We start from the raw sequence: 72,089 nt of genomic DNA, 5'->3' as shown, positions 1-72,089 counted from the left end.
AGGTATGTTCTTCAACTTATGATGACTATGTCGATTATGAACGTGCTTCTGGCTTGATTATAGTAACGTGATGACCCCCATATCTAGATTTCTCTAAATCTTCATGTAAAGAACTAATATCAATAAAGGCATAAATGATGAAATTGTAGTTTCAGTTTGTATGGTGGATTCTTTTCCTCGAGTAAGTTAATCAAAGTTATGCATTCAATTGAGGCATTTTTGTTATCTTGAGCTAATGCAATTGAAATGGACTTTAGTTAGTATGATAAGTGAGTTTTGAATGGTTTCATGTCAAACCGTCCTATCAACTAAAAAGAAGGATCTTTGAAAATGTCATTTATTGATGAATAATACCGACTCAGTGGTTCAAGTGGTATTGATTATTATTTGAAAGACTAAATAAGGTATTCGTGTCTGGGAACAAGATTTTACCTGTCTCCGGGTAAAAGATAGATAGTCTGAATGAAAAGTGTATATATCTTAGAAGACCTTGATACGATTTAAAGCTGTTCTGAATGATAAAGTTTTCGTCTTGTGAAAGTTGAATGGTCTATTACATGTTATTAAAGCTTTGAATGAACAAGAACGTTATTGACCAAAGTCTTTGAAATGATGGGGTATGTGCTGAACAAAAACTTCTTGAATTTCATTAATGTGTTATTGAATAAATTGTGATGTGTTCTAAGTCAATAAAGCAATAGGATGGCTAATGTATCTACTGTCATAAAGGGAATTGAGTGTGAAATTATGAAAATAACTTAAGTTAGTTATTGCCTGATCCCTGAGAAGGGAAAAATGTGGTTACAAGTACTTGAAATAAAAATTCCGGGCTTATGCAGAGAGTTTGCAAGAAAAATCACAGGAGTAATACATTGATGATCGAGTTTAGAACTCGACATTTCTAATCTTTGTAATTGAATACATGAAAGGTTATCAGGACTACTGCTGAACATCAGGTGATATTAGAACGATGTTCGTCAGTAGTGATATTAGAATGGAAATGAGAACGAGATGATTATGGACTTCTTGTCAGGATTATTCTTATCTTAGAAAGAGAAAAAAGGATATATGGATTTCTGGTTGACATATGATGAAATTCAAAAATCATTTTGGTAAGTGTTAAATCTGCCAATGGGTTAATGGAATTATGTATTTATGAGATTGTCAGATTTCTCAGAAAGCTAGTCCTGGTAAATTGGATTGAGATTCGGACTTTTATATATCATGAGTTATTAGGAAAGCTAAATAAGACCCTGGATTTTAATGAAAGATAAAGTAAAAGTTCTTTAGCACTAATTATGAGATAGTAAAGATTATGAGGAACTAAACCACTCTTCTGGTAAGATTTTCGAGGACGAAAATCCTTAAAGGGGGGAGAAATGTAGCATCCCAAATTAGGGCCTAGTTGGAACAGTGGTTTCGGGACAAAAAATCTGACTTAATAAAATTTATTTTTATTATATTTTTATGGTCTACAATTTCACAGAATGATTTTGTGAAAATTTCGTTTGAAAGTTTCGACGTTTGGGCACTCAATTTGGTCAAAAGGACTAAATTGTAAAAAGTGAAAAAGTTGAGTTCTACATGTTAGAGGTGTCTAATTGTTATGAAATTTTACATGGGAGGTCCTTAAATGGTAATTAGACCATTGTATAATTTTTTGGACAAAAATGGACATGAAATGGGTGAAATAGAATATTATTAAGTTAGGGGTATTTTGGTAATCTAGTAATTAAAATGAATTAAAAACAAAATAAAAGCAAAAATTTCTTGTCCATCTTCTTCTTTGGTTGAATATGACATGAAGAAACAATGGCTATGGTTTTCCAAGCTTCCAAGCTCGATTGTAAGTTCATTCTTGCCCCGTTTTTAATGATTTTTACATTTTTGAAATCCTCGAAACAAGATCTAGCTATTTCGCCATTTATTTGAGCTAGGGTTTGTGTTTAAAAATTTACCCATGAATGATATGCATGTATTTTGATGTTTAATGGTATAATATGAGGGCTCAGTGTGTAATAAATGACTTTTGCTAAGCGATTTTCGGTAAAAATGCTTAAATGGACTAAATCGTAAAAGTTATAAAATTAGTCATAAAAGGGTGATTTAGTGGAAATTGGGGGTTTCCATAGTTATGAAAATGATTCAGATAGGCTTGAAATGCAAAGAAATTGAATAAAAATCATTTTACGAACATTGGGGCAAAAGTGCAAATATGTGAAAGTTAAAGGTCAAAATGAAAATTTATAAAAATATAATTTTTGGACCCATATGAATAACGTGACTAATTAGTAGGCCAAATATGATATTATAGATGAAGGAAAACAAGATTCGAGCTTAGAATGAGGTTGAACAAGGTTAAGCACAAACTCGAACTAAATAGTCGTACTCGAAGCCGAGGTAAGTTCATATGTCAATGATAATGGAATGAAATTATTGTTCATTCTTGAACTCAAATTAATGTGTGAATACTGTGTGATGAATATTTATATAGTTGATGTGAAGATTATATATTGTGACAAATACCTAAATATAATTATGTGTAATACCATGTTTATTTCATGGACTAATGTCCAAATAAACATGAAAATGTGTTGAATTGAATGTACATTGCATGATTAGCTATGATTATTGGTATACTTGGTGAAAAGAGAAAACCCCGGTTCAAAATAAAGGGATATCTGATGGATATGCTATTATTACAAGATACGAGATCTTTCATGTGTTGTAGAAAAGGATTTAGCCCAGACGGGTAATCCATTGATCTCAGTATAGAAAGGATCTAGCTCGGACAGGTGTTCCTTGAGTGATCAAGCCTCCCGAAGAATATCTGTGCATTATGAATTTAGCCCGGATGGGTAATCTATTAGGGTCTGAATTTAGCCTGGTCTGGTAATTCAGATCCAAGCTCATTAAGAGTGTTTGTCACTATAAGGGATTTAGCCTGGACTGGTAATCCTGACATCACTCTATGAGTTTATATTATAGGGGATTTATCCTGGACTAGTAATCCCATCGTAAGATGTGAGGTTCGCGAGAGTGCTTGCTTGAAAATGATCACTTGTATGACTTGACGGTAAATGAGCTATCCATCGAGATTTCTAAGAAATTCAACGGGTATTATAATGAATAATGCGATGAAAGTCCCGAGATGGGCGTGGTGATAAAGGTAAAGTTAATTGATATGCTATGGATATGTACAGGTACGTACATTATTCTCATAAGTGATGCCTTATTGAAATGTGATAAATGATGAGTAAGCGAATTCATGCATATGTATGTGTATACATGATAAACAAGTAAAAAGGTTTGAAAGATGAATCATCCTTATGCTTATGTTTATGAACTATGTTGTAATATCATGTTAACTTACATTCTGTAATGAGATATGGGTTTCATGAAATGATGAGTCCATGATTAATGAGCTTATGATAGTTACTATGAATTTGCACTAAAACAGTTTTGGGCAGTAGCAATAGTCCGACTTTGAAAATCCACCAAAAATATTGGAAATTGAGTTAGAGACTGAATAAAATATTAAATTAAATCTTATTGGGTCTAGTTTCAGATAAAGGAAATGATGCTAGTAAAGGAATCTCATATGATGATATATTTGAATTCTTGTGAGACAGAGTCAGAATGAGTTTGGAATCCCCTGTTCTGAATTGGGAAAATTAATAGAAATTTTAAAAAAATAATTATGAGTTAGGCATCATATGAATGAAATCCTTAATGAGTCTACTTTTAGGATAAAGAGACAGGAACATTATCCGAGTCTTGTACTAAGAGAGAAATAAATTTTAGTGAAGAAAGGTTGAAGCTGTCAAATAGGAAAATAGGGGAGAATTTGAATAATAAAATGTACTTATTGGCTTGACCAAAAATTTTGGAAATTTTATTGTAAGAAGATAAATGAGTCTAGCTTCAGAGAAAATTAACAGATCTTAATTTTTAGTTTCGTAGCTCTATATATAAATAAATTAGTAACTATGACTCAAGAAAATAGCTTAACCAGAATATGAGTAAAAGTGTCATTATGGTTGATTGCCTAAGGAAACATGTTGTTATAATGCTTATTATTTTAAGCTTACTCCGTCCTCTCCATTTCTTTAGTGTTGTCAGGTCGGTTCGGGGTTGGAGATCATCGGAGGCAGCATCACACTATTAAGCTATCAACTCCAGAGTATTGTCATATGTGTATTAAACACTTTCAAGCGAGTGGCATGTATAAGGACTAGTTTTTATATTAGATATTGTTATGATTAGCCAAATGTATCGGCTTATATTGATTTATCTTATATAGCCATAAGATGTGGCTTATTATGGTTACGGTTTGTAAGCCTGATTATTCCTGTTATGGGTTAATGCATGTCGTGTGATTATAATTGGTTGCTATGAATAATTACTGTAACACATGTATACGATGAATGCCCTAGAACCATTCGAGGTGGTCATGGCCATGGAATGAATATGTGGTCTCGTAGTAAGTTGATAATGATTAAACATCGAAAATTTTAGAATGTGTAGAGATTAAGTGCTGGGTAATAAACACTTGTAAGACAACATGAAAATTATTTAATTGAATCTTTCTCAAGGTCGATTAATCATTAAATTGATGTTATAATTTGGGTTCATGATGTGTAAAGTATGGGAAAGAATTAAGGACAACACGAGTCTTGGAAAATAGCCTAAGTGTTGGCCACACGAGCAGAGACATGGCCATGTCTCTCAGCCGTGTGGAGGACACAGTCTAGCACACAAGCATGTGGCTTGACTGTATGGATCAATTTGTTTGGCTGATGTCATAAATAGAGGGTTACACGGGCTGAGGACACGGTCGTGTACCAAGCAAAACGGACGTGTGTGACCTCACGGCCCAACCCACACGGGCGTGTGACTCTCCAAAGCTAGAAAATTGGTTAAGTTACCCAAAGATTTTCAAAGTTCTCAGTTTAGTCTCGAACCACCCCGATGTATGTTATAGGCTTCGAAGGCCTGTATAAGGGATGATATGCATGTGTTTGAGATGTTTTAATTTTGGGCAAAACTTTTACGGCCCGGTTTTGCATGTTGTGAATGTTAAATTCCAGTAATTCCTCGAACCCTGTCCTGGCGTCGGATACGGGTAAGGGGTGTTACTGTGTAACCTAACTGTGTGTCGCAGACGACTGAGACAAACGCTCGTGTCTCTACCTGTATGGACAAAAATAAGCTATTTACGAAGCCAATTTACCACCCTTTAAGCACATACCTATTCAAATTGAAATAGCACCATTTCAAGACACAATGTTTTCATCCAAAAGTCATCAACCAATACTCAATCATATCATATCCATTTCAACCAATTTCTATACAATTCCTTACCATTCACCTATTCAAATAACTATGAACTTAACTTGTCTCACTAAACATAATTCACATGTATAATTTATTTAAAAAAACCAATCCAAACATACATAGTCAGTTCAATCCCATTCATTCAATATAGGTTGATTACCAAACATTAAAAATAGAACCATTTGCACCATCATAAGCATCATCAAGTACATTATTTTATGCCAACTTGAATGGTCAAAATACACATCCATCAAGCATACCAAAATGACACAAGCCTATACATGCCATATACCATATATGCATAACTTCAAAAGTACCCAAAATAGATGTTTGATAGTGGGATGATGTTCCAGATGAATCCCGGATCTGAGCTAGCTTTAATCACTTTAAGACATGGAAAAAAAATAAACAAGGTAAGCTTTATAGCTTAGTAAGCTCATATGACGTAAACGTAACTAATACAATTACCATTCATTAATTTAAACAAAATACATGAAATTCAAGATTTCTAAAAAACCTTTCACAAGCTTATTCATAAGCTTATATACAAACTTTGTAACTTCTTCAATTTTAAGCTCATAACATACATGTACATAGCTGTACCGATCCATGACAAGTTCATACATACACGAAATGCCATTGCATACTCGATGTCTCGCACACTAAGTGCCATACTCAATATCTTGCACACTACGTGCCATTCTCAATATTTCACAAACTAAGTGCCATACTCAATATCTCACACACTAAGTGCCATACATAGCCGAAGCTATCTCAGATCGCACGCTAAGTGCCAAATTTAGCCGAAGCTATATCAAATTGTACACTAAGTCCCATATTTAGACGATATGTTGTCAAACATAATAGTAGTCACATATATACAATTTATACGATATCAAAGCATTACAAACATAAATGTGACAATGCTTATTACTTACAAACTTACCTCAAATGCTAAAACAGCGAATCGAAATGATTAGTCGATAACTTTATCTTTTCCCCGATCCAAGTCTGTATTCTACTTTTCCTGATCTAATTATATACAAAATTAAATTATTCAATCATTTATTCATTCAATTTAGTCCATAATACGCTTTAAAACACATTTACACTTTTGCTCCACAAATTTCACATTTTTCACAATTTAGTCCTTATTTCATTAAATCGCAAATTAAAGAAATTCAAGGCTAACCCATGGTACCTGAATTACCATAGTGCCCCTAGCAGCCTATAATTTTCATTTATTCACACTTTTAACCACTACATTTCATATTTTCTCAATTTAGCCCCTAATATGCATTTTCATCAAAAATCACTTCACAGAACATGAAAATCTATCACCAAGAGTTCATAATTCAACATTAAACACCAAAAAACTCATAGATTCAACAATGGAAACTCTTAAAATCTTTAACAAATTCAAAATTAAGGGTACGGGCTGGCTAGATTGAGCTGTAACGATTACAAAAACATAAAAATCATCAAAAACTGAGTTAAAATCGTACCTTAATCAAGCTGGGAGAGTACCGAACCTTTGAAACCCTATAATGGTGTTTTTATTCTCTTAATTTAGGTTGATAAAGAAGATGAACACCAAATTTTATCTTTTTTTTTATTTAATTATAACTTAATAACTAATTTACTTTATTAACCTTAGAAATAAACATATAAAATCTCATAATGGATGTCCATTAATGTCTATCAACATTTAAAATGGTAAAATTACCATTTAAGGCCATCATATTTAAAATCCAAGGCCAATTGACGCCTTTAACTAATAGAACTCCACTTTTACACTTTACGCGATTTAGTCCTTTTTACCGAATTAAGCATTCAAACAGTAAAATGTCGTTACGAAACTTTCACACAATAATTATATCATGCTGTAAACTTTAATAAAATAATAAAATAAATATTTTGACTTTGGATTTGTGGTCCCAAGACCACAATATCGATTTAACTCAAAACTAGCTATTACAATTCTCCTTCCTTAGGGATTTTCGTCCCCAAAAATCTTACAAGTGAGTAGGTTAGGGTATTGATTTCTCATAGCATCCTCAGGTTCCCATGTAGCTTCTTCAACCCCATGTCGATGCCATAATACTTTCACTAATGCGATTTTCTTATTTCTCAACTCTTTGATATCACGAGCTAAAATTCAAATTGATTCTTCAGCATATGACATATCAGACTGAATTTCAACCTCGATTGGGGAAATGACATTTGAAGGATTGGATCAGTATCGCCGAAGCATCAACACATGAAATACATTATCTATCTTCTCTAACTCAGATGGTAAAGATAACCGATAAGCAACTAGCCCAATTCGCTCGATAATCTCATACGGTCTGATGAATCGCGAACTCAATTTCCTTTTCCGAACAAACTGCAATATCTTTTTCCATGGTGACACTTTCAAAAACATTTTATTCCTGATCTAAAACTTGATATCTTTTCGTTTCAAGTTTGCGTACGATTTCTCTTACGTTATCACCTTGAATTTGGGGCCTAGAAGAGTGGGCTTTGAGCCTGGGATTCGGATAGAAGAAAACCTGAATAATTAAGAAGTTTTAAATATTATCATTTAAGAAAAAAAATTTGAATTAAATTACTACTAGAAAATTTTACTGTGTTTATTATTACGGATATTTTAAAGTTTTATGAAATTTTAATTAGTATTATGAGATAAAATTATTATTATTAGAAAAATATTATTGTATGTATGTTTGAAAAATTTTATGAAAATTATTATTATTACTTATTGTATTATTGATATTTGATATTTTTATTATTAGATAAATTTATAAAAATATTGTTGTTTTGGTGTTTAAACTCTATGAAAAAAAATGTTTTAATTTTTGCCTCATAGAGGGAATCTGGGCATAAGGCTTATCAAATAAATTGGGCAAGACTGGGCATGAAGAAGCGTACTTGGCCCAGTGGTTAGCATGCTAGGTAGTGGGAAGGAGAGCTGGGGTTCGACTCCCAACATGTGCAAAAGTGTTTTATTTTTCTTTATACCAGGGAACGATGCAGGGAAGCCTTATATATATTTGGGGTTAAAAGGTAACACAAAGGGAAGTTCGGTCCAGTGGCAGCGCTGGGAGTGTGGTTTAGTGCCTAGGTTCGAGGGTTGGCGACGCAAAGGCTTGTTTTTATTTTAGAAGCCAAGTCGCACTAAAGTAAGGTTTAAGAATAGTTGCGACCGAGTTATGCTACAAGGACGCTTGTGGCGCAGTGGCAGTAGGGTGCTAGGAGTTCCACAAGGGCACATGTTCGAGTTACGTGGAAAGCGAAATTCCCCTTTTATTTTTAAGCGGCCCAAAGCTTCAGCAGGTAAGGTTTACAATTAATTGTAACCATATATTAATAAAGAAGAAAACGTGGTGCAATGGCCAGCAGCTCGGGCTAAGGCTCAAGGGCGTAAGGCGGATGGAGGTTTGGGGTTCGAGCTTCATCTCGCGCATGCAAGGTTGGGATTTTTGCTGCATGCGTGGGGTAGGAGTTAGGGTCTGATCAGGACTCTTGGCAGCATGCTTAGGTGGTACAAACGGTGGGCTGATCGGTCAAGAGTTTGAATGGAATCCAAACATTGAATGTGGCCAAAAATCAAGGAGCAATTCGGGGAATTGGAATTTAGGAAGAATTCCTATGCCAAAATACACTCACTCGGCCATAGCTAATAAGTGCAGTATATTTTGGCCTTTAGGATTCAGTTTTTTCTTCTTCTATTTTCTTTTCTTTTCTTTTCTCCTCTCTTCATCTACTTCCTTTCTTCTTCTTCTTCTTTCCCTTCTTTTCTTTTCTTTTCTTTTCTCTTCATCTACTTTCTCTTCTTCTTTTCCCCCATAGCTGAATCCTTCTACTATTTTACTCATCTCCACTTTCTAATCATTTGTTCCTAAGCTTTATACACAAAAGCCGAAATCCCAAAAGCCTATATTTCTTCTGTGCCGATTTCTCCTAGCCAAACCCTCTGATTCTTCTCCATCTTGTGGCTGATTCTTTCTTCTTCTAAACCCTAAAGTTCTGTCGACAAAGCCACTACAAAACTCTCATATCTCATCTTCTTCACTGTTTCAAAAAGCCGAAAACCCCATAGTTTAGGGGCATAGCCGAACCTTTAGATTAGAAAAAGGCCGACTTCTGCTAGGGTTTGAAGGTTAGATCTACATCAGAATCAAAGAAGAACTAAAGTGGAATCATTGGCTGAAGGAACCGGTGGTAAGTTTTCAAAACTATTTCTTTATTTCAGGAGTTAAGAAAAGCCGAAACCCTTATGGGTGGCTAGCGTTTTGGACTAAGGGTTTTGTGCCTCTTTTTTGTTTGGTTGTGTAAGCGTTAGCGTGGACAAGGGGACATATGGAAAAGGGCTTGAAGACTAATTCGGTTGGCTCATTAGATCTAACCCATATTTCGTCAAAAAGTAAAGAACTCTGGGATCTAAGGCTGTGTTGGCCGAATATGGTAAGGGGTTAAATACGTAGTTCGTTTTCGATATTTAGATTGACATGTTAGTAATCCAATTGTAGGCAGTTCGTGTGCGGATCTCGTCAACATATCATTCTAAATCAGGTGTGTATCGAACACCCTCTCATAGTTCAAATCGACAAAAGCCGAAATGCCAAAAATCTGGCATTCCGTGGGCTTGTGAGTGTGCGAGTGCTCACAAGACGTTTAGAAATCATTAGATCTAAAATCGCAAAGTGGTAAGTTAGTCGTGTGTGAAATTTCGTGCATTTCGGTAATTGGGCCTCGATAGGCTAAAACTGGGCCCAATGGGCTTACGGGCCTATACAGGTAAAATAATAAAAAATAGGCAATAAGTATGTTCTGTTAGAATGTGGAATCGAAACTGCTTAAACCGGTAAACTGGTCATAAAACTTGAATTAAATGGGCTTAAATTGCTAGTGGACACTGTAGGGTCCATTAGGGGTTTTAGGGCCCAATGGCTAAAATTGTGAAATTGAGATAAATAAATTATTGCGATGACAAATGGGCTAGAAAGGACCGTAACATTCATGAGAACCCTTAAAACTGATAAAATTACTGAAATACCTTTATAGGGCTGGTACGGGTGGAGTGTAGCGGTTGGTTATAGGCTGGGTTGGGCTTGTATACACGAATATGTCTGTTCTGTTCTGGAATGGGCCTATGAGCCATACTATTATCTAAAAAGGGGCTAAGGCCCATTTTACTGTATTCTGAAAAGGGCTTCAGCCCAGTACCCGCTGTTATCTGAATAGGGTTTAGGCCCAATGGGCTTGAGCTGACTTGGGCTTTGGATGGGTTTTCCATACACACTGAGTTTTCCAAACTCACCCCCTTTCTCTTCCATCCTTGCAGGTGAGCCCCTAGTTGGTGGACTTTGAGCTGGGTGGAATTCAGAGTGGCCACGAAGATTAAATTTCTGGTTTTTTTTTTAAATAATTTTCAATTAGCTTCCTTTTAAATCTCGCATTTATTTTTGATTATTTCTATTTTGGTTAAAGTTGTAATAAGGCTGCTCTATTATTTTTATTTTGGGTTTTTAAATTACTTAAATCGTTTTCAACTTGAGATTCACATCACTTAAATTGATTTCTTGAAATTGTTTAGCTCTAGGGCGCGTTTTTATAAAAGTTTCTTATTTTCAAAATATCACGATAACCAAGCAAAGCTTCCGCAACGTAAATGTTTTCAAAGGAAATAAATATTTTAAATAGACTTAAACTTAATTTGTTGTTCGTGGACAAGTAATAAGCTTAAAGTGTGGCAATGGATGTGTGCATGTCTAGGATTGGAACTCACCTCCTCCTTTCTTGAATCCTACCTGGTGCGTAGTATCCATTCACTTTAAGCCATAACAAAGAAGGTTTGATTTTTTTTTCGATACTTAACTGTTTTTAAAATAACATGTTTCTGCCACTACAAAGGTTTACAAGTTTAAACGGTAAAAGTTTCTAAACATCAAGAAGGGTTTTTCAATGAAAACATGGTTTTCGAAAAACACTTCAATGTGACACACCAGACTTGGCCATAATGTCTGTGTCGGGTTTAGGGTGTTACATTTAGTGGTATCAGGGCTCGGTTGCAACAACTCAGCTGTGGATCGGGTCCAAAAAGGCTTTCAAAAATTTTTAAACCCAAGAAGGGTATTTTTGGAAAAAATCTAATTTTCTGGAAAATTTTTATTTTAAAGAGACTTTTTTTTTTCAAACTTGTCTTCTTTAAAGTACGCATGTTTTGAGAATTTGATTTTAAAGAGGTTAGATTCTTCTAAGTTTTCTGAAATCTGATGTGGCACACTGAATCCCCGGCACCAAGTCTGTAAGTGCTTTTGCCTTAAATACTGTATTATAACCTTACTGTAAATAGGATTGAGACTTTACTATGATACTGTAGCTAGGTTGATACTGAAACCATAGAGACTGAGACAGTAGGAACTAAAAACCCAAAAAGATTGAGACTGTAGCTAGGCTATGATTCTGTAAAGAACAAAAACTCTAAAATACTATCTCTGCATAAGACATATGAGTAAATAGTAAAATTTTTGAGATCTTTGTAGTTAATTGATATGTGTACTGGTAATGTAGAGTATTGATATGAATTCTGAGGGTAAGCAAAGTCTGCCAAATTTGGGTAGCGGTAACTCGGAGCTTGGTACTGAGGCACTGGCCGAGTTAGTAAGGAAAGTGGTAGAGAAAGTATTGGATACCAAAATTAAGGAAATTAGGGAAACGCTTCAAGTAGGGTGCTTGGAGTGTAAGAAAGGAAGGATTCTAGTTCTCAGAGAACAGAGCCACGTCCTGTGAAACATATTAAGACACGACCAAACTTTTCGACCTGCAAGAACTGCAACAGGCGTCATCCGGGTGAGTCCCATAGGAAGACAAGAGCATGCTTTAGAGGCGGGTCACGGGAACATCGAGCTCAAGATTGCCAAGCTTATTCTAGTTAGGAGTGCGTGATGTTTGGGTACAAATTGTATATGTGTGCGATAAAGTGTTTATTTATTTCGGTAATTAGATTTCTGGGTCGTATTAAAATTATTTAAATTAGACTGCGCAACGGTAGCATAGTAGCATAGTGTTACACGATTATTTTAGTTTTGGAAATTTCGAGGACGACATTTCTTTAAGGAGGGTAAAGTTGTAACACCCTGAATTTGGGGCCTAGAAGAGTGGGCTTTGAGTCTGGGATTTGGATAGAAGAAAACCTGAATAATTACGAAGTTTTAAATATTATCGTTTAAGAAAAAAATTTTGAATTAAATTACTACTAGAAAATTTTTCTTGTATTTATTATTACGAATATTTTAAATTTTTATGAAATTTTAATTAGTATTATGAGATAAAATTATTATTATTAGAAAATATTATTGTATGTATGTTTGAAAAATTTTATGAAAATTATTATTATTACTTCTTGTATTATTGATATTTGAAATTTTATTATTAGATATATTTATAAAAATATTGTTGTTTTGGTGTTTAAACTCTAGGAAAAAATTGTTTTAATTTTTGCCTCATAGAGGAATCTGGGCATAAGGCTTATAAAATAAATTGGGCAAGACTGGGCATGAAGAAGTGTACCTAGCCCAGTGGTTAGCATGCTAGGTAGTGGGAAGGAGAGCTGGGGTTCAACTCCCAGTATCTGCAAAAGTGTTTTATTTTTCTTTATATCAGGGAACGATGCAGGGAAGCCTTATATATAGTTGGGGTTAAAAGGTAACACAAAAGGAAGTTTGGTCCAGTGGCAGAGGCGCTGGGAGTGTGGTATAGTGCCTAGGTTCGAGGGTTGGCGAACGCAAAGGCTTATTTTTATTTTAGAAGCCAGGTCGCACTAAAGTAAGGTTTAAGAATAGTTGCGACCGAGTTATGCTACAAGGACGCTTGTGGCGTAGTGGCTGTAATATCCCAAATTAGGGCCTAATCGGAATAGTGGTTTTGTGACCATAAATCCGAGATAGAAATAATTATTTTATAATTATTTTGAGGTTTATGATATGATTGCATGATTGTGTGAAAATTTCGTGATGAAATTCTATGCCTAAAGTGCTAAAATTGAAAGTAGGGACTAAATCGAATAAGTTGCAAAACTTGCATTCTAGAAGTTTTTAGTATGAAATTGTTTTGGAATATTAATGAGGAGGTCTTAAATAGAAATTTGACCAATTTTAAGTTCATGGACAAAATTAGGACATGGAAGGAATTTTTGGAAAGTTTAGTAGTAAGGGTATTTTGGTCATTTTGTTATTAAAATGAATTAAAAACAAAATTAAAAGCCAATTTTTGTCCATCTTCTTCATTAGGCCGAAATTACAAGGGTTCTCCATAGCAAGGGTTCTCCATAGCTAGGGTTTGTTTCAAGCTTCCAAGCCCCGTTTTTAATGATTTTTACGTTTTTGAGATCCTGGTAACTCGATAAAGCTTATGTTAGCAATAATTTAACCTAGGGTTTATATTTGGAAAAATACCCATAGGTGAAATTTGTGTATTTTGATGTTTTATGATAGAATATAAAGTTTTAAATTATGTTAGACAACTTGTACTACTCGATTTTAAGCAAAAAGCGAGTAAAGGGCTTAATCGGTAAAAATACCTAATAGTCACAAGTACATGTTAGAGTGAGAATTTCATGTTGCCATAGAAGAGAAAAGTGATCAGCATGTTGTAAAACATAAGAATAAGGAATAAAGTTTAATCCGAGCCTAGGGGCAAAATGTAAATATGCAAAAGTTTAGGGTAAAATTGTAATTTTGCTAAAATTTGAGTTAAGGATTAATTTGATAATGTGAGTATTAAATAAGCTAAATGTGTTATTTTAGATCAAGAAAGACGTGGAATCGACCTCAATCGAGGAAAAGAAAAGATTGTAGACTAAATTGCAAAATCCTTGTATTTTGGTACCAAGGTAAGTTCATGTGTAAATAATGTAGCATAATGGTTATTTTTAAGTTATTGATGTTAATTATATGTTATGCTGAATTTTATTATGAAATGTATGCTTTGTGGTTAATTTCAAATAATATGTAAATTATGTGAACTACTTGTTAAATATAATTGTTACCGAGTATTGATTTCGGCATTCTACGGAAGACGGCAAGGATAACTGTTCGAGGAAAAAGCCCGTTTAAACCTTAGGAATAGATTAGGATACAAGTGACATGTCACTAGGATGGTTGAGCATCCGAACTCGTTGAGTTGAGTCCGAGTTCACTTATGGATGCGAATGTCCGAACTCGTTGAGTTGAGTCCGAGTTCGTGAGATGTAACTAGCCATCCGAACTCGTTGAGTTGAGTCCGAGTTCACTTATGGATGCGAAGCCTGAGCTCGTTGAGTTGAGTCCGAGTTCGCTATGGGCGGGTTACATGATTGCTTGATTGCATATATGGCACTTATGTGCAAGTTATCCATGTATCCGAATTATATTCCGATGTGTTCAACGGGTAAAGTTCTACTCAAATGGAGGAATATTCGAGATGTAAAGAGACGTATTGGTAAGTTATGTGAAATGGATATTTTGGACAGGTATGTATTTAACCCTCGGGTTGAGTATTGATACAACCACGATAAGGTAATAAGATGATGAAAAATGATTAAAAATGTGATATGTGTTTTAGTGATACATGCTAATGTTGATTGGTATGACTGTTTGTTATGTTACTTATTATTTGCATATGAACTTACTAAGCATTTATGCTTACTCCCTCCTTCTTACTCATTGTAGTTTTGGACAAGCCAGCTCAGAGTCGGGATAGGTCAAGGCTTAGTCACACTATCCTAAGACTTTTGGTAATGGCTTGCAAATTTAAGTATGGCATGTATAGCAATATACTTTTTTTTTGTGTAAATGATCTTATGGTATGGTGATGGAATGGTTGAGGAAATGCTTGATAATGATAAATTATGAAAATAGTTAGTTTAGATTATATTTGATGTTAAGGAAAATTATTAAGATACTTAGTGCATAAAAACTCATAAAAGGGATGAAATTTGCCATAAATGAATCTGCAGCAACAACGATGCGAGTTTAAAATTTACTAAAAATCATAGAAATTGAAATTGGTGATGGACTACATATCAAATTGAAGCTTATCATGTCTAGTTTCACATGAAACAAATGAAACAGATAAAGGAATTATATGTTACAATATATTTGAATTTTAGTGAAACAGGGTCATAGCAGTTTCTGAATCCCCTGTTCCAACTTTATAAATTCACCATAAATTGTAAAGATATAATTAGGTAGTTTATTTTATATTATCAGAATCCTTATTGAGTCTAGTTTCAGGAGAAATAAATCTCATAGTCATATGGATTTTTTACAGAGATAAATGTGGTTCGTGGTAAACAGAGGTCAGACCAGTAAAGCCCTAAAACAGGGGCAACTTTAACTAATAAACTGTACTAATTAGCCCAACCAAAAATTCTAGAAAAAAATTAGTAGATAGGTATATGAGTCTAGATTTAGGGAAAATTTACGGATCTTGATTTCAAGTTTCGTAACTCGAGATATGATTTTTCTTGTGACTGTGATGCAAGTAGCTTAAAAGCTGTGAATGTAGAAATAAATAATCCAAAGTTCTAAATATGTTAAATTAAGCTTAGTAACACCTCATACTCGACTCCGGCGACGGTCTCGGGCGTGGGGGCGTTACATTTAGTGGTATCAGAGCAGGTTTAGTCGGTTCTCGGACTACTGTTGTATGTACGGATTTTGCTATACATGCCATATGTATGAATTGTGATAGTTTGACGACTTGACCTTTTAAATGAATTTTTTATATAGTAAATGGATCCCGATCCATCTATGGCAGATGAAGTAGAGAGTAATGCGCCACTCATTGAAGGAGCGGCCGATCGAAAACCCACCCCTATCTTGTTGGTCGGGGAGGAGGAGAAAGGGATCGGAAGCCTTTCTCCAAATGATGAGTGCATGGTACACTCGAGTTCGTTAAAGACGAACCCAAATGTACGACCTCCCCACCTCCCCAATTCCTCAACCTGTACCCCGATGCCTAAAGGTATGGATATGATAAAATTTCACGTAACGCATGGTTGATGTAATTCGTAAACAAGGGGCTGAAGAATTTAGAGCAAATATTGATGATGATGCGAGAAAGCGAGTTCGGCTTGAAAATTCTATTCGGTATTTGATGAATTATCTTGTACACGAAGAATGTTTGAAATGTGCTACATCTTTGTTGAGAGATTCACCTATAATTGGTGGAAGAATTTGATTTGATGGTACCGAAAGAGAGGGTAACACGGGAATTCTTTCAAGAAGAGTTTGGAAGAAATATATTAGTGAAAGGTTTATTGATCGAAATGTAAAGAGTTTCTTGAGTGAAGCAAGGTAATATGACGATCTCGAGAATATGAAAGAGAGTTTGTTCGATTGAGTAAGTATGCTGGGAATATGTTCCTCTGAAGCCAAGATGTGCCGACGATTTGAAGACGGGCTCAACGAAGACATTAAAGTATTTGTCGTGATCCTTGAACTAAAAGAAATGGTAGTCTTGGTTGATCAAGCTTGCAAGGTGAAGAACTACTTAAAGAAAAGAAAAAGGTAGAGGTGAGACTAGAAATTGGAAGAAAAGACCGATGAGTAGTTCATTTTCACAAAGACAACCTAGAAAGTCAAGGAATATGAATCCTCGTTCCCAAGCTTCATTTGGACAATCATATGGGAATTATAAGAAGCAAAATGTGGGTCCTAAATCTCGAATACTTCAGCGGAAAGTGTAGGGAACTCGAGATTTGTTAAACCCGAGTGCCGGTGTGGTAGAAATCATTTTGGTCCGTGCAAGAGCAAATGAATGTTTTCGATATGGTTCTCCGGATCATTTTATTAGAGCGCTTGAGAGAGCCGAGAAAGAAAAATTTCAGAATGTAAAAGCTAGTGGTGCAGACTCGAGGGAAGGTATCCGAGAAAAGTGGAAGTGAAACAAGCAAGAAGAATGTAGCGAGGATGCACCGGTTAGACTGAAGGAAGGGCTCGGCTAGAACTTATGCTATTAAAGCGTGAAGATGCTTCCTCACCGATGTGATTACTGGTACATTTTCTCTATAATGTTAATGTTATTGCTTTGATTGATCCGGTTCTACTCATTCATATGTGTGCATGAAATTGGTGTTTAGTATGAATATACCGTTGAGAACACGTAATTTATGATTAGAGTGTCGAATCCGTTAGGCAAATGTGTGATTGTTGATAAAGTATATAAGAAATGTCCTTTAATGATTCGGGATCATTACTTTTCTACCGACTTGATGTTGTTGCCGTTTGATGAGTTTGATGTTATTTTGGGTATGGATTGGTTGACATTGCATGATGCTAAAATAAATTGCAAAGAAAAGGTTATAGAATTAAAGTGTGAAAATGGTGAAACTCTGCAGTTGAATCGGATAAATCAGAGGCATTGCCTAGTGTGATTTCTTCAATGTCGGCTCAAAGATATCGAGAAAGGGTTATGAAGCTTATTTGGCGTATGTAATTAATACAAAAGAAGTTGAAAAGAAAGTGAATCGGTCTTGGGTTGTATGTGAATTTTGGACGTATTTCGGAAGAATTGTCGGGTTTGCCTCATCGTGGAAGTAGAATTTGGTATTGATTTGATCTAGGGAACGACTCCGATTTCGATAGCTCGTATAGAATGGCACCAGCAGAGTTGAAGGAATTAAAGTCGCAGATTGCAAGAGTTGGTGATAAAGGTTTTGTGAGATCGAGTTTTCACCTTGGGGTGCTCCGTGTTATTTGTGAAAAGAAGGATGGTTCTATGAGGTTGTGTGTTGATTATCGACAGTTAAACAAGGTGATAATCAAAACAAGTATCCTTTGCCAAGAATTGATAATTTGTTTGATCAGCTAAAAGGAGCGACATGGTTTTCAAAGATTGACTTGAGATCTGGTATTACCAACTGCGGGTAAAGGAGTCGGATGTGCCTAAAACTGCTTTTAGAACAAGGTACGGTCATTATGAATTTTTAGTTATGCCATTCGGGTTGACAAATGCTCTCTGCTGTGTTTATGGATTTAATGAATCGCATATTTCGCCATACTTGGACAGATTTGTTGTGGTGTTTATAGATGATATTTTAATTTATTCAAAAGATGAGACAGAGCATCTTGAGCATTTGAGGATAGTTTTACAAACTTTGAGAGATAAGCATTTGTATGCTAAGTTTAGTAAAAGTGAATTTTGGCTCCGGAAGTTGGATTTTTGGGTCATATTGTTTCAGTGATGGTATACGGGTTGATCCTAGTAAAATTTCAGCCATTGTTGATTGGAAACCACCAAAAACGAATCGAAGTTAGAAGTTTCTTGGGGCTAGTGGGTATTATCGGCGGTTTGTAAATCGATTTTCTATAATTGTTGCTCTTATGACTAGACTACTCGAAAGGATGTTAAATTTGAATGGACGGAAGAATGTCAACAGAGTTTTGAAGAATTGAAAAAGTTATTAACTGAAGCACCAGTGTTGGTACAACCCAAATTAGGTAAAGAATTTGTGGTGTATAGTGATGCTTCTCTAAATGGTTTGGGGTGTGTACTCATGCAAGAAGGAAAAGTGGTGGCTTATGCTTCGAGGCAGTTAAAACCTCATGAGAGGAATTATCCTACTCACGATTTGGAATTGGCTGTAGTGGTGTTTGCTTTGAAGATTTGGCGACATTATTTGTATGGTGAAAAGTGCCGAGTATATACCGATTACAAAAGTCTTAAATACTTGATGTCACAAAAGACTTGAATTTGAGACAATGAAGATGGTTGGAGTTATTGAAAGATTATGAGCTTGTTATTGATTATCATCCGGAAAAGCGAATGTGGTTGCCGATGCTTTAAGAAGAAAGTTGTTGTTTTCTTTGAGAGTTATGAACACTCGGTTGAAAATGTCGATGACGGTTCGATTCTAGCGAGTTAAGAGCAAGACCGATGTTTTACAAGAGATTTCAAACTCGGAAAAATGATCAAGATTTGCTAGCCAAAAGAAAACAAAGAAGAAGTCGACACGGATCGATTTTAATTGGATCGATGGGTGCTTAATGTTTAAAGATCGGATTTGTGTATCAAGAATGAGGAATTGATTCAAAAGATCCTACAGGAAGCACATAGTGGTTATTTCTCAATTCATCCGGGTAGTACGAAAATATATAATGACTTGAAGAAAATGTATTGGTGGAATGGAATGAAAAGAGATATATTAGAGTTTGTGTCCAAATGCTTAATTTTTCAACAGTGAAAGTGAACACCAAGTACCTTCAGATTACTCCACCTATTATGGTTCTGAATGGAAATGGGATCGGATTACTATGGATTTTGTTTCAGATTGCCATTGACTCCGGAAAGAAAGATGCCATCCGGGTAATAGTTGACTGATTAACTAAGTCGGCTCATTTTATCCCGGTACGTATGGATTATTCTCTTAACAAGTTTGCTGAACTGTATATTAGAGGAATTGTTAGATTACACGGAATACCATTATCGATTATTTTAGATAGAGATCCAAGGTTTACCTCGCGGTTTTGGCAAAAGTTGCAAGACGCTTTAGGTACGAAGTTAAATTTCAGTACTGCTTTTCATCCACAAACTGATGGACAATCAGAAAGAATAATTTAGATTCTTGAAGATATGCTTAGATGTTGTGTATTGGAATTTCAAGGAAGTTGGGAAAGATACTTACCGTTGGTGGAATTTGCTTACAATAATAGTTATCAGACGAGCTTGAAAATGGCACCTTATGAAGCATTATATGGTCGTAAGTGTCGAACGCCATTGTATTGGACTGAACTCAAGGAAAATCAGATTTATGGAGTTGATCTAATAAAAGCGAAGAAAAGTGAAGATAATTCGAGATTGTTTGAAAGTCGCTCAGATAGATGTAAATCTTATGCGGACCTAAAGCGAAAGGACATTGAATTTCAAGTTGGTGATAAAGTATTTTTAAAGGTGACTCCGTGGAAGAAAGTCCTTAGATTTGGATGGAAGGGCAAATTAAGTCCGCAATTTGTTGGGCCGTATGAAGTAATTGAAAAAGTTGGACCGGTAGCATATCGGCTAGCATTACCACCTGAATTAGAGAAGATTCATGATGTGTTCCACGTATCTATGTTACGTCGGTATCGTTCGAATCCTTTACATGTAGTTTCACCGACAGAAATTGAACTACAACCAGATATGACCTACGAAGAAGAACCGATTAAGATTTTAGCTCGAGAGGTCAAACAACTAAGGAATAAAATGTTGCACTTGTGAAGGTGTTGTGGCAAATGCATGGAGTAGAAGAAGCTACATGGGAATCAAGAAACTATGAGAAATCAAGACCCACATCTTTCTACGGTAAGATTTTTGAGGACGAAAATCCTTAAAGGGGAGAATTGTAATATCCCGAATTAGGGCCTAATCGGAATAGTGGTTTCGTGACCATAAATCCGAGATAGAAATAATTATTTTATAATTATTTTGAGGTTTATGATATGATTGCATGATTGTGTGAAAATTTCGTGATGAAATTCTATGCCTAAAGTGCTTAAATTGAAAGTAGGGACTAAATCGAATAAGTTGCAAAACTTGCATTCTAGAATTTTTTAGTATGAAATTGTTTTGGAATATTAATGAGGAGGTCTTAAATAGAAATTTGACCAATTTTAAGTTCATGGACAAAATTAGGACATGGAAGGAATTTTTGGAAAGTTTAGTAGTAAGGGTATTTTGGTCATTTAGTTATTAAAATGAATTAAAAACAAAATTAAAAGCCAATTTTTGTCCATCTTCTTCATTAGGCCGAAATTTCAAGGGTTCTCCATAGCTAGGGCTTGTTTCAAGCTTCCAAGCCCCGTTTTTATTGATTTTTACGTTTTTGAGATCTCGGTAACTCGATAAAGCTTATGTTAGCAATAATTTAACCTAGGGTTTATATTTGGAAAAATACCCATAGGTGAAATTTGTGTATTTTGATGTTTTATGATAGAATATGAAGTTTTAAATTATGTTAGACAACTTGTACTACTCGATTTTAAGCAAAAACGAGTAAAAGGGCTTAATCGGTAAAAATACCTATCAGTCACAAGTACATGTTAGAGTGAGAATTTGATGTTGCCATAGAAGAGAAAAGTGATCAGCATGTTTTAAAACATAAGAATAAGGAATAAAGTTTAATCCCGAGCCTAGGGGCAAAAATGTAAATATGCAAAAGTTTAGGGGTAAAATTGTAATTTTGCCAAAATTTGAGTTAAGGATTAATTTGATAATGTGAGTATTAAATAAGCTAAATGTGTTATTTTAGATCAAGAAAGACGTGGAATCGACCTCAATCGAGGAAAAGAAAAGATTGTAGACTAAATTGCAAAATCCTTGTATTTTGGTACCAAGGTAAGTTCATGTGTAAATAATGTAGCATAATGGTTATTTTTAAGTTATTGATGTTAATTATATGTTATGCTAAATTTTATTATGAAATGTATGCTTTGTGGTTAATTTCAAATAATATGTAAATTATGTGAACTACTTGTTAAATATAATTGTTACCGAGTATTGATTTCGGCATTCTACGGAAGACGGCAAGGATAAGTGTTCGAGGAAAAAGCCCGTTTAAACCTTAGGAATGGATTAGGATTCAAGTGACATGTCACTAGGATGGTTGAGCATCCGAACTCGTTGAGTTGAGTTCGAGTTCACTTATGGATGCGAATGTCCGAACTCGTTGAGTTGAGTCCGAGTTCGTGAGATGTAACTAGGCATCCGAACTCGTTGAGTTGAGTCCGAGTTCACTTATGGATGCGAACGCCTGAGCTCGTTGAGTTGAGTCCGAGTTCGCTTATGGGCGGGTTACATGATTGCTTGATTGCATATATGGCACTTATGTGCAAGTTATCCATGTATTCAATTATATTCGATGTGTTCAACGGTAAAGTTCTACTCAAATGGAGGAATATTCGAGATGCAAAGAGACGATTGGTAAGTGATGTGAAATGGATATTTTGGACAGGTATGTATTTAACCCTCGGGTTGAGTATTGATACAACCACGATAAGGTAATAAGATGATGAAAAATGATTAAAAATGTGATATGTGTTTTAGTGATACATGCTAATGTTGATTGGTATGACTGTTTGTTATGTTACTTATTATTTGCATATGAACTTACTAAGCACTTATGCTTACTCCCTCCTTCTTACTCATTGTAGTTTTGGACAAGCCAGCTCAGGAGTCGGGATAGGTCGAAGGCTTAGTCACACTATCCGGAAGACTTTTGGTAATGGCTTGCAAATTTAAGTATGGCATGTATAGCAATATACTTTTTTTTTGTGTAAATGATCTTATTGTGTGGTGATGGAATGGTTGAGGAAATGCTTGATAATGATAAATTATGAAAATAGTTAGTTTAGATTATATTTGATGTTAAGGAAAATTATTAAGATACTTAGTGCATAAAAACTCATAAAAGGGATGAAATTTGCCATAAACAGAATACTGCAGCAACACTGATGTGAGTTTAAAAATTTACTAAAAATCATAGAAATTGAAATTGGTGATGGAATACATATCAAATTGAATCTTATTATGTCTAGTTTCACATGAAACAAATGAAACAGGTAAAGGAATTATATGTTACAAGATATTTGAATTTTAGTGAAACAGGGTCATAGCAGTTTCTGAATCCCCTGTTCCAACTTTATAAATTCACCATAAATTGTAAAGATATAATTAGGTAGTTTATTTTATATTCTCAGAATCCTTATTGAGTCTAGTTTCAGGATAAATAAATCTCATAGTCATATGGATATTTTACAGAGAGAAATGTGGTTCGTGGTAAACAGAGGTCAGAGCAGTCAAGTCCTGAAACAGGGGTAACTTTAACTAATAAACTGTACTAATTAGCCCAACCAAAAATTCTAGAAAAAAATTAGTAGATAGGTATATGAGTCTAGATTTAGGGAAAATTTACGGATTTTGATTTCGAGTTTCGTAACTCGAGATATGATTTTTCTTGTGACTGTGATGCAAGTAGCTTAAAAGCTGTGAATGTAGAAATAAATAATCCAAAGTTCTAAATATGTTAAATTAAGCTTAGTAACACCTCATACTCGACTCCAGCGACGGTCTCGGGCGTGGGGGCATTACAGTGGCAGTAAGGTGCTAGGAGTTCCACAAGGGCACAGGTTCGAGTTGCGTGGAAGGCGAAATTCCCATTTTATTTTTAAGCGGACCAAAGCTTCAGCAGGTAAGGTTTATAATTAATTGCAACCACATATTAGTAAAGGAGAAAACATGGTGCAGTGGCCAGCAGCTCGGGTGAAGGCGCAAGGGCGCAAGGGGGATGGAGGTTTGGGGTTCGAGCTTCATCTCGTGCATGCAAGGTTTGGATTTTTGCTGCATGCATGGTGTAGGAGTTGGGGTCTGATCAGGACTGTTAGCAGCATGCTGAGGCGGTGCAAACGATGGGCTGATCGGTCAAGAGTTTGAATGGAATTCAAACATTGAATGTGGCCAAAAATCAAGGAGCAATTCGGGGAATTGGAATTTAGGAAGAATTCCTATGCCGAAATACACTCACTCGGCCATAGCTAATAAGTGCCGTATATTTTGGCCTCTAGGATTCAGTTTTTTCTTCTTCTATTTTCTTTTCTTTTCTCCTCTCTTCATCTACTTCCTTTCTTCTTTTTCTTTCCCTTCTTTTCTTTTCTTTTCTTCTCTCTTCTTCTACTTTCTCTTCTTCTTTTCCCCCATAGCCGAATCTTTCTACTATTTTACTCATCTCCACTTTCTAATCATTTTTTCCTAAGCTTTATACACAAAAGCCGAAATCCCGAAAGCCTATATTTCTTCTGTGCCGATTTCTCCTAGCCAAACCCTCTGATTCTTCTCCATCTTGTGGCCGATTCTTTCTTCTTCTAAACCCTAAATTTCTGTCAACAAAGCCACTACAAAACTCTCATATCTCATCTTCTTCACTGTTTCAAAAAGCCAAAAACCCCATAGTTTAGGGGCATAGCCTAACCTTTAGATCAGAAAAGGGCCGACTTCTGCTAGGGCTTGAAGGTTAGATCTACTTCAGAATCGAATAAAAACTAAAGTGGAATCGTTGGCTGAAGGAACTGGGGTAAGTTTTCGAAACTATTTCTTTATTTCAGGAGTTAAGAAAAGCCAAAACCCTTATGGGTGGCTAGCGTTTTGGACTAAGGGTTTTGTGCCTCTTTCTGTTTGGTTGTGTAAGCCTTAGCGTGGACAAGGGGATGTATGGCAAAGGGCTTGAATACGAATTCGGTTGGCTCATCAGATCTAACCCATATTTCAGCAAAAGGTAAAGAACTCTGGGATCTAAGGCTGTGTTGGCCGAATATGGTAAGGGGTTAAATACGTAGTTCATTTTCGATATTTAGATTGACGTGTTAGTAATCCAATTGTAGGAATTTCGCGTGAGGATCTCGCCAACGTACCGTTCTAAATCAGGTGTGTATCGAACACCTTCTCATAGTTCAGATCGGTAAAAGCAAAATGCCAAAAATCCGGCATTCCGTGGGATTGTGAGTGTGCGAGTGCTCATAAGACGTTTATAAATTATTAGATCTAAAATTGAAAAGTGGTAAGTTAGTCGTGTGTGAAATTTCGTGCACTTCGGTAATTGGGGCTCGATAGGCTAAAACTGGGCCCAATGGGCTTACGGGCCTATACGGGTAAAATAATAAAAAAATAGGCAATAAGTATGTTCTGTTAGAATGTGGAATCGAAACTACTTAATCCGGTAAACTGGTCATAAAACTTGAATTAAATGGGCTTAAATTGCTAGTGGACACTATAGGGTCCATTAGGGGTTTTAGGACCCAATGGCTAAAATTGTGAAATTGAGATAAATAAATTATTACGATGAAAAATGGGCTAGTAAGGACTGTAACATTCATGAGAACCCTTAAAGCTGATAAAATTACTAAAATACCTTTACAGGTGGAAAATTTATAGATTTACCCCTAGGAGCAAAATTACTGATATACCTCTAGGGTTAAGGTTGACTTGAATGCATGTTTGACTGTTACTATTTACTGCATGCCATGTTATTATCATCTGATGCATGGGACTGGGTTATTGATAGAGGAAGTACTGAAAGTGGCTTGTCCACGTCTTGGAGGCTTTGCCTCAACTTATCGATATCTCGAGCGACAATTCTGCAATCTGTGGAGTGTAGAAATTGGGTGGGTTGAGCTATTCCCACATGGAGTGTAGGGCTGGTAGGGTGGAGTGTAGCGGTTGGTTATAGGCTAGGTTGGGCTTGCATACACGAATATGTCTGTTCTGTTTTGGAATGGGCCTATGGGCCATACTATTATCTAAAAAGGGGCTAAGGCCCTGCCATCTTTATTTTGAAAAGGGCTTGACCCGAGACCGCTTTATCTGAATAGGGTTTAGGCCCAATGGGCTTGAGCTGACTTGGGCTTTGGATGGGTTTTCCATACACATCGAGTTTTCCAAACTCACCCTTTCTCTTCCATTCTTGCGGTGAGCCCTAGTTGGTGGACTTGGAGTCAAGGAATTCAGAGTGGCCACGAAGATTAAATTTCGGTTTTTTAAATAAGTTTCAATTAGCTTCCTTTTAAATCTCGCATTTATTTTTGATTATTTCTATTTTGGTTAAAGTTGTAATAAGGTCGCTCTATTATTTTTATTTTGGGTTTTTAAATTACTTAAATCGTTTTCAACTTGAGATTCACATCACTTAAATTGATTTCTGGAAATTGGTTAGCTCTAGGGCGCATTTTTATAAAAGTTTCTTATTTTCAAAATATCAAGATAACCGAGCAAAGCTTCCGCAACGTAAATGTTTTCGAAGGAAATAAATATTTTAAATAGACTTAAACTTAATTTGTTGTTCGTGGACAAGTAATAAGCTTAAAGTGTGGCAATAGACGTGTGCATGTTTAGGATTGGATCATGGAAGAGCTAGGTACTTAAGCAGTCTAATTGACTCACCTTCTCCTTTCTTGAATCTTACCTGGTGCGTAGTATCCATTCACTTTAAGCCATAACAAAGAAGGTTTGATTTTATTTTTCGATATTTAACTATTTTTAAAATAACATGTTTCTGCCACTACAAAGGTTTACAAGTTTAAACGGTAAAAGTTTCTAAACATCAAGAAGGGTTTTTCAATGAAAACATGGTTTTCGAAAAACACTTCAATGTGACACACCAGACTTGGCCATAATGTCTGGGTCAGGTTTGGGGTGTTACATGTTAATTCAAAGCTTCTTTCAAACTATTGCGGATTACTCTCACTTTTTCTTCAGTCACTCTGATCAGATCAACTCCATGAATCTTATTTTCACTAAGCTCAGTCTGATACAATGGTGTCCTACATTTACGACCGTATAGAGCTTCGTACGGTGCCATATTTATACTCGATTGAAAGCTATAGTTGTAAGCAAATTCAATCAGTGGTAGATATTTCTCCCAGCTACCTTTAAACTCAAGAATGCAACAATGCAACATATCCTCAAGTATCTGAATAATTTGTTCGGATTGACCATCCTTTGGAGGGTGAAATGCAGTACTAAAATGTAGCTTTATACCTAAAGTTTCATGCAATTTCTTCCAAAATAGCGAAGTAAATCTCAGATCCCTATCAGAAACAATAGATAGTGGCACTCGATACAAATGAAAAATCTCTGAAATATACAACTCAGCCAATTTATCAAGATAGTAATCCATACGTACACGAATGAAATGAGCTGATTTCATCAATCTGTCAACAACAACCTATTTCACATCTTTCTTTCTTGGAGATAAAGGCAAACCCGATACAAAATCCATTGTTATTCTATCCCACTTCCACTTAGGAATCAAAATAGGCTGTAACAAAACTTAACGGAACTTGATGCTTAGCTTTGACTTGTTGACAAATCAAACATTTTGAAACAAATTTTGAGATATCTTGTTTCATGTCGTGCCACCAAGAAAACTGTTTCAAATTGTTATACATTTTTGTGCTTCCTAGATGTACTGATAAACAACTACTATGCACTTAGAATCTTCCGAATGACTCGAAATTTCTTGGTACACAAATTCTATCACGAAACATCAAACAGTTATCGGGCCCTATTCGATACCCTAAATCAAAAGTTGACTCACACTGAGCTCATTTTGCTTGCAATTCATTATCAAATTTTTGAGCCTCACAAATCTGCTATAGAAATAATGGTCTCGCTTTCATTTCGGCTACTATCGAACTATTGTCAGACAAAGCTAATTGTATGTTCAAAGCACGCAAAGCAAATAAAGACTTTCGGCTCAAAGCATCAACAACTATGTTCGCTTTCCCTAGATGATAGTCAATAACTAATTCATAGTCTTTTAGCAATTCTAACCATATCCGCTGTCGCAAATTCAAATTTTTCTGAGTCATTAGATATTTCAAACTTTTGTGATCAGTATAAATATGATATTTTTCACCGAACAAGTAATGACGCCAAATTTTCAATGCGAACACTATCACAACTAACTCTAGATCGTGCGTCGGATAATTCTTTCCGTGCAGCTTTAACTGTCTCAAGGCGTAAGCTATAACTTTGCCTTCTTGCATTAAAACACAACCTAGGGCATTTAACAAAGCATCACTGAAAACTACAAACTCTTTACCCGACTCAAGCTGAACTAACACGAATGCCTCTATTAATAATGCTTTCAACTGTTCGAAGCTCTGCTGAAACATTTCTGACCACTCAAATTTAACATCTTTTTGGAGTAATCATGTCATCAGAGTCGCAATCATCGAGAAACCTTTCACAAATCTTCTATAATAGCCAGCTAGTCCCAAAAAACTACGGACTTCTGATACATTTCTTGGAGGCTTCCAATCTATAATTGCAGAAAGTTTGCTCGGGTCAATTCAAATACCCTCGGCTGAAACTATATGTCCCAGAAAACCAACCTCTCGAAGCCAAAATTCACATTTGCTGAACTTTGCAAACAACTATTTATCTCTCAAAGTTTGTAACAAAATTGATCTAAATGTCATTAATAAATGTCACTATGAATTGATCTAAATACAACCTAAAAATTTTGTTCATCAGATCCATAAAAACAACAGGTGCATTTGTTAGTTTGAAAGGCATAACAAGAAATTCGTAGTGTCCGTACCTTGTTCTAAATACAGTCTTTGGCACATTGGAGTCTTTAACTCACAACTGGTAATAACCCGATCTCAAATCAATTTTCAAAAACATTGTTGTCCCTTTTAACTGATCAAACAAATCATCTATTCGTGGCAAAGGATATTTGTTCTTGATCGTCACTTTGTTGAGCTATCGATAGCCTATACACATTCTCATTGTACCATCTTTGTTTTCACAAATAACACCGGTGCACCCCAGGGAGAGAAACTCGATCTAGCAAAACTTTATCTGTCAACTCTTGCAACTGAGCTTTCAATTCTTTTGACTCTGTCAGAGCCATTCTGTACGAAGTTATCGATATCGGCATTATACCAGGTGCTAATTCAATACCAAACTAAACCTCTGTGATAGGTGGTAAACCCGGTAATTCTTCGGGAAATACATCTGGATACTCACACACAAATGGTACTAATTCAATCTTTCTTTCTGCCACTTTTGTATCAAGAGCATAAGAAAGGTAAGCTTCACATCCCTTTCTCACAAATCTCTGAGCTAACATAGATAAGATTACAACTAGAAAACTATTCAGATCATCAGATTCTATTCTAATAATCTCATTATTCTAGTATTTCAGTTCTATTGTCTTTCGTCTAGAATTTACTATTGCACTATGCTTCGTTAGCCAATCTGTAACGCCCCAAAAATCTCGAAATCCAAAAATCTTAAAATTTTAAATTTTTTTTCTTTTTGTGCTTAATAATTCCTGTTAAGTGTTAATGACACAAAGGTAGTCTTGGTCAAGGTTTGAGTTCGAGTTAAGGGGTATAAGAAATTATAATTTAATTATTAAAAAAATCAGGGTTGGCAAGTAGTTGGGCTTTCAAATAAAGATAGGGGAAAATAGCATAAAAAAGCCTTGTAGAATAGTGGCTTAGTGACGCCACTTAGAGTGTAAGGAGGTGGCATTAATAGCTAGCAAGGAGGTCCAAGGTTCGAATCCTTGTTTAGTGCTTTTAGAAGTTTAATTTTGGCCTTCTAGAAGGATGGAAGTGGCGTGAGGATTGACTCCAAGGGGAGTGTTCATAAGAGAAAATTAAGAAAAGGATCAAGGGGTTATCAGGGAGTGATTGCGTGATTTCGTGATAGGTTTCAAATATTTATAATTACTCGTTCTTGAACTAACTATTATCGCCATGTAGGCAAGTGTATCTATCGAACAGTAGTATAGTTTTAGCAAGACCGGGTTGTCGAACCCAAAGGAACTAAAAGTACTACTAATGACAGTCTTTTTATTATCTAGCCTAAGAATAAAGAGGTTTTTGTTTTAACTAACTAATTATCTAAAATAAGAACGCACAGAGAATGGAATTGGGGAATTGCTTTTGGAAAAATCGATTGAATAAAGACAATACCTAAGGAAAAATCCACCTAGACTGTACTTGTTATTTTGCCTCCGAATCAGATGATTTATTCATTTAACTTGTTCCGTAGAGATCCCTAAGTTATGTTATTATCCCTATTCAAGACTAATAATGTCTAATCCCTAGATTGAATAATCGAGAATTTTCTCTAATTAACACTCTAGGGTTGCATTAACTCGATCTATGGATCCCCTTATTAGGTTTCATCCTAATCCGAAAAAATCTTGTCACCTTATGTCTAGGCTAGCAATCAACTCCGCTTAATTATGACAATTGTACTCTTAAACAGGGTCTATTCCTCCTCTGAATAAGAGCTTATCTTGAATCGGTATCCTGGGATATCAAAAAAAGAATTAAGAGCACATAATTAAGAACAAGTCAAATATTTATCATACAATTCAGAAAATAATAACAAGATTCGTCTTAGGTTTCATTCCCCTTAGGTATTTAGGGGATTTAGTTCATAACTAAATAAGAAAACATCTCAGAATAATAAAGAATACAAAACATAAAGAAAACCCAAAACTCTTGAAGGGGAATTGAGGAGAGATCTTCAGTCTTGATGATGAATCCGGCTTCTAAGATGAATCAATCGGCTTTCTTAGAGTAATTCCTTACCCCCTACTCTGCCTCCCCTTTTCTTCCTTCTCTAGGGTGTATTTATAGGCTTTGGAATGCCTAAAAGCCCTTAAAATTAGCCTTTTCCGAATTGGACTCAACTTGGGCTCAGCAGGGACACGTCCGTGTAACACACCTGTGTGCGATTACTTCAGGCCGTGCTCGAGCCTGCCAAATTGACACGGTCGTGTAGTCTGCCCATGTGAGGAGGTCCAGGCTGTGTTGATTTCATACTTTGGCCCATTTTCTCCATTTTTAGCCCGTTTCTCGTTCCTTTCGCTTTCCTATGCTCTCCTAAGTGTAAAACATGAAATTAAAGTATTAGGAGCATCGAATTCACCAATTCTAATGGAAAATCATCCATAAAATGCGTTAAACATGGGGTAAAAATATGTATAAATTATGGTTTATCAAATACCCCCACACTTAAGCATTTGCTTATGCTCAAGCAAAATTCTCAACTCATAATCAAAATAAATTCTTCTCAACTTATAATTTCTATCGATAATATCTCAGAATAATCCATAGGTAATCATGCACTGAGAATTCAATTAAAAGAACATAAAAGTTTCAAACATTGCAAGTTGAGTATTTAATCATGCAAACATAGGTATCTCTCCTTATTTAAGTAATTATCTTTAATTCAGAATACCACAGAGTTTCACATCCTCACTATAGATTCACTCAAATCACTCGAGGTGTTTAAGGACAATAAATGAAGCACTCAATAGTCAATAATGAAAAGTCATTACCATAGACTTGCATGAAAATCAAGTCTCTACCACTATAATTTAAGATGATACATCAATCAAAAGGTCTTTAGAGGGTTGTAATGAGGTTTGGTTAGGGGGTGTGGTCACAAGCTGAAAGAAAGGGTTAGAATCGAGATTGAATTGAAAAATTACCTAACTAGAAAAAGAGTTAATCATCACTTGCATACAACAGAGCTTCTTCTCAGACTAAGGATTTTAACTTCTGAACCTTACAAACAGAAGATTACTACTAATATGTATACATGTTTTTTTTTGAAGAACGCATTAAATTACAGAGTAGAATAAAACAAAGCTAAGCAACTATTTCAATTCAAATCTCGACAAAAATGGGTCTTAAATTAATTTAGGGGATTTCAACAATAATGGGTTAAAGGTTAATATTAAGGGTAATACAAGAAATGGCTTGTTAGGCTCAAGGGGGTTCACTAGGGGTTAATTGTGGAGGTAGGCTTTTCATGGCATGAGTGGGTTAATCCTAAGTGCCTTAATCATTTTGACATATCAAATCAAATGGTGCGGTCTCAACATGAATAATCAAGCAAGTTCTAGAATAACAGTTCACTACTGACACACACAAAGCAATAATAAAAGTGAGCATGAAAGAATTAATAGATGCTCAAAAGGCTCAAAAATCTCACAAAAATTATGGCTTTTTGATGTTTAAAACTTGTGAATCCCAACTTAAATTAATACCTAAACATTGGGGAAACAACGTAAGGTTTAAATTCTTAAAAATCAACTTATCATACTTGATTCTCTAATGTCTTAAAGTTTAAACAATCAATGCATAAATGCCTATATTTTAATTCAAGATATATCAATCAAAATCATAAATCAATCAAAATTTATCCTAAATATGATATGAGAGCTTTTTAAGAGAACAAGGCAATCATTCAGGGATTTTCTGATAATAAATAAATACCCCTCACACTTAAGATGTACATTGCCCTCAATGTACAAAGAGAGATATTAGAGTATTAAAATAAGATAGGGAGAGAAGTGAAACTTCTTGTATGGTGAATTCCTTAAACTGGAGTTCTGGAGAGTAATCGGTTCGAGAGTGGAGGAGGATACTCCGGCGGTTGTAGAGGTTTATTAGGCCATAAGTCCTGCGCCAAAAGGATATTATCTCTAGTGGTAGCATGGTCGTGGATGAGCAGGACATGGCAGTCCTGGAGAACCTTTCCCGATGGAGTTTTAGTTCCTATGTGATGATGAGCTTAAGAGCTCTATATAACTGTGATAAAATCAGGAACTTTTTAAGGGATATTAGGAAGAATAATTACTCAAAAAGAAAAAACCAAAATTAATAATTAAGAATAAAATTTCTAAAATCTAATAAAAATAAAAAGTAGTTTTAATAAAAATTAAAAACATAAAATAATAAATAAATGTTTTTAAACATCTTCATCGCTGGATGGTTCGCGAGGTGGGACTGGCGATGAGATGTGGAGGTGCTGAAAAATCTGCTGTAGATAGCATCAATGTTGTCAAATCGTTGAAAACACTGCTGCTCGAATCGAGTGAGGCGCTCAGAGATGTCAGCATATGAAGCCGCTGCATGAACTAGACGAGAGGGTGGTGGTGGCTGGGATGGTGGGTCCTCGTGTTGTGAAGGGACATCATCAGGAATGTCCTCGTAGGCCTCCTCTTCGGTGGATTGGGCGAGACGATATTGAGGAGGGTAGGTTCCTCGACGCCTCTCGATCATCCTCATGCTAAGCATGCTTGAGATGACTTGTGGAGACATTTGGCCAATGAGGGTCAATGATGATTCTTGGGCCATAGTGTTGAGGAGCCCGAAGTGTCGAGCCAATTGCGTTACATATAGGCCATTGGAGATGACCCCCTTCCTATGCCACTCCGCCTGGTGCTGAATTGCGAGGGCGATGAAGTAGGCAAGGTCGATGACGTGCCCATACGACATACACCATAAGAAGTAGGCATCGTGAGTGTTGATGACGCCGGTGCTCTCTCGCCTCCCTATAATCATGTAAGCTAAAATGGAGTGTAGGTACCTCAGGGATGGTGGGAGAACTGATGCCTTGGAGCGGCTAGGATTGTAGGCGGCTGCGCCAGGGGCCAAAGTGTGCCAGCATTTCGAGGGAGAAAAATGTATGTGGTGAGTAAGAGCATGTAGTTCATTTCCTCCTTGAACTCCTCTGTATATAAGCCTAGTGCAACACTGAACTCTGGGACGCTTAGTTGGCAGACTAACCCGCCTAGGCAAAACTGGACCATACCGAGATCACCGTAATTTGTCATCACGGTCTGAAGATGGAACGTTGAGCATAGTTCCATCGTGAGGTTGAGGTATGTTGGTTCGATGATCCCAAAGAACAGCTCCCAAGGGTCGGTGGTAAGAGGGCCCGAATCGCATCAGCTATCTGAACTTGCTCTACAACAGCCCAGTCGATGTAGCGGCCCGCAATTAAGGGTCAGGCCCGAAGCATTTGGAAAAGCTCTTCTTGGGGCCTTCGGGAGAACTGCAGGAGAGGGTGACGAATTTCTATGGTTGGACCCGCAGAAGATGATGCTCCCTTCCTCTTCTTTGAGGCAGGTATGGCGGTTTTCTTTCCTCATGAAGATGACATTAAATGCTTATAATATAAAGAATAATAATAATAATAGGTAAACAAATTCGAAGAAGTAAAAGGAATGAATTTAAACTAACTATTTTAGCCAAGACTACTAATATGAAGCAAACTCAACCACAATAACAATGAGAATGAGAATAGAAATGTAATGAGTATGAGGTTCTCCTAATCTCAATTTAACACGGAACGTATGATAACTAACCTAGGAATGCAAATTAAATGATAGACATTGGCATGGTAATAGCATGAGAATAAGCATAGTAATGTCATGGGTATGAGATGTTCCTAATAACTTGATTTAACACGAAATGTATGATAACTAACCTAAGAATGCAAATTAAATGATAGAAAAATGGAAAATAATTCAAAACATATGAAGATTATGTTGCTAATAAGCATTAGAAATAAGTAAAATAAAAGTGAAAGGAGTAAACAAAATCTAAGGGAAAGAGATTGAGCATAAAAAATGAAGTGGGAAGTGGCGCAAGGGTGTGGCAGGGAGGCAGTGTGGAGTTGCAGCAGTGAGGGTTAAGGTTTTTGAATGGGGAAGAAAGTGAATAGTGCAGGGTATTTATAGATTTTGGACCACACGGCCAGGGCACACGACCGTGTTCCCTAATTTCAGCCCGTGTAATTCGCATTTTTCCTATTTGGACGCGTCTGAAATTCGTCCCACGCTCGTGTACCTCAGGCGTGTGGGTTCATACAATCGTGTTGCACGACCGTGTTTAGCTTCGTTCGCTTCTCCCATGCCCGTGTGTGCACGCCCCACGCCCGTGTTAATTTGATAGGTTCAACCACGGGTGTTAGACATGGGCGTGTCATACGTCCGTGCTAGTTTCTCAGTTTCAACCACGGGTCTTCCACACGGGCGTGTCGCACGCCCGTGTTGTTTTGGCAGGCTCGAGCACGACCATGTCGCACGGCCATGGTGTTTTATCATAGCCCGTGTTTGGGGAAATTCTTGCCCTATTTTTACACGGCCATAAGCACGCCCGTGTGCTTGGCCGTGTCTCTTTAGGAATCCTATATTCAAGAGCTCCGTTAGTAAGTTAGATGTTGAAGACTAAATTTTTAAAGAAGTTAATACAGTTAGTGCTCGGGTCGCTTCCCGAGAAGTGCTTATTTATAATCTAAGCTTGACTGACCTCTCCGTTGAATAATCATGGTGGTTTGAGGAGTTTATGCTCCTCATTCATGTCATCAATCTCATCAAAAAAAGGTTTTAAACTGGTTTTGTTTATCTTAAAAGTGCCGAACTTGGGGTGCCTTACCTTGACCTTACCGAATTGAAAGATACTAAGTACCGTAAGAAGGATTTCTTCATTCGGTGTGATAGCGACAATGTGGGGATCTGCGGCATCTAATAAGACTCTATCTCCAATCTTAAGTTGATTTGGAAAGGTATTGAGCTTGTTCTGTCATAGATTCGGTTTGTCGGGTGTTCTTGGTTTATGCGTCCGCCATTCATCGAGTTCCTCGATTTGTAATCTTCGATCTTCATGAACAAGTCCTCTACTATTGCTTGAGATTAACTCGTGTGCTTCCTTCAAACTCATTTCCTGTAAAGTAGGTTGTACCATATTGTCAATTCTAGGAGAATGGGTTAAACGATCACCTTCAATTCCCGATGTGTTGCCAGAATTGCGAGCTTGAAGGGTGATTGTTTCGTCTCCCACAAGGAGTGTGAGTTCACCTGTGCCAACATCAATAATTGTTTTAGCAGTTGCTAAAAAGGGCCTTCCCAGAATTAAAGGAGTGTTGCTATCCTCCTCTATATCTAGAACAATAAAGTCAACGAGAAAATAAATTTATCGATTTTAACTAGTACATCTTCAATAATACCCCTAGGGAACCTTATAGTTTTATATGCTAATTGAATGCTCATCCTAGTTTGTTTGGGTTTCCCGAGACCTAATTGCTTAAACATTTTATAGGGCATGACGTTAATACTAGCCCCTAAATCAGCTAATGCATTATTAACATCTAAACTACCAATTAAGCAAGGAATTGTAAAACTCCTTGGATCTTTTAGTTTGTTCGATAGTCTATTTTGGAGAATAGCTGAGCAAACTATGTTTAGCTCCACGTGCGACGCCTTTTCCAACTTCTGGTTATTTGCTAAAAGTTCCTTTAAAAATTTCATTGCATTTGGCATATGTGATAGGGCTTTAATAAATAGTAAGTTAATATGTAATTTTTTTAAGAGTTTAAGGAATTTACCAAATTGTTCATCTGAGCGGTCATTCCTTGTCGCGTTGGAGTATGGCACACGAGGTTTATTTTCGACATTCACCATTTTGTTTTTATTGTTATCTACCTCACCTTGACCTTTGCTTACCACAGTTTCTTGCCTCGGTTCTGGTTCAGGCTCAACAACTCCTACTTCATCTTGAATATTAATTGCGTTGAGCTGTTCCCTTGGATTGGGTTCAGTATTACTTGGCAAGCTACCTTGTGGTCATTCAGAAATTAGTTTGGAAAGCTGGCCTATCTGAGTTTTGAGCCCTTGGATTGACGCTTGTTGATTTTTAAGTGCTGTCTCGGTGTTCTAGAAACGAGTTTTTGACACCGAAATAAACTTTGAGAGCATCTCTTCAAGGTTCAGTTTCTTTTCCTATTGGTAAGGTGGTTGTTGGTAGCTTGGAGGTGGTTGTGGTCTTTGATTTCCTTGACTGCTCCATAAGAAATTGGGGTGGTTCCTCTAACTTGCATTGTAAGTGTTACTATATGGATTGTTTTGAGGTCGAGGATTATTACCCATGTAGTTTAATTGTTCGTTATCCATGTTGTGGCCATAAGGTTGGTATTCCAAATGGCTTGTTCCACCTCCACTTGCTTCGCACTGCATCACTGGGTGAACCTGCGAAGAACTCAGAAAACCATCAATCTTTTTATTTAAGAGTTCTACATGATTAGAGAGCATGGTGATTGAATCGACGTTATAAACGCCGGCTGTGTTCGTTGGCTTTGTCTTCATGACTTGCCACTGATAGTTATTCAGTGACATCTCCTCTATAAACTCATAGGCATCTTCAGGTGTTTTATTATTGATGGTTCCCCCAGCAGCTGCGTCAACCATTTGTGAGTCGAAGGATTCAGGCTATTATGAAATGTTTGAACCTGTAGCCAAAGCGGTAACCCATGGTGAGGGAACCTTCTCAAAAGGTCCTTGTATCTCTCCCATGCATCGTAGAGTGTTTCTAAATCCATCTACACAAAAGAAGAGATATCATTACGTAATTTAGCCATTTTAGCAAGCGGAAAATATTTTAGTAAAACTTTTTCAGTCATTTGTTCCCAAGTAGTACTTGACCCTCGTGGTAACGAGTTCAACCACTGTTTAGCTTTGTTCCTTAATGAAAAAGGGAATAACCGAAGATGAATGGCATCATCAGAGACACCATTAATTTTAAATATATTGCATAGTTCTAAGAAGTTGGCTAAATGAGCATTGGGATCCTCATCATGCAAACAATCAAACTGAACAAATTGCTGTATCATTTGAATAGTGTTAGGTTTTAATTCAAAAGTATTTGCACTCTGATGAGGTCTAACTATGCTCAATTCAGGTTCTGTTAAAAAGGTTTAGCATAATCATACATAGTGCATGGAGCAGATTTTGATTAACCGCAATTGCAGGAGGTAGTGATTGCCTTGGTTTTCACCATCTCTTGCTTGGGGTTGAGTATCGTCTTCTTGCTCGTTCTCTGTGTATCTTAAGCTTCGCCTTATTTCTCTTTGATTTCTATGAACTGTACAATCGATTTCTTCGTCAAAAAGTAATGGTCCTGACGGATTTCTTCTAGTCATAAACTATAAAAAACCCGCCAAGAGAAGGAAAAAGTAAATTAATAAATAATAATAATAAATTAAAGTACACAAAAAATAAATGCCTAAAGTAATAAAAATTGAGTGTTCCTAATATTTCAGTTCCCCGGCAATGGCACCAAAAACTTGATCACATGACTTCGTGATAGGTTTTAAATATTTATAATTACTCATTCTTGAACTAACTATTATCGCGATGTAGACAAGTGTACCTATCGAATAGTAGTATGGTTTTAGCAAGACCGGATTGTCAAACCCAAAGGAACTAAAAGTACTAGTAATGACTATCTTTTTATTATCTAGCCTAAGAATAAAGAGGTTTTTGTTTTAACTAACTAATTATCTAAACTAAGAACGCATAGAGAATGGAATTGGGGAATTGCTTTTGGAAAAATCGATTGAATGAAGACAATACCTAAGGAAAAATCCACTTAGACTGTACTTGTTATTTTGGCTCCGAATCAGACGATTTATTCATTTAACTTGTTCCGTAGAAATCCCTAAGTTTTATTATTATCCCTATTCAAGACTAATAACATCTAATCCCAAGATTGAATAACCAAGACTTTTCTCTAATTAACACTCTAGGGTTGCATTAACTCAATCTATGGATCCCCTTATTAGGTTTCATCCTAATCCGGCAAAATCTTGTCACCCTATGTCTAGGGGCCCAATCAACTCCACTTAATTATGACAAATGTACTCTTAAACAGGGTCTATTCCTCCTCTGAATAAGAGCTTATCTTGAATCGATATCCTGGGATATCAAAACAAGAATTAAGAACACATAATTAAGAACAAGTCAAATATTTATCATACAATTCAGAAAATAATAACAAGATTCGTCTTAGGTTTCATTCCCCTTAGGTATTTAGGGGATTTAGTTCATAACTAAATAAGAAAACATCTCAAAATAATAAATAATACAAAACATAAAGAAAACCCAAAACTCCTGAAGGGGAATTGAGGAGAGATCTTCAGTCTTGATGATGAATCCGGCTTCTGAGATGAATCATTCGGCTTTCTTGGAGTAATTGCTTACCTCCTACTCTGTCCTCCCCTTTTCTTCCTTCTCTAATGTGTATTTATAGGCTTTGGAATGCCTAAAATCCCTCAAAATTAGCCTTTTCTGAATTGGACTCAACTTGGACTCGGCAAGGACACGCTCGTTTAACACACCCGTGTGCGATTACTTTAGGCCGTGCTCAAGCCTGCCAAATTGACACGGCCGTGTGGTCTGCCCGTGTGAGGAGGTCTAGGCCGTGTTGATTTTGTACTTTGGCCCATTTTCTCTGTTTTTGGCCCATTTCTCGTTCTTTTCACTCTTCTATGCTCCCCTAAGTGTAAAACATGAAATTAAAGCATTAGGAGCATCGAATTCACCAATTCTAATGGAAAATCATCCATAAAATGTGTTAAACATGGGGTAAAAATATGTATAAATTACGGTTTATCAGGGAGAAAAGCGAGGAGATGAGAATGGAGAAGTGATGGAGCAGAATAGAAAATTGGGCATGGAGAATTCGGCTATAAGGCTTATAATTAGCGGCCGAATGCTAGGGTATGAAGCTAATGCCGAATTTCCTTCACCCTGTTACCAGAAACTCTTTTCTCTAAAAGCCGAAAACCCTCTGCCTTTCTTTTCTTTTTCTTCTTCCTTGTGCCGAATTCTATTCTTCCTCTACCTCATTGCTGACTTTTCTTTCTTTTTCATTGGAGCCGAATAACCCTCTTTTGCCATACAAAATCGTAAAGGGCCGAACCTCTTTGGCCGAATACCCTTGGTGCAATCGCTACTCCTTCTACTTCAGTCAAATCTAGTGTAAGTATTGTTCTTCCAACCGGTTTCTTTGTTAAGTATCGAATATTGTCCCTCACTCTTTCTAATCAACTATGCTAGGGAATTAGTATCGGATCTTGGATTTTAGCTTATTGCGGAATTGCTCCTTAGGTGTTCTATCTCTCTCTCTCATCGACTAAGGTGGCTGAAAGTTTATAGTTAAGGTAAGGGGACTTGTGTTGGATACAAGTCATCTCTTATTCTGGTTAAATAGTTAAGATTAATACAGATTTAAGGAGTACGTGAGCAAGGAAAAGCTATTAGGGATTTGTGTTCAAGGTAAGGTTAAGGTGAGGTTTCGGTTTTTAGTAAAATATGTATTAAACATACGATTTATTGAAGGGTGATAACGATTGTAGGTTTAAGGCTAAGGAGATTGCATCACGGTTGCTTACCAGGTGTGTACATACACTACACACACACACAATGAATCGACAAAAGCCGAAATGCCGAAAAGTCGAAAGTTGGGCTACGGTAGTCACACGAGTACACGAACACTCGTGAAGAGGAAACCGAGGTTTCCTAAGGCCCACGGGCGATTTTGTGGACTTGGGTTGAGAATTGGCCAAATGGGCCAGAATGGGCTAAATGGGCTTGATGAGCTGTTGGGCCCATAATAGGCAAAGATTGAAAAATGATGCTATGTGTTAGAAAATTTGTATGTGAGCATGAATATAATATGATTTGGGCCTAATGGGCCATATGAATGAGAATTGGGCCTAGTGGGCCATAAGAATATGAACTGGGCTAGTGGGCCATTTGAATAAGATTGGGCCTAGTTGGCCATATGCATGTATGTAGGGGTATTGGGCCTGGTATATGATGACTACATAAAAATTAATTAATTAATTGAGACCGTGGACAAGTCATAGGGTTAAGGTGTGACAACGGGTATATGCATGTCTAGGATTAGATCTAGGGAGAGCTTGGTACTTAAGCGGTCTTAATGACCCACCTCCTCTTCTCTGGAATCCTACATGGTGCATTGTATTCGTTCATCTTAGCTCGCGGGACTTGTTCATGGTCCAAGGTAAGTGAAAATCGTAATAAAAGAAAATTACTGAAATGCCCCTAAGGGCGAAAATGACCAAAATACCCCTAGGTGTTGAATGTAAGTTTTGTGAACGTGACATGCATACATATGATGTTCTGCTTAGGTTTCATATGGGGTGGGAACTATGGACCGGAGAAAGTACATGAAGATCGCATGGTTGCCTGACAATCGTGGATCCACCGACGACTTTTAAAGCCTAATATGTAAATGAAGGTAGTTCCGCAACTGGGCTACCATTGGTGTGTGGGCTGGGTGGGTCAACATTTATATCCTCACATGGTGTGATGGGGGACGAAGCTGGTGTGTAGCGGATGGATAACTTGGATGAGATTGCATTGCATGTTTGATTTTTTTTTGAATGCTTGATTTTCTTCGAGGGTTGTACACACTGAGTTTGCAAAAACTCACCCCCTCTTTTATTTTATTTTCAGGTGATGCTCAGTAGACGGTTCAATGTATGGAGGGACTCTGGGTGGCCAGCTAGCAAGACAAATTTGGACTTTTTTTTTAAGCTTATAAGTTTTATTTTATTACGCATGTTTCAGACCAGATTATAATAAGGTTTTCAATATGCTATTAATACTTGAATTATTGTTATTTTTATTTTAATTATGAAAAGTTGAATATGGGTTCCTAAATTATAGTATGTTTTCTATGTTTACTCAACTTAATTTTTAAATGATAAGTTTTCTTAAATCAAATGTTTTAAACAAGGCTTTCGAAACTGAAAGGTGTGTTTATTTTTAAGTTAATTAAGGTTTCTTTTATTTAAGAAGGGTTTTCAATGAAAACACGGTTTTTGGTAAAACACTTCAATGTAACACGTCAGATTCGGCCATAACGTCTGGGCCAAGCTTGGGGTGTTACTTTTAGTGATATCAGAGCCAGGTTACAAAACTCGGGCTGTGAATCGGGCCTTATTACTTGGTTTCTTTTTGTGTTTTTTTTAAAAACTATTTTAATTCAATCACAATGTTTTGGAAAAAGGGAAGTCTTGCTGAGCAGCACACCGAGTCTTCGACGTTGAACCAAGTAAGTTTTCTGTTATTAAGCTTGTTTGAATTATTATACAGTAGATAGTTAGAGGGCTACTTTAGATGATTTTTTTAGAGTGGAACTAAAGCCCGTAGGATCTTGGAACTGTATAGGATTTCGAAAACAATCTTTTCTTCAATTACTTTCATAAGACATCGGTGTAATTATGAAACTAACTAAGACTTCATAAAATTTTTAATTCAAAAAACTCGCAAATAAACGATGAGTGCTAGAAGAGGTATGAGAGGCTGTGGCCGAGGCCGCGGAGGTGTTAAGGCTGAATCGTCGGTATCGGGCCATATGCCTGATGTTGGAGTAGAAGAGGCTCTGGCCTCACCTGTGATATGATTGGGCCGCGGGAGAAGATGCATTGTCGCAGGCAATGCTGAGAATTTTGGAAAGGGTCGTTGGGCCCAATAATGGCAGTGGAAATCGGGGGTCCATTCCGGAGCGACTTCGATCGAAGGGGGCTGAGATCTTTAAGGGAGTGATAACATCTGGAGATGATGCTTCTTCATGAGCGCAAACAGAGTAGGCTCTGGTAGGTTCTCTAGCCTTACTATAGAATGACTCATTGTACCACGATTATCGTTTGCATTTCCCGTATATCTTGGCAGCCTCCCTCAAATAGCTGTGTTGCTCGATCTTACATTCTGAGATTTATCTTTTTCATTTAGCTTAGGAAAATCTCTGATAAAATGATCTTGTGAACCACAACTGTAACAAGCTCCATTATTAGCTTTCACCTAGCACTCTCCAAAATGCTGTCTTCCACAATGTTGACACTTGGGTTTAACATCTTTCACATTGCCAACACTAGATACCGATGTAGCTTGAGCTCTAGGGCTAGTGAATTTCTTTCCACGATCGCTATTAGAATATCCCACTGAAGTTGCTGATCAGCTAAAATAGTCTCTGGATTTCTTCGACGAGGAATGATAAGGTTTACTCATCGATCTCTTTTTTGTATCCCTAGCTTCTGATTCAGCTTTCTTCTTTTCTGGACTAAAATTTTCGGCTTTGCAAGCCCGTTCAACTAACAAAACAAATTCTTTTAAATCTAAAATCCCCACTAGAATTTTAATATCTTCATTCAGCCATTAACAAACCACTTGCACATAAATTCTTCAGTAGATACATACTCACGAGCGTACTTGCTCAACCGTACAAATTCCCTTTCGTACTCAGTTACAATCATATGGCCTTGTTTCAATTCTAAAAACTCTTTATGCTTTTGATCTAGAAATCGTTGACTGATATATTTCTTTAAGAATTCAGTTTGAAAGAATTCCCAAGTAACTCTCTCCCGCGGCACTACCGAGACTAACGTATTCTACCATTGATATGTGGTATCTTTCAAAAGGGATATAGCACACTTCAAACATTCGGCTGGCGTGCAAAAAAGTTCATCAAACACTCAGATCGTATTTTCAAGCCAAAATTCGGCTCTTTCAGGGTCATCATCAACATTTCCTCTGAACTCTTTAGCCCTATGTTTGCGAATCTTGTCAACTGGAGGCTTATTCAATCTTAAAAGCTCGACTCCTTGAGGAGCTACAGGGACGGGTTAGGGATTAGGAGGGTGTGGAGGTTGTTAAGTATCCAGGTTCGTACGAATGTATTGAGTGAACCACTTATTTATCATTTGGAAGAAGGCTTCTTTAGCCTCTCCTACTTGGCTATTCGTCACGGGTTTATAATCGGACGGCGCTATCCCTTGCGCAGGAGCAGGCACGTTACTCTCAACCTCATCAGCTATAGCTTGATTGGGATCCAATACTTTACGAAAACACAGTTTAAAACGTCAAGAGTCATCACAGTATCACAGTTTATATATGGTATGTATAACTAGACTCTCACACCCGCTACGTTAGTCTTAGAATCGACTAAACTATAACTCTGATACCAATAAATGCAACACTCCTAACCCGTGTCCATTGTTGGAACAAAGCTTACATTTATCAACCACAAACATTCATTCTCATATATCAATTCAAAACAATCACATTGTCCCTTACAAGGGCTTAAGAGGCCTTAAGCATGCTTTAGAAGTGATTTGAGACTAAACCGATAACATATGAAAATTTTAGAAAACTTAGAAATTCTTCATCATATAAGGGTCACACAACCGTGTGAACAGGCCGTGTGCCTCACACGGCTAGTAGACACGCCTGTGTCTTAGGCTATGTGGAAACATGGCATACATACTGACTTGCATCACACGGCCAAGGACACGCTCGTGTGAAAACTAGAGGGTATACTGACTTGGGTCACACGGCCAACCACACGCCTGTTTTTCTAGCTCGTGTGCCCTTCAAAATGGCTACACACGCTCATGTGCTATGCCGTGTGCCATTTAGGGGGTATATTGACTTATACTACATGGCCAGTCATACGCCCGTGTGTGAGACCGTGTGGAGCATACTGACTTCAATTCAATTTCAACACTAGGGAACACATGGCTGTGTAACCTAATTGTATATCACACACGGCTGAGACACACGCCCGTGTCTCTATCCGTGTGGACAAAAATAGGCTATTTACAAAGCCAATTTGCCACCCTTTAAGCACATACCTATTCTAACTAAAATAGCACCATTTCAAGACACAATTTTTGCATCCAAAAGTGATCAACCAATACTCAATCATATCATATCCATTTCAACCAATTTCTATACTCATTTCCTTACCATTCATCTATTCAAATAACTATCAACTTAACTTGTCTCATTAAACATAATTCACATGTATAATTCATTTAACAAAACTAATCCAAATATACATAGTCAATTCAATCCCATTCATTCAATATAGGTTGATTACCAAACATTAAAAATAGAACCATTTGCACCATCATGAGCATCATCAAGTACATTATTTTATGCCAACTTGAATGGTCAAAATACACATCCATCAAGCATACCAAAATGACACAAGCCTATACATGCCATATACCATATATACTTAACTTCAAAAGTACCCAAAATAGATGTTCAATAGTGTGATGATGTTCCTGACAACTCCCAGATTCGTGCTAGCTTTAATCACTATAAGACATGAAAAAAAATAAACAAGGTAAGCTTTATAGCTTAGTAAGCTCGTATGACATAAACTTAACTAATAAAATTACCATTCATTAATTTAAACATAATACATGAAATTCAAGATTTCTAATAAACCTTTCACATGCTTATTCATAAGCTTATATACAAACTTTGTAACTTCTTCGATTTTAAACTCATAACATACATGGACATACCTGTACCGATCCATGACAAGTTCATACATACACGAAATGCCATTGCATACTCAATGTCTCGCACACTAAGTGCCATACATAGCCGAAGCTATCATAGATCGCACTAAGTGCCATACATAGCCGAAGCTATCTCAGATTGCACACTAAGTGCCAAATTTAGGCGAAGCTATACCGAACAACATACTAAGTGCTATATTTAGCCAATATGTCATCAAACATAACAATAGTCACATATATACAATTTATATGATATCAAAGCATTAAAAACATAAATATAACAATGCTTATTACATACGAACTTACCTCGGATGCTAAAAAAGCGAATTGAAATGATTAGTCCATAACTTTATCTTTTCCCCGATCCAAGTCTGTATTCCGCTTTTCTTGATCTAATTATATACAAAATTAACTTATTCAATATATATTCATTCAATTTAGTCCATAATACACTTTAAAACACATTTACACTTTTGCTCCACAAATTTCACATTTTTCACATGTGACAGCCCTAATTTGACCCTAGTCGGAATGTGGTTTCGGGACCACAAAACCGAGTCATAAAATTTAGTTAAAATTTTATTTGCATACCTTATATGTGTGGTAGTACTTGTATAAAAATTTGATGTTTTAATTTTTATCTTAGGAATGTGAATCTTGCTTGAAAGGATTTAGTTGAGAGACTTAGAAAATTTTGATAGGTAAATAAGTAAGGACCAAATAGTATTGAAATATGAAAATTTGGGTTTGCATGTCAAAATGCCCAAATTATGTTGAGTGGCCGGCCAAGCATGGCTTCATTCTTCCAAGATTATGTTGTTTATTATTTAATATTGGTAAGTAATTAAAATAGAGGATAAATAAAGATTAATAATAAGAAAATGAACAAAAAAAAGGGTGTGTTCATCCTTGCTATCCTTTAGCCGAAAAACCAAGTAAAAGAAAGAGAGAAAAGCTTTGGAGAAGTTCGGCCATAGTTGTATCTAGGTTGAGGTATGCTGAAGTTATTCCTTTAAATTCATGTATATTTTTAGTTGTTAGTTTGAATTCTATCTATCCCATGGTTGGATTTGGGGTTGTTGGAGAGTTGGGATTTAACAAAGAAGCTTAAAAATTTTAGTTGATACCTTGATGCTATTAACATGTTAGTTATATGGATGTGTTAAGTTGCTTGTTATGTTAGCATGAAAGTTGAAGTTGTTAAGTCATTTTGTTGGAGTTGCCGAATTTAGGACTAAGAAGAGAATGAGTATTCGGCTAACATAGTTGAAAGGGATGTTGCCAATTTTTAGATTTAGATTATGGGAGTGGCTATAATGGGCATTAAGATGTTGAACTTAAGAAATGTAGTCACATGTGGATTTATATGATATTACAAATAGAGGTGAGGCTATGCTAGATTGGGAACAAGTCGATCAAGTGTGCATGAGAAGAATTTAGGTGTTTAGATGATGTTATAGATGACATTGTACATGTATATATATATATACATAAGTATGCCCATTCGTGATGTTACCTTTAATTATGTGTATAATCGACTAAATGGGTAATTAGTAAGAGTGGTTGCCGAATATACAAACATACATATGCATGTGTAATTGAATTATAAATGTTTAGCAAGATGATTAAACTAGTTAATTTCTTTATTAAGCCCGAGAAGTTAAAGAAGGGGAATCAAGCAAGGGCAAAGCCAAGGACATCGAGTAGCCGGGTCGGAACCGTTATACCCAACACAAGATAAGTCCTTAAGCACTTTTTGTGAGAACTCCTTGGATAGATATTTTTCAGAGTGATTCTCCTACTTATTAATATGACCATATGTACAATTTGAGTTAAGTAAATTGCTTTACCATGATGAAACAACATAAGGCACTATGTGTGCAAAATTATGTGGCACTATGTGTGCCGATTGGGAGGTTGAAGCATGAGGGAATCTCAAATGCACTATGTGTGCGATTTACTATGGCACTATGTGTGCGATTTACTATGGCACTATGTGTGCGAACATAATAAGCACTATGTGTGCAACATTCGGTTGTTGGTATAAATTGTGCATGAACGAGGTAAGTGATTGAGCTACAAACTAAATATCGAAATTGAGGTTGTGCAGTGTATGCATAAATTTATCTAGTGCATCGTTGTTCCAAACTTGAGGAAATGGATCTAAATCGATTGGGCTGACTTGGCATTTGATTTGATTGAAGGACTTGGCATGAGATCGAACCAAAAATTTAAGAAATTGTAGCATAGTTTGTTATGGTTGGAAAAATTGATTTTGTATTATTTGTTTTTCACTTATGATTATTATTGTTGGACGGTAGAGTAGTGCTTATGACTTCTGAGTTATGTACTCATTTGGTGTGCTTATTTGTTGCTTATTTAGGTTCTTGATCCATTTTGTGTGCTCGGGACCGTCGTCAAGTCATCACACCGGCTAGCAACTTTTGGTATTTTCTTCTTAGTTGGTCTAGGAGAACATTTCGGCATGTATAGGCTATTATGTTTGTTTGAAATTTGGTATGTAACCTTTTAGCCATGCGAAAATGGCATAAATGTTCGGTTGGATTTGGTTTTATGATGTTTGGTCACAAGTCTTAGTAATTCGGTTTTGGTTGAGTATTGGTTGAGGTCTACTCGATTATTACGCCATATGTCGTGGCTGATTTATTTTCGTGCTATACTCATGATATGGCTATAGTGTAGTAGGGAGATGGTCGGTGATGATTAGCCTCGGCATGGCTAGTCATGGTCATAATTGGTGACATGTATGATGAATTATTAGTTAGACCAAGGAAAATCATGAAATAGGCATAGTTCACTCTAGTAACAGATGCAAACAGCAGCAGTGATGTGAGATTGAAAAATCACTAAAAATAGTAGAAATGAAATTAAATAATGAATAAATTATGTAATCTAAGATTGATGAGTCTATTTTCATACGGAAGAAGCGAAACGACCATATGAGCTATATGTTAAGAGATGTTTAAATTCTCGCGAAGTAGGGCCAGAGCGATTTCTGGATCCCCTGTTCTGACTTAGGAAATTTACCATAAATTTTATCGAGATAATTAGAGGTCGTATCTTATATGTACAGATTCATCATCGAGTCTAGTTTCATTAGAGACAAACGGTATAGGTATTGAAGCCCTGTACAGGGAGATATTTAAGTTGAAATGCACAGAGGTCAGTATAGTCGAACCTTGAAATAGGGGAGATTTTAATGAATAAACTGTACTAATTGGCCCAACCAAAAATTCTACAAAAATTCTACCATATAGATATATGAGTCTAGTTTCAGGGAAAATTTACGGAATTGGATTTTGATTTTCAGAACTCAAGATATGATTTTTAAAGCGACTACGATACAGTTAGCCAGCATGCCTGGAAAAAAAAAATTTGGGGGAAATAAATGAAGTAAGCTCGGTAACACCTCGTGTTCGATTTCCGGTAACGGCCACGGGATCAGGGTGTTACATCACAATTTAGTCATTATTTCATAAAATCACAAATTAATGAAATTCAAGACTAACCCATGCTAGCCGAATTACCATAGTGCCCCTAGCAGCCCATAATTTTCATTTATTCACACTTTTAACCACTATATTTCACATTTTCTCAATTTAGCTCCTAATATGCATTTTCATCAAAAATCACTTTACAAAACATAAAAATCTATATCCAAGCTTTCATAATTCAACATCAAAGAACTCATGGATTCAACAATGGAAGCTCTCAAAATCTTTAACAAATTCAAAATTAAGGGTACGACCTAGCTAGATTGAGCTGCAATGATTACAAAAACATAAAAATAATCAAAAATTGATCTAAAACCATACCTTAATCAAGCTAGGAGAGTGTTGAACCTTTGAAACCATATAATGGTGTTTTTATCTCGTAATTTTGGTTGAGAAAGAAGATGAACACCAAATTTTATCTTTCGTTTTATTTAATTATAACTTAATAACTAATTTACCTTATTAACCTTAGTAATAAACATATAAAATCTCATAATGGATGCCCATTAATGTCCATCAACATTTAAAATGGTCAAATTACCATTTAAGTCCATCATATTTAAAAGCCAAGGCCAATTGACACCTTTAACTAATAGAACTCCACTTTTACACTTTACGTGATTTAGTCCTTTTTACCGAATTAAGCATTCAAACAGTAAAATTTCTTTAGGAATCTTTCACACAATAATTCTATCATGCTGTAGACTTTAATAAAATAATAAAATAAATATTTTGACCTCAAATTTTTGGTCCTAAAACCACTCTTCTTATTTAACTCAAAACGGGCTATTACACCTCTTGTTCCCAAGGAGCCTCTTCTATACCGTGTCATTGCCAAAGAACTTTTAATAATGCTACCTTTTTATTTCTTAACTCTTTTGTTTCCCAAGCTAAGATTTTGATTGGTTCTTCACTATATGTCATATTGGGCTGAATCTCTACCTTTGCCGGAGAAATAACATGTGAAGGATTGGATTGATGCCGCCGTAACATAGACACAAGAAAAATATTATGAATTCGATCAAGTTCTGGTGGTAAAGCTAACCGGTATGCAACTGGTCCAATTCTTTCTATAATCTCATATGGTCCAATGAACTGTGGACTCAGTTTTCCTTTGCGAACAAACCGGAGAACTTTCTTCCAAGGCGATACTTTCAAGAATACTTTGTCACTGACTTGAAATTCTATTTCTTTTTGTTTCAGATCAACATAAGACTTTTGACGATCAGAAGCTGCTTTCTGTGTAACTTTTACTCACTAAGTTTTGTCCAATACAATGGAGTTCTACATTTGTGGCCATAAAAGGCTTTATACCGTGCCATTTTGATGCTAGACTAGTAACTATTATTATAAGCAAATTTAACCAAAGACAAATACTTTTCCCAGTTACCTTCAAACTCAAGTATACAACATCAAAGCATATCTTTTAAGATCTGTATTACCCGTTCAGATTGACCATCTGTCTGGGGATGAAATGCAGTACTAAAGTGGAACTGAGTACCTAGAGCTTCTTGCAATTTGCTTTAGAATCGAGATGTAAACTGAGGGTTTCTATCTAAAATAATGGAGACAAGCACTCCATGTAATCTGAATATCTCAGAAATGTATAATTCAGCAAATCTATCCAAGGAAAAATCCATACGTACTAGAATAAAGTGTGTAGACTTTGTCAACCGATCAGCAATTACCTAAATGACATCTTTCTTCTTTGGAGACAGGGGTAGCCAGTAATTCTTTCCCATTTCCATTTCGGTATCGTAACTAGCTGTAATAGTCTAGAAGGCAACTGATGTTCAGCTTTTACTTACTGACATATCAAACATTTAGATACAAATTCAAAAATATCTCGTTTCATTCCCGACCACCAGTACATCTTTTTCAGATAATTATACATTTTATTACTACTAAGATGTATAGACATGCTACTGTTATGAGCTTAATTCAAAATCTTCTGTAATAGTTCTGAACCTTTCGGTACACATACTCTGCCTCAATAACAAACAACCATCAGTCCTGATCTGAAATTCTGAGTCAAGAGTCGATTCACTTTGTATTCATTTTGCTTGTAACTTACTATTATTTTTCTGAGGTTCAGAAATCTGCGGCAAAAACATAGGTCTATCTTTTAACTCAACTATAATTGAACCATCATCAGATAATGACAATCGAGTATTCATAGCTTGTAAGGAAAACAAGGATTTTTTGCTCAAAGCATCTGCCATCACATTGGCTTTTCCCGGATGATAGTTAATAACAAGATTATAATCTTTCAATAATTCAAGCCATCTGCACTATCTCAAGTTCAAATATTTCTGTGACATCAAATATTTCAGACTTTTATGATCAGTGAATATGTGACTTTTTTCACCAAACAAGTAATGTCGCCAGATTTTCAATGCGCACATAATGACTGCCAATTCAAGATCATGTGTCGGGTAGTTCTTTTCATGTGGCTTTAGCTGTCGTGAAGCATAGACTACTACTTTACCTTCTTGCATCAAAACACAACCTAAACCATTTAACGATGCATCACTGTAAATTACGAATTCCTTACTCGATTCAGATTGAATTAACACTAGTGCTTTTGTCAATAAAGCTTTTAATATGTCAAAACTCTACTGACATTTATCAGTCCAGTCAAACTTTACATCTTTCTATAGTAAACGAGTCATCGGAGAAGCTATCATTGAATTTTGTTTTACAAATCTTCAATAGTAACCAGCTAGTCCCAAAAAACTTTAGACTATAGACACATTCTTCAGTGGCTTCTAATTAACAATGGCTGAAATTCTTTTCAGATCTACCTTGACACCTTCAGCAGATACTATTTGTAATAGCCCAAAATTGGGTCTAGTTGGAACAGAGGTTTCGGGACCACAAAATCTGAGATATAAATAATTATTTTATGATTATTTTGAGGTCTATGATATGATTGCATGATTGTGTGAAAATTTCGTGAAGAAATTCTATGCATAAAGTGCTTAATTCGAAGTTAGGGACTAAATTGAATAAGTTGCAAAACTTGCATTCTAGAAGTTTCTAGTATGAAATTGATTTGAAATATTAATTAGGAGGTCTTAAATAGAAATTTGACCAATTTCTAAGTTATGGACAAAATTGGACATGGATGGAATTTTGGAAAGTTTAGTAGTAAGGGTATTTTGGTCATTTAGGGTAAAATGAATTAAAATACAAAATTAAAAGCCAATTTGCTCATCTTCTTCAGAATGGACGTGTATACCAAGGGAGACTCCATGGATAGGGTTTTCAAGCTTCCAAGCTCAATTGTAAGTCCGTTCTAACCCCGTTTTTTCAAGTTCTTTACGTTTTTGGAGTCCCGGTAACTTGATTTAGCTTATGCTACCAATAATTCAACCTAGGGTTCATATTTCGAAAAATACCCATAGGTAAAATTTGTGTATTCTGGTGTTTTATGATACAATATGAGGTTTTAAGTTATATTAGACAACTTGTGCTACTCAGTTTTAAGTGAAAACGAGCAAAAGGGCTTAATCGGTAAAAATACCTAATAGTCATAAGTATATGTTAGAGTGAGAATTTGATGTTGCCGTAGAAGGGAAAAGTGATCATCATGTCATAAAACATAAGAATAAGGGATGAAGTTTAATTCCGAGCCTAGGGAAAAGTGTAAATATGCAAAAGTTTAGGGCAAAATTGTAATTTTTCCAAAGTTTGAGTTAAGGACTGTTTTGAATAGTACATTAATTAAATAAGTAAAATATGATGTTTTAGATCCCGGAAAACTAGATTTGAACCTAGAATGAGAGAAAAATTGAAAATTGGGAAAGTTGGTAAAATGGCCGTTTTAATATCAAGGTAAGTTCATATGTATAATAAGCATTAATTTATGCATGTTTCAATGTAAAATTGATATATTTACTATGATCTCCGTGGTGTTAAAAGTATGTAAGTTGGTATGATAATAATACAACAATAATGTCAGTAATTTATATTTGAAAGTTAAATTTAGTGAATTAATTGAATTATGTTAAATTAAATGATTATGGTGCCAAGTTTATGAATTGATTTAAAATATGTCTATGGTACATGAAGTGCATTGAATTATCATACATAAATGTGATTTCTATGATTATGGATATTATGGGAAATTGTAAGTTCATATGATTTTTAATAAGACAATGTGTAATTTAATGTTATTGCGTTGATATTAAATGAGATGTAAGTTTATATGTAAGTAATACATCACTATTACTTGTATTATGATATTTTATAAAAATATTGGAAATATGTTTGTGGATAATTACTTGATTGGTGAAATTATTGGGAAAGAGAAAGAAATCCCAGTTGAACCTTCGGAAAGATTGGATGATACAGATGATATGTGGCTAGGTCACATGTATAGTGCTGAGTGCACATCATGTGTACAAGAGAGCTACAAGACATTATGATGTAGCTAGGTCGCATGGGTGATACTATGTGTACACCATGTAGACAAGAGAGCTACGGGATATATGTAGCTAGGTGGCATGCGTGGTTCCAAGTGAAGGACACCATGTAGACAAGAGAGCTACGAGATAAACTGGCTAGGTCACATGGGTGGTACTAAGTGTTCACCATGTGTACAAGAGAGCCGAACTATATGATGGGTGGAGCTATGTGCTGAAACCACCAAGTATCGAGGATTGATCCAAAGTGTTCAACGGAGACTCTCTATGTATTGCTTTGTGAGTTTTGTGATGAATAAGTGCAGAACTTGGTTATGTGAATGATGTGTTCATTAAGTGACCAGGATGTGGTAAGGTTATAAACAAGTAAGTTATACATGAGGATGATTTTATGGTGACCTTGTGATCATGGGCCTATACTTGTGATGTATGAAATGTGGTGAAAATTATTTGTGATATGTATGTTAAAATGAGGTTAATACAAAGAAAGTGTGAAAGAGTGAATTAGCAATAAAACTGTTTTGGACAGTAGCAGTGACGTGACTTTGAAAAATCACCAAAAATAGTATAAATTGAATCAGAGACTGAATGAGATATCAGATTAAATTTTAATGAGTCTATTTTCATATAAAAGAAACATACAAGCAAAGGAGTTCTATATTTTGAGATATTTATGTTTTTGTGAGACTGATTCAGAATGATTATGTGATCCCCTGTTCTGACTTTGGAAAATCACAAAAATTTGGAGAAAAATAATTAGAGTCTCAAAATTATATTTTTAAAATACATAATGAGTCTATTTTCAAGATAAATCAACAAGAACATTATCCCAGTTCATCTGTGAGATAATTATTATTTAGTGAAGAGAGGTCGAACTATCGAAAGTGAAACAGGGAAATTTTAATGAATAAAATGTACTAATTGGCTAAACCAAAAATTATGAAAATTTTATGGTGGAAAGATATGTGAGTCTAGTTTCAGGGAAAATTTATGGATCTTAATTTGGAGCTCTATAGCTCGAATTATAAATAATTAAGTGACTATGACTCGTGTGGACAGTTTGATGTGAACATTTATTAGTAAATTGTGAAATTGTACTTACAAGAATGCTATATACATTAAGGATGTGGAATGGAGAGGAGGAGGAGGAAAATAAATATATGTGGAATACATGGAAACTATGGTATATGAAATATTGATATAATGAAATAAATGATATGTGTTTATAAGAAAACAAAAAGAGAATGTTATGTATCATGACATGTATATATATATATATATATATATATATATATATATGACTAGTCTCAATGTAATGCTTGTTGGGTATGAAATTGAATTGAAGTGTTTCAGGCAAACATGTTATTCTGCACATCTGAATCGTGGTATTTTATAAAGATATGATCTAGCTTTAAATATGAATGCTTGATGATTAAGCTGAAGATATTTGGTAAGATGATAATCTTGGTATAAATGTATAAGTGGTACTATAATAAACAAGGTAAAATGAGTATGAGAGACACATGTATGATGACATACAAATGCTATGTTTGTGGTTTAATTGAGGATGTTTAATCATTAAATGAATACCATGTTATATGCTTTTGATTTTGTATAAGTGTGTAAGAGATCAAGGTTGACCAAAGCTTGGAAAATAGCCTAGGTATAATCCATACAGGCAGAGACACGACCATGTGTCTCAGCCGTGTATGGAACACGACTTTGGGGCTCGGGCGTGTGGAGCCTTAAAGCATGAAATTTCAAATATTTTCGTAAGTTCTCGGTTTAGTCCCAAACCCTTTCTAAAGTATGTTTTGGGCTCCGTAGACTCAAATAAGGGATTATGTGTAAGAGAATGAACGCTTTGAAATATGAATAAAATTTTATGGCTCGTATTTTAGTTTAATGTTTGTATGTTTGTTCAGTAACGCCAGTATCTTAGCAGGCCTCGAGATACGGGTAAGGGTGTTACATTTAGTGGTATCGAGCAGGTTTAGTCGATTCTCGGACTAACATAGCAAGTGTAAGAGTTTAGTTATACATGCCACAAATATGTGATAGTGTGATGTCTCCCGACACTAATAAGGACTATTTTGTTTAAAATGAAATATTCTCCAACCGAGCTACATCTGACCATTTGATAGAGATATTGAAGTATTTGAATAAAGTGTAGCTATGATGTGTTAAACTCGGAAAGGTATGAATAAGAATTCGTGATATATGTATATGTGATAATATGTGAGATGAAAGTTTATATAGTGATATATTTATTCATATTTGTTTGGCCTTCATATGCTGACCTGTATCCGAGGCCGGGCTAAGGTACGAGGCGTTACCAGACAAACATACAAACATTAAACTAAAATACGATCCATAAAGTTTTATTCATATTTCAAAGCATTCATTCTCTTACACATAGTCCCTTATTTGAGTCTACGGAGCCCAAAACATACTTTAGAAAGGGTTTGGGACTAAACCGAGAACTTACGAAAATCTTGGAAATTTCATGCTTTAAGGCTCCACACGCCCGTGTCCCAAAGTCGTGTTCCATACACGGCTGAGACACATGGTCGTGTCTCTGCCTGTGTGGAATATACCTAGGCTATTTTCCAAGCTTTGGTCAACCTTGATCTCTTACACACTTATACAAAATCAAAAGCATATAACATGGTATTCTTTAATGATTAAACATCCTCAATTAAACCACAAACATAGCATTTGTATGTCATCATACATATGTTTCTCATACTCATTTTACCTTGTTTATTATAGTACCACTTATACATTTATACCAAGATTATCATCTTACCAAATATCTTCAGCTTAATCATCAAGCATTCATATTTAAAGCTAGATCATATCTTTATAAAATACCACGATTCAGATGCGCAGAATAACATGTTTGCCTGAAATATTTCAATTCAATTCCATACCCAACAAGCATTACATTGAAACTAGTCATATATATATATACATGTCATGATACATAACATTCTCTTTTTGTTTTCTTATAAACACATATCATTTATTTCATTATATCAATATTTCATATACCATAGTTTCCATGTATTCCACATATATTTATTTTCCTCCTCCTCCTCTCCATTCCACATCCTTAATGTATATAGCATTCTTGTAAGTACGATTTCACAATTTATTAATAAATATTCACATCAAACTGTCCACACGAGTCATAGTCACTTAATTATTTATAATTTGAGCTACAGAGCTCCAAATTAAGATCCGTAAATTTTTCCTGAAACTAGACTCACATATCTTTCTACCATAAAATTTTCATAATTTTTGGTTTAGCCAATTAGTACAGTTTATTCATTAAAATTTCCCTTTTTCACTTTCTCGACAGTTCGACCTCTCTTCACTAAAAATAATTATCTCACAAAGATGTAACTCGGATAATGTTCTTGTTGATTTATCTTGAAAATAGACTCATTATGGATTTTAAAAATATAATTTTGAGACTCTAATTATTTTTCTCCAAATTTTTGTGATTTTCCAAATTCAGAATAGGGGATCACGTAATCATTCTGAATCAATCTCACAAAAACATAAATATCTCAAAATATAGAACTCCTTTGCTTTGCATGTTTCTTTTATATAAAAATAGACTCATAAGCTTCAATATGATATCTCATTAAGTCTCTTATTCAATTTATACTATTTTTGGTGATTTTTCAAAATCACATCACTGCTACTGTCCAAAACAGTTTTATTGCTAATTCACTCTTTCACACTTTCTTTGTATTAACCTCATTTTAACATACATATCACAAATCATTTTCACCACATTTCATACATCAAAAGTATAGGCCCATGATCACAAGGTCACCATAAAATCATGCTCATGTATAACTTACTTGTTTATAACCTTACCACATCCTGGTCACTTAATGAACACATCATTCACATAACCAAGTTCCTGCACTTATTCATCACAAAACTCACAAAGCAATACATAGAGAGTCTCCCGTGGAACACTTCGGATCAATCCTCGATACTTGGTGGTTTCAGCACATAGCTCCACCCATCATATAGTTCGGCTCTCTTGTACACATGGTGAACACTTAGTACCACCCATGTGACCTAGCCAGTTTATCTCGTAGCTCTCTTGTCTACATGGTGTCCTTCACTTGGAACCACGCATGCGACCTAGCTACATATATCCCATAGCTCTCTTGTCTACATGGTGTACACATAGTATCACCCATGCGACCTAGCTACATCATAATGTCTTGTATCTCTCTTGTACACATGATGTGCACTCAAGACTATACATGTGACCTAGCTACATATCATCTCAGATCATCCAATCTTTCCAAGGTTCAACCGGATTTCTCTCTTTCCCAACAATTTCACCAATCAAGTAATTATTCACAAACATATTTCCAATATTTTTATAAAATATCATAATACAAGTAATAGTGATGTATTACTTACATATAAACTTACATCTCATTTAATATCAACGCAATAACATTAAATTACACATTGTCTTATTAAAATCATATGAACTTACAATTTCCCATAATATCCATAATCATAGAAATCACATTTATGTATGATAATTCAATGCACTTCATGTACCATAGACATATTTTTAAATCAATTCATAAACTTGGCACCATAATCATTTAATTTAACATAATTCAATTAATTCACTAAATTTAACTTTCAAATATAAATTACAAGATTATTGTTGTATTATTATCATACCAACTTACATACTTTCAGCACCTCGGAGATCATAGTAAATATATCAATTTTACATTGAAACATGCATAAATTAATACTTATTATACATATGAACTTACCTTGATATTAAAACGGCCATTTTACCAACTTTCCCAATTTTCAATTTTTCTCTCATTCTAGGTTTAAATCTCATTTTCCAAGATCTAAAACATCATATTTTACTTATTTAATTAATGTACTATTCAAAACAGTCCTTAACTCAAACTTTGGAAAAATTACAATTTTGCCCCTAAACTTTTGCATAATTACACTTTTTCCCCTAGGCTCGGGAATTAAACTTCATCCCTTATTCTTATGTTTTATGACATGATGATCACTTTTCCCTTCTATGGCAACATCAAATTCTCACTCTAACATATACTTATGACTATTAGGTATTTTTACCGATTAAGCCCTTTTGCTCGTTTTCACTTAAAACCGAGTAGCACAAGTTGTCTAACATAACTTAAAACCTCATATTGTATCATAAAACACAAGAATACACAAATTTTACCTATGGGTATTTTTCGAAATATGAGCCCTAGGTTGAATTATTGCTAGCATAAGCTAAATCAAGTTACCGGGACTCCAAAAACGTAAAGAACTTGAAAAAACAGGGTTAGAATGGACTTACAATTGAGCTTGGAAGCTTGAAACCCTAGCCATGGAGTCTCCCTTGGTATACACGTCCATGGTGAAGAAGATGAGCAAAATTGGCTTTTAATTTTGTATTTTAATTCATTTTACCCCTAAATGACCAAAATACCCTTACTACTAAACTTTCCAAAAATTCCATCCATGTCCAATTTTTTTCCATAACTTAGAAATTGGTCAAATTGCTATTTAAGACCTCCTAATTAATATTCCAAATCAATTTCATACTAGAAACTTCTAGAATGCAAGTTTTGCAACTTATTCAATTTAGTCCCTAACTTTGAATTAAGGACTTTATGCATAGAATTTCTTCACGAAAATTTCACACAATCATGCAATCATATCATAGACCTCAAAATAATCATAAAATAATTATTTATATCTCATATTTTGTGGTCCCGAAACCTCTGTTCCAACTAGACCCAATTTTGGGCTATTACACTATATGCCCAAGAAAAATAACTTCCCGTAGCCAAAATTCACATTTATTAAATTGGTATACAATTGTTTCTCTCGTAGAGTTTGCAACACTATTCTCAAATGCTCAGCATGTTCATTTTCATCTCGAGAATAGACCAAAATATCATTTAAAAATACCACCACAAACTTGTCCAAATACGGGGGCTGAAAATTTTGTTCATTAGATCCATAAACACTGCAAGTGTATTTGTCAAGCCGAATGGCATCACAAGAAACTCATAGTGTCCATACCTAGTTTTAAAAGTTGTCTTTGGCACATCTGAATCTTTTACCCATAATTGGTAATAGCCAAAATAGAGATCAATCTTGGCAAATATAGTGGCACATTTTAACTGGTCAAATAGGTCATCAATAAGAGGCAAATGATACTTGTTCTTTATTGTAACTTTGTTGAGCTGTCTGTAATTAATACACAGCCTCAACAATCCATCTTTCTTCTTTACAAATAGAACCGGCACACCTCATGTTGAGAAACTAGGTTGAGCAAAACCTCTATCAATCAACTCTTGCAATTGTACTTTTAGCTCTTTCAATTCAGTAGGAGCAATTCTATAAGGTGCTATGGATATAGATGTTGTTCCCAGAACAAAATCTATAGAGAATTCCACTTCTCTATCCGGTGATAAACTAGGTAATTCTTCTGGGAATACATTAGGAAATTCACATACAATCGGCACTGATTGAATCTTTAACTCAGACACTTTAGTATCCAGCACATATGCTAGGTAAGCATCATAACCCTTTCGGACATATTTTTGTACTGATATTGCTGAAATCACATTAGGTAATCCATCCAGTTTATCAGATTCAACATGAAGTAATTCACCACTCTCACATTTCAATACAATATATTTCTTCTTACAGTATATTGGGTTAACACTGGCCTACGGGTTTTGAAACTTTAGCCACAAATTCAGTGAATTCAACAGGCAAATTTTTAACAGTCACTAAGTTCGTGCATATATATGAATGTGTGGAACCGGGATCCATCAATGCAATAGTATCAGTATCAATAGAGAAAATGTACCAGTAATGACGTCTGGTGCAGAGGCATCTTCTCTAGCACGAATAGTATATGTTTTCACTAGTGCTCATACCTCATATCTAATTGCTGTGTCCTTGGTAGTACCTCGACTTTTGGGGTAAGAGGGTGGTCTGCCTCTCAAGACAAGATTACTAGGCTTTGGAGCTGGTTCTATCTCTTTTTCAACTCTTTCTGGACAATCTCTGAGAAAATGGTCAAGTGAACCACATCCAAAACAAGCTCCACTTCTAGACTGACATTCCCCATGATGAAATTTGTTACAATGTTTACATATTGGTTTGGGATTACCAACACTACCCACACTGGTCACAGATAGAGATAAAGACCTCGAGTTAGAACTTTGAGAGCCTTGCTCTTTTCCAGAATATCCCGTAGAGGTGGTCACACGATCATAATACTTATTTAATTTCTTAGACGCAAATGATTGTGACTTACTCATAGTTCTTTTTCCATAAAATCGGGCCTCTCGTTCAGCTTGTTTCTTCTCTTTACTTAATTCCCTAGCTTTGTGTGCTTGATCGGCTAACACTTTAAATTCCCTTATTTCAAGAATTCCAATCAATAACTTGATATTTTCATTTAAACCCTCTTCAAAGTGTTTATACATTTTAGCCTCGGTTAGAACCCATTCTCTGGCATACTTGCTCAACTGAAAAAATTCTCGTTCATATTCGAATACAGTCATGTTTCCCTGCTTGAGTTCTAAAACTTCTTTCTTTTTCTGATCCTTGAATCTCTGACTAATATATTTCTTTCTAAATTTAGCCTGGAAGAATTCCCATGTAACGTTCTCTCTTGGTACAACTGAATTTATGGTATTCCACCAATGATAAGCTGTATCCTTCAATAGGGATACTGCACATTTTAGACATTCGGCAGGTGTGCAGGATAATTCATAAAAAAACCCAGATAGTATTTTCTAGCCAAAACTCAGCCCTTTTCGGATCATCATCTATAGTAGCTCTAAATTCTTCCACCCCATGCTTGCGGATTTTATCTATCGGAGGCTTGCCAATTCTAACAGGTTCAACACCCTGTGGTACCTTAGGAACTGGTTAAGGAACAAGTGGGGGAGGTCGTTGTACAGCGAGGTTAGTTCTCAAATACTATGTAAACCATTCATTCATCATTTGAAAGAAGGCTTGTTTTGCCTCCTCACTTCAGCCCTCAAACAAGGGCCTTTCACTACTAGATGCAGACACAACTCTTTGAATTGAAGCTGAAGCATTACTCTCAGCTTCCTCGGATTCAGCTCTAGCTCAGTTGGATGACATTACTATATGAAAAACACATTTAAAATGATCAGGAGTCATCACACTATCACAATTTATATAATGGCATGTATAGCTAAAATCGTGTTTGCTACATCAAATCCGAGAATTGGCTAAACAGTAGCTCTGATACCATTAAATGTAACATCTCTAACCTGCATTCATCGTTGAAATAGGGTTTCAAAACATTACCAAAAATTTCAAAATAATTTTTAAATAATTCTCGTAAATTACTATTCATTAATCGAAATCATTCAAAACGTCTTTTAATTGGACCTTCGAGGCCCAAACAAGCATTAGAATTGAGTCGGGACTTAATCGGGAGCTTTAAGAATTTTTTGTAAAATTTCAAAAATTTTCCAACGTGCAGGGCTCACACACCCATGTGGTCCAAGGGACACGCCTGTATAACCCTGGGACACACCCGTGCTACAGGCTGTGTTCGACCCTGTGTAACTCTCGGACTTGTACACAAGGCCATGCCACACGCTTGTGTGCTAGGCCATGTGGTTAATTAATTCAATTCAAAATTTTGTGCAGGTTTCACACGACCGAGATACACGACCATGTTCTAGGTCATGTAGCACACACGACTGAGACACACGCCCGTGTTTCTGCCCGTGTGCTCAATTCTGAGCATTCTGTTTCTCAAAATTTAGTGCAGGGGACACACGGCCTAACCACACGCCCATGTTACAAGGCCGTGTGTCACACACGGTCTAGACACACGCTCGTGTGGACAAAATAAAGCCATTTTTATCTTCATTTCTCACCTGAAATCACACCAATGGCTTGCACTTAAATTCAAATCCAAATTCCAACCAATTCAAGCAATCAAATTAAACAAATTTCATCATTCATCATGGCATATCATTACATGCATACGTGCTTACAACCTTACCTTGGTTCATTTCATATATTAGACATAATTTGATAAACTACTTAACATATATTTAGCTACCATAGCATGACATTACAAGTATATTAAAACAACCATTACTAGCCATTGCAACGACTAGATTAAAGTATCATTATCAAGCCACTAATGGTCAAGTTGTCCTATACACACCATTATACCAAAATGATTTTACTAAGTATACCCAAAATAAGCTAGTTGATAGTGTGAAGATGCTCCAATGATCTTCAACCTTCGTGAGCTTCCGAACACTATAAAACAGGGACACTATAAAACAGGGAAAATAAAACGGAGTAAGCATTACATGCTTAGTAAGTTGGTATAACAGAAACTAAACTTACCAAACTTGTTTATTAAATCTAAGCATACAATATCATGTTTTCCATCCATTTGGCTAAATTTCCTAAACACATACATTCAATCAAACATGTTAGTCACCAAAATCTTCTTATCAATCAAGTAAACATAGATGAGCCCATCATGCAATATTCTTTCAATTCATTATCATTTCATCTCATAATTCTCATACCATGTCAAGAGTTATGTCTGTTGAATTATTGAATTTTCGATGGATGCTCAAGTAGTACACTCAAGACGCATGATTCAATAATCTGTCAATTCTTATTCAAGGGTACCCATCAGGGCACTTAATCAAGGAACACACTCTCGAGCCACATATCGTATAACAGGATTACCAGTCTAGGCTAAATCCTTTATATAACGTATGCTTAAAAGAGTTCGATTAGGATTACCAGTCCAGGCTAAACCCTAATCATAACCTATACTCGAGAGGTATTATATCCGGATTACCCATCCGGGCTAAATCTTTTCTATAACAAGGTCAATAGGATTACTCGTTTGAGCTAAATCCCATCCACAGCAAATGCAGGACCTTATTCGTTTCAGGAAAGCTTATATATTCATCAGAATTCAATATTCAATCCGGACTTACCCTTTTTTCACCATATCAAGCATGTATTAAATTTCTCATTATAGCATTCAAGTAATGCACATCAATATAAGTCACATTCCATACATCACAACATTCAATTAAACATATTTACACGCTCGATTAAGTTACACGAACTTACCTCGACACTTGTTCCCGTATAAAATCTCTTTCGAAACCTTTTCTTTTTCTCGATCTAACCTCGAATTTGAGTTGTCCAGATCTATATAAATAGCTTTAATCATCAATTTCTCATATTTCATATTTATTTGGACTCAATTTACGTCCTAGGCAAAATTACCATTTTGCCCCTAACTTTTCCATAAATTCCAATTTCATCCGTAGGCTCGGAAAATGAAATTTGTGCAATTTACTCCTTATTTTAAGCCTAACCAAAACCCCCATTACAAAATTTACAGCACATGTATTCATAAGAATTCAAAATTTTTCATTAAATTTCACAACTTTACATTGTAGTCCCTAAATCATGTTTTCATCTAAAATCACTTTATAAAAGTTGTTTTTCTATCAACAACCTTTCATTTTCTACCATAAATTTCTAATTTTCAGCATATTCATCCATGACCCAAATTTCATACCTTGATAAATTTTCAAATTAATCCCCCAAATAGATAGTTTAAGCTATCCTGGTTTCAAAAATATCAAAATTACTAAAAACGAGACAAGGAAACTTACCCAATTAAGCCTTGAAAGTTTCTTCTGTCTCTCCTAGGGTTTCCATATGATTTTTGGGTTGACGATTCCAAAAATAATAAGATGATATCTTTTATCATCTTTTTAATTAATTAATTATTTCAATTTCCAATTTAGTCCCTACTCTTTTATAATTTTTCCATGGATGAGTCACCAAAAATCTACATATTTTTCTTTAATGGTCTAATTACCATATAAGGACCTCTAGTTTTGAATTCTATAGCTATTTAGAATTCAACTTTAGTATTTTATGCGATTTAGTCCTTCTCGTAATTAAACACTTAATCGATAAATTTTTTGTACCAAAATTTTCACACGACATGTCTATCATAATACGAACCATATAATACAATAAAAATAAGCTTCATTTTTGGGTCAGATTTGTGGTTCCGAAACCACTGTTCTAATTTCATTGAAAAATGGGCTATTACAACTCTCCCTCTTAAGGATTTTCATCCTAAAAAATCTTACAAGTGAAAAGATTCAGTTATTGCTTCTTCATAGTATCCTTTGATTCCCGGTAGCCTCTTATATACCGTGTCGTTGCCAAAGAGCTTTTACTAATGCTACCTTTTTATTTCTTGACTCTTTTGTTTCTCGAGCTAAGATTTTGATTAGTTCTTCACTATATGTCAAATTAGGCTGAGTCTCTACCTCTGTCGGAGAAATAACATGTGAAGAATTGGATCGATACCGTTGTAACATAGACACATGAAAAACATTATGAATTCGATCAAGTTCTGGTGGTAAAGCTAACCGATATGCAACTGGTCCAATTTTTTTTCTAATCTCATATGGTCCAATAACCTGTGGACTCAGTTTTCCTTTGCAACCAAATCGGAGAACTTTCTTCCAAGGCGATACTTTCAAGAATACTTTGTCACCGACTTGAAATTCTATTTCTTTTCATTTCAGATTAGCATAAGACTTTTGACGATTAGAGGCTGTTTTCAAACTATCTCAAATTACTTTCACTTCTCCCCAGTCTCTCAGACCAAGTCAACTCCGTTTAACTTTTTCTCATTAAGTTTTGTCTAATACAATGGATTTATACATTTGTGACCAGATGCTAGACTGGTAATTGTTATTATAAGCAAATTCAACCAAAGGAAAATACATTTCCCAGTTACCTTCAAACTCAAGAATACAACATCGAGGCATATCTTCCAAGATCTATATTACCCTTTCAGATTGACCATCTGTTTGGGGATGAAATGAAATACTAAAGTGTAACTGAGTACCCAGAGCTTTTTGCAATTTGCTCTAGAATCGAGATGTAAACCGAAGGTCTTTACTTGAAATAATGGAGACAGGTACTCCATGCAATCTGACAATCTCAAAAATATATAGTTCAACCAATCTATCCAAGGAAAAATCCATATGTATTGGAATACAAGTGCAGACTTTGTCACCGATCAAAAATTACCCAAACGACATCTTTCTTCTTTTGATATAGGGGTAACCCTGATACAAAGTCCATAGTATACAATTTTAATAAAGTTCAATAAAAATTAAAGTTTTGCTCCCAGAATCATCCGACATGCCTTTTGAATCCTTTATTGACTTTAAATTTCAAGCTTGACCATGATGATCATCCAAAATACTCACACACATAGATTTATCCTTTCATTTGTCCTTCCCTCAAAAGTCAAATTGTTTACTTGCACACATGAAATATTGTCAATACCTCTGATCAAGGTCATTAGTAATGCCGAAATATATTAGTTTAACCGCATGGAAAACGTTTACCAAATATATGAAGTTCCTCACAACTACGGATGGATTTGAACACTTAAACACTTCTACATCTCCGTCGATTTTCATTATTAATTCCCCTTTTTCAACGTCGGTGGGAGATTTGGACGTGGCTAAAAATGGTATTCCCAGCAGAATGGGAATTTCCAAATCCTTTTCAAAGTTAAGGATAATAAATTTGGTTGGGAAAATAAATTACCTCACTTTGACTAATACGTCTTCTAAGACACCTTAAGTGTGTACCAAGACCTATCAGCCAACTGTAGTGTCACAGAGGTATCTTTTAACTCTCTTAACCCTAATTTCCTGTAAATCAATATGGGTTTTAGATTTATGCTAGCTCCTTAGTCACATAAGGCCTTTCCAAAATTAAATTCCCCTATCTCTATAGGAATAGGGAAGTTCCTTGGATCTTTAAGTTTAAGAGGGATTTTCCTAGTGGTCCTTGTACTCCATTCAGCATTGACGTTTATTTTCGCCCTTTACTTATCTTTTTACGCGTAAACATTATTTCCTTTAAAAATTTGGCATATTTAGCTATTTTGTTAATTAACTTAAGTAAATGCAGGTTAAAATTTAAAGACTTAAAAAATATTTAGAAATACTACAAATTCTTCATCCTCTTCCTTTTTATCCTTAAGCCTTGACGAAAATAGAATCTTCTCACCATTAGGTTGGTTACCTTGCTTCAGTTCATGGTAAGCCACTTTAACCTTGAACCTTGTCTATTTAATCATCATCAACACTCTTTTGATTAGTACTGGGAGTATCCTCCTTCCCATTTTCAACCATTAAGGGGGGTTAGAATCGTTCCAATACTATACCTGATCGAAGAGTGATGGCGTTCATATGTTCTTTATCTTCCCTCTTAGGATTATTTTCTATCACACCCCAAGAGTTCTTATCTGCATTTTGGTAGGTTCAAAAAGTGAGGTTGGTGATGAATTGTGTATGATCTAGTTAAATTCACGAGAATTGATGTATTTTATCTAGTGAAGTCTCTCTTACGGAATGTTCGTTAGGTTCTTCCATCTTGCAAATTTATATTCCACATTGCTTGAACTTTTTCGTTGTGAACCTGCCATCGGCATGTCAATTGTGGTGCATAGGTTTGTTGTTTTAGAGTTCACAATCAGTAAGACACATGTAGGAAACGTGTTAAGACCTATGTAGGAAATGTTATATTTTGAATAAGACTTATAGAGCCTCGTTAATAGTGTCTAATTAGTGGAATCGTGTGTGCATGTAAAATGATTAGATAACCTATTATAGTTTAATTATGGGCTAATTCTTATATAAATAAGATGACAGCTTAATAGAGAAGGACTCTATTTTCCATTCCTCTATTCATCCTTATTCTTTCAAAAGAAACCTAGTGTGTGAAGAATGTTCTAGTTTTCAGCTTGATTAGTAATTGAATTTTTCATGCCAACTGTTGGTAAATTCTTGATTCCTTCTTTAATTTAATATCAGGGAATGATAAGGTTGTAGGAACCATTTACTGGTGGTTGGAGGGAAGAAAACTTCCTTCTAGGTAATGTTTGCATGTTGTTGGTCCTTGTTTTTGCATTAAATATCAGTTGTCTCTGTACTTAATGGAGTGTTTTATTTTATTTATGTAACACCCCAAACCCGGCCTAGACGTTATGACCGGATCCGACGTGCCACATCAAAAACGTTAAAAACATTTTTCCCATTCTAAGTTCAGAAAATCGTACTTGATGTTCAAAGGATTAATTCATTAAGGGTTAAAGTGAATGGAAGCTGTGCACCAGGTAGGAAACCGAAAAAGAGGAGGTGAGTCCATCGGACTACTTAAGTACCAAGCTCTTTCGGATCCAATCCTAGACATGCACACTGCCATTGCCACACTCTAACATCGCGAATATTTTTAGGTTACCATTGTAATTATGTCTATTTTAGAATAAAACATATTTAAATTTGGAAAACATTATCATAGCAGAAGCCTTGTTTGTAATCGTGTTACTTTGAAATCAGTTTATGTTTTTGGAAAACGAACCCTAAATCTAGCCCATTTTGATAGTTAATATAATTTAAAATCATCATGATAAGTTATAAATCAAAAACCAAATAAAAATAATCATAAGCGGCCTTATTACATAACAAAACCCAAATCATCAAAGTAAGGAAAATTGAAGTCCAAATCACCAGAAGAAATCCATATTGCAGAACGAGTGGCCACTCCGAATCCCTCGCAGCTCCAAGCCCACTATGGTTGGGGATTACCTGCATGGATGAAAGTAGGGGATGAGTTTGGGGAAACTCAGTGTGTAAAATTAACCCAACCATAGCCCATATCAACTCAAACCACAGAAACAGAATAAATTGGCCTTAGCCCAGAACAGAATACAGAATTAAGCCCATAGGCCAATAACAGATCAGGTCAGATATTTCATGTATATGCAAAACCCAACCCATATCCAACCATGTACACCCCCATACCATCCTTTCACCATGTGGGGAGACTACTTGACCCACCCAACCCCTACACGCCACAAAAATATGCAGCATCGCTGCCAGAATAGATAATGTGACCGAGTCACCAGAAACAGATAATTGTGGCAGAGCCACCAGAACAGAAATATGTGGCAGAGCCACCAGATCAAATAATTGTGGCATAGCCACCAGGACGCTTCCTCCAAAATATAACCCATGTCCCCATGCAACAAATATTCATTCATGGAATACATCGTACAAATTTAAATCAAGCTACTTTTCAGACAAAATTAACCCTAGGGGCATATTGCTCATTTACATCTAGGGGTATCATGGTAATTTCCCATACATAAGGGTATTATAGTAATTTAGCTACTTTTAGGGTTTTCATGCATATCCTAACCATTTACGTACTATCAGAACACTTACCGCGCATACTTACCGAATTGAGCCCGTTGGCTCATGAACCCGATTTTTGGCCCATTAAGCCCACATTATCAAAATGCACGAAATCGCGCGTACTGCAGTTTATTACTTTTAGATTACCAAATATACAAACCCAACTATCTTACGAGCATTCGCACACTCAAAAATTCCCAAATTACCAACTTTCTGGCATTTCAACTTTTCGGCTTTTGCCGATCTACTCTATGAGAGGGTGTCAGTTACACACCTGTTTTGGACGATTCGTTATCGAGATCCACTTACGAACTGCCTACAATTAAATCACTAACACATTACTCTAGATATCGAATTAATACTGAGTAAATAGCCCCTTACCATATTCGGCCAAACATGCTTAAAACCTTCTTGCTCTTACCTTGTTGCCGAACTATGTCTTAAATCCAAAGATCTGATCGTTCCACTTGTCCAAGCCCTTGATCAGCAGCCTCTAAATCACACCATTTACCAAAGAAGAATAGTTATTACAACCCCTTAGAGCTACAAGTCCAAATCGACAGCCTCCCTAACATTTAGGGATTTCGGCCTTTCCTAAAATACGAAAGAAAGACTATGTTTTGAAACTACTTACCACCGATTCCTTCGACCAATGTTTCCAATTGATGCCTACTTAAATCCAATGCCGCTCTACCCTCAAACGATCACCAAAGTCAAGCCTTCAGTGTTTTCAATATTCGGCTAAGTCCCTATGAAAGTGGGGTTTTCGGCTTTTTTTGCAACTATGTAGAAGAAGATGAATTAATAGGGTTTTACTATGGTCTTGTCGACAAATCTTAAGGTTTAAAGGAGGAAATAATCGGCCAAAGATGATAAGCAAAATAAGAGAATTTTGCTAGGAAAAAATTGGCACAGAAGAAAGTGTAGCTTTCGGGATTTTGGCTTTTTATGGCCAAAGGCTATGAAGGTTTTGAAACGTCTGAAGGGAAGGATGGAGATGAACAAGAGGTTAGAAGGGTTCGGCTATGAAGGAGAAAGGAGAATAAGAAAAAGGTTGATGAAGAGAGGGGAGAAGAATGAAAAGGGAAATGGTCAGCAAACGGCACAACTTCCCCTTAATGCCGAATTTATACTGACCTTAACCCTAGCCAAATTTTGCCTCCCTAAAGCTCCCCTTGGCCGGCCAACTCTTGCTCCTCAAGAGTCCATTATTCAGCCAACACAGCTCTCCCTAATCAGCTCCTAAATTCTCTCCCTTATTCCCTCCTTACTCAATCTCCTGAGCAACTCCAACTCTTCCTAACAGTCTTTCACTTTAGTTCTATTACTTACCTTTTCTGTACATAAAAATTAATATCATTAATTTGCTTACCTTGTGACTCGAACCTTAGACCTCCTTGGTCATCCACACGCCACCCCTAAAGCCCCTAAGTGGCGTCACATAGCCATTTTACCACATGCTTCCTCGTGATTTATTTTACACAATTAATACCTAAAAGCCCAATTAACCAGAACCCCTTTTTCTTATGGAATTAAAATTAATTAAAACTACCAGGTTTTACCTTAAGCTTGGGCCTTCTAGAGGCCCACTAACGTACTTAATCCTACGACAAACAAACAGAACACAGAATTTTTAAAATCTTCCAACATTTTTAAAATTCCCGAAAATTGGGGCGTTACAATTTATCTGAAGAAACAGGAGAGGGCATTAGTACAAAAGGGAAAGAACACGTAGAATAGGCAAAACTTTTCCTTGTAATCTCTGGTGAGTTCCTTGTGTTCCTATTAAATCTATGCTAATTTCATGATATTGTTGTCTTCCAAGTAAGTAAGTTTATTTAAAATCAACTATGCATGTCTATATTAACAAACTAACATGATAAAAATAGTATATGCATGAATGATTGTAAATGGGTACTCTTCCTTGGCACACAAGCTCTGTAATATCTCGAATTAGGGCCTAATCGGAATAGTGGTTTCGTGACCACAAATCCAAGATAGAAATAATTATTTTATAATTATTTTGATGTTTATGATATGATTGCATGATTGTGTGAAAATTTTGTGATGAAATCCTATGCCTAAAGTGCTTAAATTGAAATTAGGGACTAAATCGAATTATTTGCAAAACTTGCATTCTAGGAATTTTTAGTATGAAATTGTTTTGGAATATTTATGAGGAGGTCTTAAATAGCAATTTGACCAATTTCTAAGTCTATGGACAAAAATTGGACATGGATGGAATTTTTGGAAAGTTTAGTAGTAAGGGCATTTTGGTCATTTAGTTATTAAAATGAATTAAAAACAAAATTAAAAGCCAATTTTTGTCCATCTTCTTCAGTAGGCCGAAATTGCAAGGGTTCTCCATGGTTAGGGTTTGTTTCAACCTTTCAAGCTCCATAGTAAGTGAATCCAAGCCTCGTTTTTAATGTTCTTTACGTTTTTGGAATCCCGATAGCTCGATTAAGCTTATGCTAGCAATAATTCAACCTAGGGTTCATATTTAGAAAAATACCCATAGGTGAAAGTTGTGTATTTTGGTGTTTTATAATAGAATATGAGGTTTTAAATTATGTTAGAAAACTTGTACTACTCGGTTTTAAGCGAAAACGAGTAAAAGGGCTTAATCGGTAAAAATACCTAATAGTCATAAGTACATGTTAGAGTGTGAATTTGATGTTGCCATAGAAGGGAAAAATGATCAGCATGTCATAAAACATAAGAATAAGGGATGAAGTTTAATTCCCGAGCCTAGGGGCAAAAGTGTAATTATGCAAAAGTTTAGGGGCAAAAATGTAATTTTGCCAAAGTTCGTATTAAATGCTGTTTTGATGAATGTATGTATTAAATAAGATTAATTTCGCATTATAGATCAAGAGAAACGAGATTCAAGTCGCGATCGAGGGAAAAATAAAGTTTACGAAGAATAGGTTCGATTGCTAATAATTTTGTACCGAGGTAAGTTCATGTGTAAATGTAGTAACATGATTGTCATTTTAAGTAACTTAATGATATTTATATGATATGATGATTATTATTATGAAATATTATGCTTTGTGGTTATTGTTGAGAAATATGCAAATTATGTTTATTACTTGTTAAATATGAATTGCTACCGAGTATCGGTTTCAATATTTCGTGGAAGACAGCAAAGATGTGTAATCGAGGAAAATGCCCGTTTGAACCTTAGGAATAGATTAGAATACAAGTGACATGTCACTAGGATACTTGAGTTCTGAACTCGTTGAGTTGAGTCCGAGTTCGTGAGATGTAACTAGGCATCCGAGCTCGTTGAGTTGAGTCCGAGTTCACTTATGGATGCGAATGCCCGAGCTCGTTGAGTTGAGTCCGAGTTCACTTATGGGCGGGTTACATGGTAGCTTGGCTACATAAGTTCCGCAGGCTATTGAGTTTGTCTAGCTGCGGGTATGACACTTACGTTCATGAAATCCGTGTATTTGAATTATATTCTGATGTGTTCAACAGGTGAATCTTAAGTGAATAAGAAGAAGGCCTAAAACGAAGGTGACATGTTGGTAAGTGTGGTAAATGAGAAAATTTGACAGGTATGTGCTTAAACCCTCGGGTTGAAAACTTGGTATGATGAAATCGTAGGAAGATATTAAATGTAAATGAAACATGAATGTCTTGGTGTTGTTTATGCAAATGATGTTTTATGTGAGATTGTGTGATTATGTTACTTGCTATTTGCATGTGAACTTACTAAGCATTTGTGCTTACTCCCTCCTTTTCTTTCATTGTAGTTTTGACAAGCCGGCTTGAGAATCGGGATAGGTCGAAGACTCGTTCACACTATCCGAAGGCCTAAATTGGTAAAATGGCTTGTGTGTTTTGAATGTGGCATGTATGGCAAAATACTCACTTTGTGTAAATGATCTTATGAT

At 35.7% G+C, this 72,089-nt stretch overlaps 1 non-coding gene across 1 annotated transcript; it reads left to right on the top strand.

Moving 5' to 3' along the window:
- The first annotated feature begins 36,976 nt into the window (after positions 1–36,976).
- On the top strand, positions 36,977–37,083 carry LOC128279688 (small nucleolar RNA R71). The gene has a single exon (XR_008269886.1). It is a non-coding gene; the product is annotated as a small nucleolar RNA R71 (small nucleolar RNA).
- The last annotated feature ends 35,006 nt before the right edge of the window (positions 37,084–72,089 follow it).

The sequence above is a fragment of the Gossypium arboreum genome, chromosome 8 (assembly GCF_025698485.1).
Source record: "Gossypium arboreum isolate Shixiya-1 chromosome 8, ASM2569848v2, whole genome shotgun sequence".
Classification (NCBI taxonomy): Eukaryota; Viridiplantae; Streptophyta; class Magnoliopsida; order Malvales; family Malvaceae; genus Gossypium; species Gossypium arboreum.
This window is presented reverse-complemented; position numbering and strand designations above follow the sequence as displayed.